Raw genomic sequence first — 71,679 nt, 5'->3', positions numbered from 1 at the left:
TAGCATGGAATGTGTACATGAACTTTTCCATGTCTTTCAAATTCATATGATTATGTATTCCTTTTACAATCATAAATAACTTTGCTAATAGAATCTAGAATCTAGGGTTTTCCTTTAAATGCTAATTTAAAAGAAAATATTGAGTCTCACTGAATTCCCTTTTCTACCTTGAGGAAGCTTTCGTCTTATATATTCTGCAAAGATCTTTTTTTTTTTTTTTTTTTTTGTCATTTTAGAGCTGCACCTGCAGCATGTGGAAGTTCCCAGCTGTGGTCAAATGGGAGCTGTAGTTGATGGCCACAGCCACAGCAACACCAGATCTGAGCCAAATCTGTGACCTACACCACAGCTCATGGCAACACCAGATCTTGAACCCACTGAGCGAGGCCAGGGATTATTGCTCACCTCACCGAATTTTCATTCAGAAATGCCCCCCCCCATCTTTGCTGACTTAAGCGTTGTTTTGTTTTTGCCATGCCCCGAATGGTTCAAAGTCCATATTAAAATGCCAGGGTTTTGCAACCTTTGTTGATGCAAGCCTAGCAAGAATTCCCAGGCCCTTAGCTTCCTTATCCACAAAGCTGAAAAATACTATTTTAATTTCCCTGGAAGCCACTTCTGAAAGATATTGATTTAAAACAATGGTGGGAACACATGTGGATACTTGCTTTTTGTTCTTTAAACCTTTCACTCATTTCTTCTTCCTTCATCTGTCTTTTTTCCCTGATTTTTAAAATTTAGTTTCATTCAACTCAAACATCACTGCTTCTGCAAACTACTCCCCCTGTCAGAGACTGAAATCCAACTCAAAAGAGCTTATTATTAATATATATATGTGTGTGTGTGTGTGTATATATATATACATACATATAGAGAGAGAGCTTATTATTTATGTATAGAGCTTATTATTAACATATTAATAATTATATATATATATGTATATAATGGATGTGGGTGGATTTATTCACTCTTATAACTGGAAGCCCAGGAGGAGAATTGGCTTCAGGATTGGCTGAGCCCAGGGGCCTGCAGTGATGTCATCTGAATGCTCCCTCTCTTGCATCTTTCAGCTTAGTTTCAATTCTGCGAAAGAGCAAAAAAAAAAAAAAAAAAAAAGCAGCCCTGGCAGGCCCTGGTCAACATTCTCCCCACTTAGCAACCCTGATAGGGGCAGAGGAAGGAGATGACTGCTCTTTTTCCCTGTTGCTATATATAAATTGGGGGTAGGGGGAATTCTGTTTGGCCAAGCTTGGGTCTCATACCCTTGGCAGTGGCAGGCATGAGAAGATAAATTCCCATGATTGACAATCTGACCAGGATCAAATGAAGTGAGAGTTGGGAGCACACAGAAAGAAATACTGGGAAGGCAAAACACACACAAGAAAGGATTTTTGAAAAATAATGCCTCCAATTCTCTATACACCACATCATTTGTGATGTCACCTGGTAGTTCCTTCCATCAAAGGATGAAGAATCTGGGGCGCTCCCTGGTGGCCTAGCTGTTAAGGATCCAGTGTTATCACAGCTGAGGCTTGGTTGGATCCCTGGCCCAGGAACACATAGATGCCACGGGTGTGGCCAAACAAACCCCTACCCTTTTTTTTAATGGCTGCATCCACAGCACCTGGAAGTTGCCAGGCCAGGGACTGAATCCAAGCTGCAGCTTCTATCTCTGCTGTGTCTGTGGCAACACCAGATCCTTTAACCCACTACACCACAGTGGGAAATCCACAAATCCTTTCTTTAAAAAAACAAAAATTAATGAGGAGTTCCCTTGTAGCACAGAAGGTTAAGGATCCGGTGTTGTCACTGCTGTGACACGATTCCATCCTTGGCCCTGGAACTTCCACATGCTGTGGGCAGGGCCCAAGAATAAAAATAAAAAATAAAAAATAATCTGGGCTGGTCTTGTGAATTGGTTTCACCAATAGGATGAAGCAGAAGTGAAGGTAGCTATGGTATTCTCTCTCCATCATCTTACTGGAAAAAAATGAGACTTGGAGCCAAACCAACTTAGTCCACTTGTCCTGGCTGGGGTCTCAAACAATGAGAGCCCTGCCAAGACCCCACAAGCCACCAATGGATGCACACATGAGTAAGCCTTGCAGAACCCAGCTCAGAGCTAAAGAACTGCCAGCCAACCCATAGACACATGAACAAAAATAAGTATTTATGATTGTATATCCCTGAGATTTTGTGGTTCTTCTGTAGCATCATTGTGGCAACATATAAAGATACACTTTGTATCTGCCAGACCTGTCTTGCATCCCCATTCTGCAGGCAGAGCTAGTCAGTCCCTCCTCCATGCTCTCATAGCACTTACATAGCCCACATTGTACTGTTGCAATTTTTTATCCTGAATTGTAACCATTTATTGTAACTACCTGTGTATGTACTTCCTTGCCACCAAGTTCACCAAGGGAGGAATTTTTTAAAAATTATTTTGAGCCCCAGAGGTTAAGGAATCTGACTAGGAACCATGAGGTTGAGGGTTCGATCCCTGCCCTTGCTCAGTGGGTTAACGATCCGGCGTTGCTGTGAGCTGTGGTGTAGGTTGCAGATGTGGCTTGGATCCCGTGTTGCTGTGGCTCCGGCATAGGCCGGCGGCTACAGCTCCGATTGGACCCCTAGCCTGGGAACTTCCATCTGCCACGGGAGCAGCCCTAGAAAAGGCAAAAAGACAAATATATATATATATATTTTGAGCCCAACACTTGGCACAGGATGTGATGAAGAACCAAAACTGGTTAAACGTTCCTAGGAATTCTGAAGATGAGGAGTAACACCAAAAACTATCTGAAACCTACGCTGAGTGCCCGAATCCCCAGCCCGGTCGAACACCTTTTGTTATGCATCAGACTCATTTGTTTTTCCTTCTCTGTGAATTACATGATTCATGTTTTTCCTATGTATTTCTACTGGATTGATTCTCTTTCTTCTTGTTCATTTGTAACAATCTGGTTTTTTTGTTTGTTTGTTTTTTGTCTTTTTGTCTTTTTCTAGGGCCGCAGCCACCGGCATTTGGAGGTTCCCAGGCTAGGGGTCGAATCTGAGCTGTAGCCGCCGGCCTACGCCAGAGCCACAGCAACTCGGGATCCGAGCTGCGGCTGCAACCTACACCACAGCTCACTGGCAACGCCGGATCCTTAACCCACTGAGCGAGGCCAGGGATGGAATCCGCAAACTCGTGGTTCCTAGTCGGATTCGTTAATCACTGAGCCATGCCGGGAACTCCTGCAACAATCTGTATTTTTTAAAAATAGTTTCTCCCGGAGTTCTCATCGTGGCTCAGTGGTTAATGAATCCGACTGGGAAACATGAGATTTCGGATTCGATCCCTGGCCTTGCTCAGTGGGTTAAGGATCTGGCGCTGCCGTGAGCTGTGGTGTAGGGCGCAGCGGCGGCTCGCAGCCCGTGTTGCTGTGGCTCTAGCGTAGGCCTGTGGTTACAGCTCAGATTGGACCCTTAGCCTGGGAACCTCCATATGCCTCGGAAGTGGCCCTAGAAAAGGCAAAATGACAAAATAAATAAATAAAATATTTTCTCCCTATGTTTTGTCAGATCCAGGTATTGACAATATTTCATGCCAATCTGTGAACTCTTTATTATGGGATCATTGATATACACGAATCTTTAATGAGGTTTAACTTTTTACCTTTCCTTTATATTCCATCCATTTTTGTTTATTTAAGAATGCCCCAGGTCATAAACATACCCTCCTATATTGTCTGCTAAGAAGACAGGAGTTTTGGAGTTCCCTTGTGGCACAGTGGGTTAAGGACCTGGTACTGGTACTGCAGCAGCTTCGCTGCTATGGCACAGGTTCAACCCTGGCCAGGGAGCTTCCACACGTGGAGGACACCACAAAATTAAAAGGCAGGAGTTTTGTTTTTCATATTTGGGTCTTAAATCTGTGTGGAGTTCAGTTTTGTGTATGGCATAAGGTAAAGATTCAATGTCCTCAGTATCACTTAGTGAATATCTAACTTTCCCCTTCACATGGGATGAAGCTAATAGTAGATTCTTTCTACTTGGCTGCACTAAGCTATTTGTTGCTCCCTGCACAAACACACCACCACTCTATATTCACTGGACAAGTCACTCCACCTTGCTCTTTTTCTTCAAAATTGTTTTGGCTGTTTCTGGCTCTCTATTCTTCCAAAAACATTTTACAGTCTCTTTTCAAGTCATCACACTTGTACACACTAGAGTTGACAGAATTGTTTGGAATTGCACTATCTACCTATCTATCTATCTATTTAATTTTAGCATCAACAGTCTAAAGTCTTTTTCTTGGAGGCTGAGAATCTCCTGACCACTTACCTGATTTTCTGGGAATTTTTCTTTCTCCCTCATCTGAGTTATAGTTCTGTCTTTTCATTTTTATAGGTTTTTGGTGTGGTGACTTTTTTACAGATAATAGAGTTGTAGCCTCTCTTACTTCTGGTGTCTGCCTCCCTTGTGGCTGAAGTTGGTATGCGATTGGGGGGGTGGGGGGGTGGCTTGCTGTAGGCTTCCTGATGGGAGGGACTGATGCCTGCCCCTGGTAGCTGGAGCTGATTCCTATCCCTCTGGTGGGTGGGGCTTTGTCTCTGGATGGGATTAGAGGCAGCTGTGTGCCTGGAGGGTCTTTAGGCAGCCTGTTTACTGAGGGGTGGGGCTGTGATCCCACCAGGGTTATTGTTTGCCCTGGGGCTTCTCAGCACTGAGGGGTGGGGCAGATTTCCCCAAAATGGCCACCTCCAGAGAAAGGCATGCTGCTGAATACTCCCAAGGGCATTGCTTCCAATGCCCTTCCCTGCAACAAGCCACATTCACCCGTTTTCCCAGAAGGTTCTCCAAGAACTGCAGTCAGGTTTGACCCAAATCCCTATGGAGACTTTGCTTTGCCCTGGGACCCAGTGCAGGTGAAAGTCTGTGTGCATCTTTTGAGAATGGGGTCTCCATTCCCCCAGTCCCGTGGAGCTCCTGCACACAAGCCCCACTGGCCTTCAATGTCAGATGCTCCAGGGGCTCTTTCTCCCCGTGCCAGATCCCTACACGTGGCAGTTTGATGTGGGGCTCAGAACTCTCACTCCTGTAGCTGAGTCTCTGTAAACCAGTTAGTTTCCAGTCTGTGGGGCTTCCCACCTGGGAGGTATGGGGTTGTTTATACCGTGTAATCGCCCCTCTTACCTCTTAATGTGGCCTCCTCTTTGTCTTCTGGAGTAGGATATCTTTTTTAAGGTTTCAGGTCCATTTGGTTGAAGATTGCTCAGCCTTTAGTTGTAAATTTTGTTGTTTCTAGGAGAGAAGTTGAGCTGCAGTCCTTCTATTCCGCCATCTTAATCCCACCCTCCTATCTATCTATTTAATTTTATGGCCACACCCACAGCACAAGGAGGTTCCCGGATCAGGGCCTGACTCAACTGCAGCTGTGACCTAGACCACAGCCGCCAGAACACAGGATCCTTTAATCCAGTGGACAGATCATCCAACCCTCACCTCTGCAGCAAACCAAGTCACTGCAATTGGATTTTTGTTGTTGTTGTTGTTGTTATTGTTGTTGTTGTTGTTGCTATTTCTTGGGCCGCTCCCGCGGCATATGGAGGTTCCCAGGCTAGGGGTTGAATCGGAGCTGTAGCCACCGGCCTACGCCAGAGCCACAGCAACGCAGGATCCGAGCCACATCTGCAACCTACACCACAGCTCATGGCAACGCTGGATCGTTAACCCACTGAGCAAGGGCAGGGACCGAACCCGCAACCTCATGGTTCCTAGTCGGATTCGTTAACTACTGCGCCATGACGGGAACTCCCGCAATTGGATTTTTAATTCACTGTGCCCAGGTGGGAATTCCATGGAATTGTATTATATGTTTAGGTTTATTTGGGGGAGCATTTACGACTTTAAAAATGGAATCTTCCTGGAGTTCCTGCTATGGCACAACGGGATCGACAGCATCTTGGTAGCTCTGGGTCGCAGGTTCCATCCCCAGCCGAGTACAGTGGGTTAAGGATCTGGAATTGCCGCAGTTGTGGCTTAGGTCATGACAGCAGCTCGGATCTGATCCCTGGCCAGTGAACTCTATACGCTGCGGGGAGGCCAAAAATGGAAGAAGAAGAAGAAGAATCTTCTTATCCATGAAAATGATGTAATTTCACCATGTATTAGATTTCATCTGCCTCTGAAATATACACCAGAATCCAATAATTCTCACCGCCTTGTCTGTTATCAACCTGGTCCAAGGCACCATCATCTTGAAATGGAGTTTTAACTAAAGAACCACCTCCCCACCCCCCGCTAAGAAGGGAGCTGCAAGCCTTTCCAGCTGTGCTCATCACTATGCCACCCTTCTTGTAATAATGTAACAACTGTGTGCTCTCTGTCCAAGCCAGCAGCCCTGCTAATCAGGTACCCAGCATTGCTTATCAGTTCTGCTTCTGTAACCTTGCTTGCTCAGTTTCTTAGGGAGGAACACTGTCTGCTTGGGGATGGGGGAGGTCAGGGATGCTTACCTGGGAAAATCAAGACCTTGTAGTGTATAAAAGTTACTGAGAACAAAGACCTGGTGCTCAGACTCCAGAGGCACCGGTGCTGAATAAACCTTGCTTTTCCATATCTCCGAGTGCTGTTTGTCTCCTTCCGTTGCCACAGTTTTTTGCGGTTTCCGCAACATTTTGGTGCATTGGCCGGGAAGCCGACAACCGAGCTGGCCTCTTGTGCCACCGTTGTCAGGGAACCTGGGGAGGCCACGGTCGCCGGCCTGATGACAGGTGGATAGCACGCACCGACCATTTTGCCGGATCCAGACCCTCACTCGGGCAGTGGCCTTGGCCCACACCGCTTCCTGAACGGATTCAGAAGGAGAGTGGAAATAGGTTCCTGGACAGGACGTCAGACTGGTGAGTGCCCGGGGACATCTGCCCAAGTCAGGACCCGCCATACGGCAGAAGGAGAGACTGATCACCTCTCAGTGACCAAAGGGTCACTCAGGTCAGGGTTTGTTCCCTTGGGATCGGGAGGCTTGTCAATTCTGGTGTGTGTGTGTGTGTGAGTGACTGGAGAGAATGAGAGCCCGTGCTCCACCGTCTTTGGACTACGGAGCCAGAGTGAGTCCTAACCTGCAGTTCCGCAGTGACCCTCATACGGCTTATGGTGGCCCTCTTCGGGGGGGTCCTGACGTTAGGGTTTATACAGTCCCACCTATGCTAAGAGGCGCCTGAAATATCTCCTCCGGGGAGCAGTCAGGCGGACAAAGCGATTGTTACCTGAGGCCTTGTCCTCACTGTTTGTCTTGCGTCACCGGCACAGGGTAGGACTTCACACAATGGGTAAATTGGCTTCCAAGCCCACTGTCTTAGAGTATATGGTTAAGAATTTTAAGAAAGGATTTTCTAGAGATTATGGTGTTAATCTGAGTCCTGGAAAACTGTGTACCCTCTGTACCCTAGAGTGGCCCTCCTTTGGTGTTGGCTGGCCTCCAGAAGGGACCTTAGATGTGTTCACAGTTACAGCAGTATATAATGTTATAACAGGAGACCCTGGACACCCAGACCAATATCCGTATATTGATCAATGGTTGGAAATTGCCTACTTGAGGCCCCCATGGGTTCGGTTCTGCACCACAGACGAGGGACAGTGTAGGGTGCTAGTAGCCCAGTCCAAGAAGAAAACCTTGTCTCAAAAGAAGGTGTCACCTATTTATCAAGGGGAACCTGAGGACTCGCCCCCTACACCACCACCTTATGTGCTGCCGGCCCCACCTCCAGGAGCTGAAGGTCCCCAGATGCCAGATAGCCCACCGCCTTCTGTTTCTCCTCCTCCTTCTGCTTCTGAAGTTCCCGAGGCGATATCACCCCTGCAGCCAGATTCTCCAGAACCTATGAGCAGGCGTCTCCATTCAGCTCAGGGAGCAGCCACTCCAGCATTACAAATGCCCTTACGGGAGACACGGGGACCACAGCAAGTCGCCCCTGATGGGACCATACAAGAGGGGGGACGTTTTTATTATTACTAGCCCTTTTCCACTGCCAATCTCCTCAACTGGAAACACCATACTCCCTCATATTCTGAAAAACCTCAGGCGCTGATTGATCTCTTGGAATTCATTTTCCAGACACACTGTTCCACCAGGATAGACTGCCGGCAACTCCTTTTTACTCTGTTTGACACTGAAGAGCGCTGGCGAATTGTAACAGAAGCCCCAAAATGGCTTCAGGCCAATGCGGGGGGTTGAGCAGTCTTGACAAACTGGGTGAGGGAAGCCTTCCCAGAAGAAAACCCCCACTGGGACTATGACACTGAAGAAGGGAAACGTAACCTAGAGAGGTACCGGCAGGCCTTCCTACAGGGGGCAAAAGCTGGGGCTAAAAGGCCCACTAATATAGCTAAGATCAGTGAGATACTACAAGAGCTGAATGAAAGCCCAGCCAAATTCTATGAGAGACTATGTGAGTGAGGCTTTCCAAATCTATACCCCTTTTGATCCCAAGGCCCCTGAGAACCAACGGATGATAAATGCTGCCTTTGTGGGACAAGCCCAATCAGATATCCATAAAAAGCTACAGAAATTAGAAGGATTTGCAGGAGAGAATGCCACTAAACTGTTGGAAATAGCCAACAAGGTTTTTATTAACCAAGACCAGGTGGCCCACCATGATGCAGAAAAGAGAATGAAACAAAAAGTGACTCTTCTGGCAGCCGCCCTGTCAAAACTGGTGCCCCCAGTGGGACCACCTTGTAGGGGACAAGGCACAAGGCCAGGGAAAAGGAGTCCCCTGGAACATGACCAATGTGCTTACTGAAAAGAAAAGGGACATTGGAAAAATGAAGGCCCCAACCGTCCTGAGAAAAAGACCAAGGGCCCACCTAGCCGGTACCGATCTGAGCCATTCAGCACCAACCTGATCGGCCTAGCTGAGTCTGATTAGGGGGGACCAGGCTCTCTCCAACTGGGCCCCCGAGAGCCTATGGTCAGAATTCAAGTAGGGGGCCACCCCATAGACTTTATGGTTGACACAGGTGCCGAACTTTCTGTGGTTACACAACCTGTGGCTCCCCTCTTGGGGAAAGAAACCACCATTGTTGGGGCCACAGGTAACCAAACCCACAGGCCCTTCTGCGGTCCTCCAGAACCAGAACCATCCTCCAGATGTCGGTTAGGAGGCCATGAAGTAATACATGAATTTCTTTACCTGCCTGACTGCCCAGTCCCCCTGATGGGAAGAGACCTGCTGGCTAAAATGGGGGCACAAATTTCCTTTTCTACTGATGGATCGGCCCAACTCAAATTGACAGAACCCCCCTCTCCTTTAATCATGGCTCTTGCTGTAAAAAGAGAAGAGGAATGGCGCTTGTACTCTTCCCCTTCAGAAATGGGGACCATTCCCCCAGAACTAGAGACTAAATACCCATTGGTTTGGGCTGAAAGAAACCCACCAGGACTAGCAAAACACCACGCTCCGTCTTGATTGATCTAAAACCCGGAGCTCAACCGATAAAGCTACGGCAATACTCAATTCCCAGAGAAGCTCGACTGGGAATCCAGGTTCACCTGGATAGGCTGCTTCAGCATGGACTGTTAATAAAATGTCAGTCCCCTTGGAACACCCCTTTTCTGCCTGTGAAAAAACCGGGAACACAGGACTACTGCCCAGTACAGGACTTGAGAGCCATAAATGAAACAACAGTCACATTATACCTGTCCATCCCTAACCCGTATACCCTGCTAGGGCTGATCCCCTCCACTGCTGAGTGGTTTACTTGCCTGGACTTAAAAGATGCCTTTTTCTGCCTCCCGGTGGCACCTGCCAGTCAGCCCTTGTTTGCTTTTAAATGGGAGAATCCACATACAGTGACAAAGGAACAGCTCACCTGGACTAGACTCCCACAAGGATTCAAAAACTCTCCCACTCTTTTTAGCGGCGACTTAGCTGCTAACCTGGCTGAATTTCCTGGGCAAAAACTGGGCTGTGTTTTGCTACAGTATGTTGATGACCTCTTACTGGCTGGCACCATGGAGGCTCAGTGCCTAGAAGGAACAAGAGCTCTCCTTTCCCTACTGATGGAGGCAGGGTATCGGGTATCAAAGAAAAAGACACAAATCTGCAAAAAACAAGTCAAGTATCTGGGTTTCAACATCATGCAGGGCCGACGAATGCTGGGGACTGAAAGAAAGCAGGCAGTTTGTGCCATTGCTGTCCCTACCACCTGCCGGAAGGTTCGTGAGTTCCTAGGGGCAGCAGGATTCTGCCGGATATGGATCCCTGGGTTTTCAGACCTGGCCAGGCCTCTGTATGAGGCTCTTAAAGGGGAAGAAAAGGCTCCCCTTAAATGGGGACCAAGCCAGGAGACAGCGTTTCAGACAATCAAAACCAAACTCACTGAGGCTCCAGCCTTGGGACTTCCTGATGTAACCAGAGAATTTAACCTTTTTGTTCATGAGAAAAATGGGATGGCTTTGGGAGTCTTAACTCAAGAATTTGGGCCTTGGCAGAGGCCAGTGGCATATCTGTCTAAACAAATTGACTCAGTTGCTGCTGGATGGCCTCCCTGCCTCTGAGTGCTGGCAGCTACCACCTTGTTGGTAAGACAGGCTGACAAGTTGACCCTGGGACAAAACCTCAATGTTAAAGTCCCACACTCAGTTGTAACCCTAATGGATACCAGGGGCCACCATTGGCTCACACATGCACAAATGACTCAATATCAAGGGTTACTATGTGAAAATCCACAGGTAAAACTGGAGGTTGTACGAACTCTGAACCCAGCCACCTTTCTGCCAGATGAAGAGGGGCCCCCAGACCATAACTGCCTGGAGGATGGGTAGAGGCCTTCCCTATCCGAACTGAAAAGACAAGGGAAGTAACCAAGGCACTCCTGAGAGACATTATTCCCAGATATGGAATGCCTCTGACCATTGGGTCAGATAATGGACCAGCATTTGTGGCCGAAACAGTACAACAGGTGGCAAAAGCTTTACAGATCCGATGGAAACTACACTCTGCTTATCGCCCTCAAAGTTCAGGGAAAGTAGAACGCATGAACCGGACCCTTAAACAGACACTGGCAAAGTTATGTCAGGAAACTGGCTTGCCCTGGGTAAACATGTTGCTGGTGGCCCTACTAAAAGTGAGATGTTCACCCCAAACAGGAATAGTATTCTCGTCATTTAAAATATTATATGGGAGGCCACCTCCACTAATCAGTTTAAAAGAAAACACCAGGGAGTTGGGAGACTGGGAATTACACAAACAATTACAAGGACTGGGGCTCACTATTTCTCAGATACATAAATGGGTCACAGACAGAATACCTGTGTCCTTAGGTATAACAGTACTACCCCCACAAGCTGGGGGACCAGATGGGGATAAAGGACTGGAAAAAGGAGCCTTTGAGGCCCATATGGAAGGGCCCCTACACTGTAATTCTAACCACCCCCACTGCTCTTAAAGTAACAGGAATAGATGCTTGGATCCATCATCTAGAGTTAAACCGGCTGGCCCAGCTGATGACCGTGGAGAGTGGGAGACTGCCCTCGATCCGGAGAGACCTCTTCGCCTGACAATACAGAGAAGGAGACGACGATCTCAAAGCCCTGCTCTGACCACACCGGAAGCTGGTCAGTCAACGCACGGCTGAAGCTTGAGGAATCAGCAGCCTGTGAGCCCAAATGGAAGGAGGGTTTCAAAATAAGCATTCGCATTGACGGAAGAGGCCTTGACCCTGCAGCTGTGCTACATTTCCAGAGAATCACGTTTGCTCTCCAAGCTGCCTCTCACAGCGTCTTTCATTCCTTTTATGAAGAGATTAAAAAACACCCCACCTCCCATTCCGGCCACAACTAAGAACTTGTTCTTAGCCCTGGCAGAAACTATTGCACAAACTCTCAAGGTCTCCTCTTGTTATGCATGCGGGAGAACGAACACAGGAGACCACTGGCCTTGGCAAGCCAGAGAACTGGACCCATTAGAGCCTCATAATGAGACTGCATACCCCCAACTCACCAATGGGGTATGGCTCCTCAGAACTGCTGTTATAGGGAGAAATTGTCTTGCGAGACGGGGAGGACGGTTTAATGTTTCAGTTGGAAGCCTAACATGTTTAGGCCTAAGGTATTATAATTTGACTGCCCAAAAGACTCAATGGTGGTCATCCTCCAATCGCTGAGAGCCCAAGCCTAATCCCTTGTCTAACTTTTCCCACCTTTGACAAGCATGGGAAGATATCAGTACTAATATCCAGTGGTGGGCACCAAAGGGATTATATTGGATTTGTGGAAAAATGGCCTATTCCATACTCCCCCCCAAATTGGGCTGGGGCATGTGTACTGGAAACAATCAGACCTTCCTTCTTCCTGCTCCCGCTGTCACTAAGGGAGCAACTGGGAGTTCCTATATATAGGGCACACGGTGCCCAGAGAGACCGGAGGGCTCTCCAAATTGGAGACTGGAAAGATGATAAATGGCCCCCAGCACGGATAATTCAATATTATGGACCTTCCACCTGGGCAGAGGATGGCTCTTGGGGATATCGCACCCCTATCTATATGCTGAACCGTATCATCAGACTACAGGCGGTTTTGGAACTTATAACAAATGACACTGCAAGGGCCTTGACTATATTGGCCCAACAACAAACTAAAATGCGCAGTGCAATCTACCAAAATCGCTTGGCCTTGGATTACTTACTTGCTTCTAAAGGAGGGGTTTGTGGAAAATTTGACTTAAGTAAGTGCTGTCTACAAATAGATGATACCGGAAAGGTGACAGAAGAAATTGCTGACCCCATGACTAAACTTGCCCATGTGCCTGTACAAACTTGGAAAGGATGGGGTACAGACAGTCTCTTTGGTAAATGGTTCTCTTGCTTGGGAGAAATTAAGACAATGGTCGGAATAATCATGGTTATACTCGCAGGGTGCCTACTTGTTCCCTGCCTTGTACCTCTCCTGATAAATATTATAAAAGGTTTTTATAAAAAACATGGTTGAAAGAAAAACAGCCTCCCACCTGCTACTTATTAGAGGCTACCAAAGGGTTATGACTGATGATGATCTGTAAAGGGTGCAGATGCACCCTGAACATCAAGAGGGGGGAATGAAATGGAGTTTTAACTAAAGAACAACCCCCCCCCCTTGGCTAAGAAGGGAGCTGCAAGCCTTTCCAGCTGTGCTCATCACTATGCCACCCTTCTTGTAATAATGTAACAACTGTGTGCTCTCTGTCCAAGCCAGCAGCCCTGCTAATCAGGTACCCAGCATTGCTTATCAGTTCTGCTTCTGTAACCTTGCTTGCTCAGTTTCTTAGGGAGGAACACTGTCTGCTTGGGGATGGGGGAGGTCAGGGATGCTTACCTGGGAAAATCAAGACCTTGTAGTGTATAAAAGTTACTGAGAACAAAAACCTGGTGCTCAGACTCCAGAGGCACCTGTGCTGAATAAACCTTGCTTTTCCATATCTCCGAGTGCTGTTTGTCTCCTTCCGTTGCCACAGTTTTTTGCAGTTTCCGCAACAATCTCTCCGCTGGTTAACCATGGTGGCAGCCTTCGTTCTGGCCTTTCTGCCTCAGCATCTCCTTCTCTACAGCCTATTCACACAGCAGCCAGCTTGATTTTTAAAGACACGAATCAGGTCGTGGCCCTTGTATTACCTAAAATCACCTTGTAGCCCCAGTGGTGCCAAATTCCACACTTCGGGAAACAATGGTTTAAATGAGTGAGTGAGGGAGTGGATGCTGACTATGTAAGACCCTGGGAACAGAGAAATGGTCAAGTAAGGAGTCATCCCTCGGGAAAACCAAAATGGAAAACACGGCACTGGCCTCAGCAGAGACCTATACCACGGTGAGGATGAACTTGAGGTTCACGATGGAGCCAGAGGCTAAAGCACGGACACCGGCCATCGCGCCTGAACCGGGAGGATACCGCGCCCAGGGCACAGCGACCGGGAGGGCGAGTCCGGGGCCGCCTGCGCGCGGCCGCCGCCCGGCCCAGCCCGACCGCGTGGCTCCGCACGGGGACGCGCTCCGAGGGCGCGCTCCGGGCGGCGGCGCGCGGGGCAGCCGTGGCGGGAGAAACGCTTCCGGTGGCGGAGGAGGCGGCGCCCAGCAGGTCCTGCAAGCGGCGCGAGTGGTGGCCCGCCAGGAGCGGTGAGTCGCGAGCGATCGGCCTGAATGCAGTGAGTGGGAGACGCGCCGGGAGCCTGGCGAAGGGACACGAGCTGGATCGGGGGCGCGCGCCTGCGGAGTGGTTGCAGGGAGACCCCCGGGCTGAGAGGTCAGAAGCCCCCAAACCGTAGCCGGGACTCCCCCGGCCAGGGGCGTCCCTGCACTTTGGGGACCCCTGCCATCCCGCTGCCTGAACTCCCCACCTCCAGCAGCCTGACCTACCCGAGATCACCCTGAGCCCCCGCAGTGGAGTGGGTCACCCCTGATGGGAGGAGGCCCACCCATCCACTCCCGCAAGCGCCCTGCCACGCTGTCCCCACGGCCGCGTGACGAAACTCGCCGCGGGGGGACACCCAAGATGGCTGCCGCGGGGACAGGCCACGATGGGGACGGGCGCGAGCGATTGAGAAGTGGCCCAGTTGCACCGAACCCCAGCCCCTCAAGTTCCTAGCTTCCTGGCTTCTCTTCCTTGCGCAGAGCGGGGCTCCAGGGTCAGAGACCACCTGGCCCCTGCCCCAGAACTTGCAATATGGTAGGGAAGAAAGAGGCTGGTAATTGAAATAGTGGTCCTTCTGGGACCTTGCATTTTGTGCTGACCTCCTAAGCTTTCCCACATGTTACAGGTCGCTAACCTTCTCAGAATGACAGTAGCCGCAGTGCCTACTTAGTGTGGGCTGGTAATTCGGGTCTACCTACTTTACACTCATCCAGCCCCAGGAGGTACTTGGCTTTGCCTTCCTAATACAGATAAGGAAGCTGGGGCTCAGAGAGGTTGAGTAACCTGCCTTAAATCACACAGTTCGTCACCTATAATCTCAGCTTAAATATTACTTCCTCAAATATGCTCTCGCTTGGCTGCTTGTTTGAAATTGCTCCCTCATGCACACATTCTTTATTAGATTACTCCTGTGTTTTTTCTTTAAGAGCATTTGTCACCAGTTGAAGTTAACTGCTGACTTGCTTCTTTGATTCTCTGTTTGTGATCATGGCCTCTGTTTTGCTTCTCTCACTGTTCCCTGCATCAGGTAGACCCTCACTGAGTGCCTGAATGAGAAAGCTTAGCACAAGTGACTTCAAAGCTAGGGCACTCAACCACTCCATGGGCCTTCTGAATTCCCCATGGCATTTTCTGGATACTCCTCGTCCAGATCTTGACTTGGGTGCCTCTAGCTTTGCTTGTCCTTTGCCCATCCCCAGTCTGAGCTGCTTCCATGTTCCAGGCATTGTAAAAGGTGCAAGGTGGGTAGACAGGTAGATAAGGAGGCTTTGCAGCTCTTAAGGTGCTGATCTTGCCATATACAAGCTGTAAGATGAGAGGGAAACCTGGGAGGATGAGTGGAAGCTCCACCATCAGGTTCTGGGACCTCAAGCAGGTTCTTTCTCCCCTCAGGACCACAGGTATCTGGCTTGTAAAAAATGATGGTGTTTGGGAGTTCCAGTCATGGCTCAGTGGTTAACGAATCTGACTAGGAACCATGAGGTTGCAGGTTCAATCCCTGGTCTCGCTCAGTGGGTTAAGGATCTGGATGGCCATGAGCTGTGGTGTAGGTCCAGAAACAGCTCGCATCTGGCATTGCTGTGGCTGTGGTGTAGGCCTGTGGCTACAGCTCCGATTGGACCCCTAGCCTGGGAACCTCCATATGCCACGGTGCAGCCCTAGAAAAGCCAAAAAAAAAAAAAAAAAGATGGTGTTTGGAGAGGAGGATCTACCAGTTTTCTCCCCAGCTCTAATATGTAATTGCTTTAAGTATGGATTCAGGGGTTAGATTGAGTGCAAGCATTTGATTTAAGTCCCATGGGCTTTCAGGAAAGGGCTATCTGTGGTTGCAGTTGTTCAAGAAGGAGCTATAGAGCAAAAGGTAGAAATAATTCTGGATCGGTAAAATACTTAGAATGCTCCTAGTATTTCATAAAAGTTTGAATGAAATCCCACATGGGTGGGTATGGAAAGGTGTTACCTGTGAAGGAGGGGGTGCTATTCCTTCCCCCTCCTCACTTTCTGCAGAGGAAGCTGAGGGGACAACCAGAGGAGCAGTGATCCTTGGAGCAGATCCATTATACAAATTCTTTGCTCTCTGATGCCTTAGAATCTGATGCCTTAGAAATATGGCATCTGGACATTGTACAACTATAAATGTAATAAGTTCATTGAGTAATAAAAAAAAAAAAAAAAGAAGTATGGCATCCAGAGTTCCCTTCGTGGCTCAGTGATTAAAGAACCCAACTAGCATCCATGAGGATACAGGTTCGATCCCTGGGCTTGCTCAGTGGGTTAAGGATCTGACATTGTGGTGAGCTGTGGTGTAGGTCACAGACGTGGCTCAGATCCCACATTTCTGTGGCTATGGCATAGGCCGGAAGCTGTAGCTCCAATTCGGCCCCCTAGCCTGGGAACTTCCATATACCTCGGGTGTGGCCCTAAAAAAAAAAAGGCGTCTATGGAGTGATTGGCCAGTGGGGATCTGCTATACAGAGTAGGGAACTCTACCCAATATTCTTTGATAATCTATGTGGGAAAAGAATCTGAAAAAAGAATGGATGTGTGTGTATGTATAATTGAATCACTTCATTGTACAGCAGAAGTTACCACAACATTGTAAATCAACTATACTTCAATAAAAGTTAAAAAAAAATAAAGAAAAGAAAAAAAAAAAGAAATATGGCATATATATCCTACTAATGCAAGCAGTGGGTAGATACATTTAGTTGGGAGTATAATTATGAATGGGACCAACCTCTCGCTTGAGGTTAAAGATAAGAAATAAATATAGTAAGTCATTTTGCAAGGCTGACTATTGTCTAGAGTGAAAAATTAAGTTAGAATACATATCAAACCTACACTTGTTTATACAAAGTTCAAAGTTATTACAGTTTTAGTTAACTGCTATTCCTTTGTGAAATATTTTCATAGTGTGTATAATCTGTGATTTGATCCCTTAAAGTTGGTGGTAAAATATCCAACTGAATTTGTCCCAAATCCTATAGTTTGGTAGTACCATATTATTTTTATAGGCTGAAGCCACCATCTCAAGTATAAACCAGTAGAATTTTTTAAAAAATGGGAGTTCCCGTCGTGGCTCAGTGGTTAACAAATCCGACTAGGAACCATGAGGTTGCAAGTTCGATCCCTGGCCGTGCTCAGTGGGTTAAGGATCCAGTTGTTGCCGTGAGCTGTGGTGTAGGTCGCAGATGCGGCTCGGATCCTGCATGGCTGTGGCTGTGGCTGTGGCCAGTGGCTACAGCTCTGATTAAATCCCTAGCCTGGGAACCTCCATATGCTGTGGGAGGGGCCCTAGAAAAGGCAAAAAGACAAAAAAAAAAAAAAGATAAGGGGAGTTCCCATTGTGGCTCAGTGGGTTAAGAACCCAGCTAGTATCCATGGGGATGAGGGTTTGACCTCCATCCTCCCTCAGTGGGTTAAGGATCCAGCATTGCTGCAAGCTGCAGTGTAGGTCGAAGATGTGGTTCAGATCTGGCATTGCTGTGACTGTGGGGTAGGCCTGCAGCTGCAGCTCTGATTCGACCCCTCGCCTGGAAACTTCCATATGCTGCATGTAGCCAGAAAGGAAGGAAGGAAGGAAGGAAGGAAGGAAGAAAAAATGGATAAGAATTTCACTCATCGTAAAAAACCGATTAAGAAACCCAAACCTGAAGTCGATGTTGAGGACTACTGGATTATGAACAAGGATTGTATCATCACCTAGATGTTTTCAGGGTTTATTTTTTGTTTTTGTTTTTTGTTTTTTTTTTTTGTCTTTTTGCCATTTCTTGTGCTGCTCCCCTGGCATATGGAGATTCCCGGGCTAGGGGTCCAATCAGAGCTGTAGCCACCAGCCTACACCAGAGCCACAGCAACACAGGATCCGAGCCTTGTCTGTGAACTACACCACAGCTCACGGCAACACTGGATCCTTAACCCACTGAACAAGGCCAGGGATCAAACCCGCAACCTCATGGTTCCTGGTTGGATTCGTTAACCACTGAGCCATGACAGGAACTCCTAGATGTTTTCAGGTTAATCCAAAAATAGCATCCACCTTTTGGACTGAGAGGCAGGGGTGGGGAGTATGGTGGGAGGGAGACAAACAGAAGGCAATCATTCCTCACGTCTTTCTGATTCTACACTGGCCCCATATCTCCACCATACCCATCCCTGGAGTGGAGAAGGGTATGCAACAGAAAGCCATTACTGAGCGGAAATGTCCTTTGAAAGAATCTCCTTCTTAGTATGGAATTCAACTTCTGATCTCTAATTTGATAAGAAAGGAATGCTTGTACAGATGAGCAGCACAAAGCCAAATTAGGAAATGTGCTCTTTGAACAAACGTGATTGCCCTTGCTGGCCATATCACCTCTAGCCCCACAAGTGTCAGGATCGGGGTATAAAGTCCAACAGAACTGCCACTTCCAGGCTGTGCTATGTTGGCCATGGCACTTGATTTCTCTGAGTAACTATCCAAAATAGGGGGAAATTTCTTAGCTGAGGTGGAAATTTAGCAATCTAGTAACCCATGGAAAGCCCATTGCCTTGCACACAGTGGACCCTCAGCCATGTCCCCCTACAGTGACTTTGATAGGATGTGTCTCCCATATCCGGCCCAACCAGACTCTTTCTTAAGGCTTTCAAACTGCAGTTGTTTCAACTAGCAATAAGATTCCAGTTTAATAATCTAATTATCATTGTTAATCTTCAACCAGGGTTAAAGGTCTTTCTTAGACCACGTATCTGATAAAGCACATTCCCTACTGGTTTGTTTTCTGTGAAGTTTTGGAAAATTCCTTTTTTCTAGTAGTGAAGCATTTTCTTGGCCTAAGGTTTAAAGTAAAATTTATCTTAGAGAAAAATTATTTTTCTTAGACATGTCTGATCATTTTCGGAAAGCTCAGGCAGCCAAGTACCATTCCATTCCTCCCCTGACCCCACCAGGACCACCAGCCACTATGTTTATGGGCAGGACTTCAGCCACTGAAGACAGGAGATGCCATGCGTGGAGAACGACTTGTTAGAAACGATCCTACCTTTGTTTAGCCCTTTACAGTCAATAAAGGTTAATAAAGCCCTCATGTCCACCTCAGTTTGCTAATTCTTCCAACTCTGTCAGCCAACTCTCATGTCTATTTTACAGATGAGAAAATTGAGGCTCAGAGATGTGAAGTGACTCACCCAGTGACATGCCTAGAAAGAATCAGGACTCTAATCTATTGCAGGGGTTCATAACCAGTTCTCATTGCATCGTTGTCAGGGTAGGCACTTAGGGAACCGGGCCACAGGGCAGAGGGGGTCTTCCTCAGCAGGACCTAGCCAGCAACTACTGTGACTGGCCATGGAGTCATCTAAATATTTATATTGCCCCTGAACAAGGATAAAAATCTTTCCTTAACTGGAAAGATGCTTCTTTTAGGGCTATACCCACGGCATGTGGAAGTTCCCAGGCTGGGGATCCAAGTTCGCGAGCCACCATTGTGACCAGACTGTTATGAGGGTTACAATAAGTGATTATTAAACATTAGTGTTATTATCAGGCAATATCCTAATTTTTTTTTCTTTTTTTTTTTTTTAAGGGTCTCACCCATGGCCTATGGAGGTTTCCAAGCTAGGGGTTGAATCAGAACTACAGCTGCCAGCCTACACCACAGCCACAGCAACACAGGATCTGAGCTGTGTCTGCAGCCTACACAGCTCATGGTAATGCTGGATCCTTAACCCAATGAGCAAGGCCAGGGATGGAACCTGCATCCTCATGGATCCTAGCTGGGTTTGTTAATGCTGAGCCACAGAAGGGAACTCCCTAATTTTACTGATAAAGGTAAAAAAACTGGGAGTGATGGGATAATGTGTACAAGATCACAGAGTCCTCACTGGAGCGGATTTGAAATCAGATCAATTGCCTCCTCAAGCATAAGCTCCTAACCACTACACACCCCTTTCCTCATCACCTCCATCTGAGATCCCAACTTCTAGGGCAGTTAAGGAGGTATGACTTGGAGCCAGGAATTCACATTCAACTAATCAACTGAACTTGGTTCCTATACTTATTGGAATGAAACTGATCACTGTTGTCTAATTGGAGCAGACTCTTTACCAGCCCTAAAGGCTTATGTGTGGTGGGAGGTGGTCCCACCCTGGAGGCAGGGGATGGTCCTTGCCCTTGCATAGCTGTGCACTGACTGTGCTAACATCTCACCTAAAAGGGAGGCAGTAGTGACCTCCCAGAATGTTTTTGATTTGTTTTATTTTTGTCTTTTCCAGGGCTGCTCCCTTGGCATATGGAGGTTCCCAGGCTAGGGGTCTAATTGGAGCTGTAGCCGCCGGCTTACACCAGAGCCACAGCAACATGTGATCCGAACTGCATCTGCAACCTACACCACAGCTCATGGCAATGCCAGATCCTTAACCCACTGAGTGAGGCCAGGGATCGAACCCAAAACCTCTTGGTTCCTAGTCGGATTCATTAACCACTGAGCCATGACGGTACTCCCCTCCCAGAATTTTTCATCCAGGTTGTGATGTATCTTAAATTATGACTTGAAAAAAGATGGAGTTAACTACCACTTCCAGTTGGCCTATAATATGTAATGTATTTATACCCGGAGAATCTCTGTCATGACACTCATTTTGGCTTCAAAAGCTTATAAATTCTGTGACTGAGTTATTGTAGATTTTAAAGCAGGTTTACTCCATTGAAATAATAGAAAGTTTTGAAAAGTATGTACAGATTTGGACACAAGAGTCATCCCCACCCCAGTCTTCAATAAGATTTGCCCAGGTTAGTAATCTGATTATTCAGCTGAAGACTTCATCAGCAGAAGTGGGTGATGTCCAACCACTGTAAGCTCTTTATGGGGATGGTATCTATAAGGACATTCAAGGGAATTTAGGTTGCATATTTTATTTGCTTTTCAACTTATCATTTACTGCATGTTGTGTCTTTCCAAATCCAGGGCCAAGCCAGTGGTGGGTACAGGAGAGGACTTCAGGGCATATTGAATGCATACATTAATTTTGTTTGTGAATGAATGAATAAAAAAAGACTTGGAGAAATTCATTTTGATGAGTTTTGATGAGGCTTCATGATATTATATTTACCCAAAATTTTTACCAAGGTATTGAATTTTAACAGTCTCTTCCCCCTATAAGAGATGATTTCTGTCCCCTTTGAGGGTTTAATTAATATATCAACATATGTAATATGTAAAATAATATCTGTAGGATTGAGTCATTTAACTGCAGTCTAATGCATAATTATTAATGGCCCCAGATAGCTGACACCCTTCGTTTATTGACTTTAAGTGACAAACCTTGACTTTACTTTTTAGCATAAGCATGTCAGTCACCACAGAAAATTTTTTTTTAAATCTCACTTTTTTTTTCCTCATGCAAAAAAGTATGTTCAAGGAGTTCCCTGGCGGCCTAGTGATTAAGGATTCAGCATTGTCACTGCTGTGCCTCGGGTTCAGTCCTTGGCCTCGGCACTTCTGCATGCTGCGGGTGTGGCCAAAAATTAAAGAAAAAAAAAAACCCTTTCATATCTTTAAAATCTAAATTTTTCTTTAAAATCATTCATGAAAAAGATCAAGTCAGAATTAACACCTCAAACTGGTCAAGCATCAGGAAACTCTATTATAACTATTTAAATATACAGAGACCCTCTTTCACCTGTCAGTTCCTCTTAATGCCTCAGTTCCGGAATCTTCCACCCTCCCTTGCTTCTCTGCACCTCCTATTCTATCATTTCTTCAGAGCATGGTCACTGAATCTGTTGGAACATCAGAAATGGGTTGATATGAGAAAACTATAACCTTTTGCAGTTGACCATCTGCAATTATTAAACCAGCTGGTCACTGGTTAGCAAATTTTTCCTTGGGAAGCTCCTTACTTAAATCATCTGTAGCTGTGATATTTCCACTGTTCCTGTCTCTTCTTCCCCAGCCTCTCTGAATTTCTGAAGATATTTCAGCCATTTGGCATTACTGTCAAAGCCTCAGGTAGACATGGCAACACTTCCACCTGCCGTGGGTGCAGCCCCCCCCCCAAAAAAAAAAGAGAGAGAGAGAGAGAGAGCGAAGATCCTCCCACTGATGTCTTCCAAGTCTCTCCATGGCATCTTTCACTTCCTCTGGTTGCTGTAAAGTGGACAAACTCCAGGGTTAAGGATCCGGTGTTGCCACAGCTGCGGCATAGGTCAGCCAAAAAAAACTGATAAACTCACTCATTCTTGAACATATACCTTGGTGTCCCATTTAATCTGTCCCTTTGAGGTGTGGCATTTTCCCTTACCTCTGCCACCTCTGCAGTTAGGTGGCCTAACGGTTAAAGGACCTGGTATTGTCACTGCATGCAGTGGCTTGGGTCACTGCAGTGGTACAGGTTTGTTCCGTTCCTGGCCTGGGAACTTCTGCATGCTGCAGGCATGGCCAAAAAAAATGAATAAATGAAAGAAAATAATAAAGTACAATACAATACAATACAATAGGACCGGCCAAGTAACCCAAATGAATACTGTGGATGAAAGGATCAAATATATCACTTTCATCACACTATTGCTGATATTATTGGCACTCAAACACAAACCTTGCAGGTTTCAGTTTCAGGTTTCCAGAAAAAAAGAAAGATAACACACCCACACCCATCTTGTCCTCTGTAACTATTTTGAACCATTGTGGCTTCGGGATCATTCATGCCTTTGCCAGTAGCATCACGACATAGTGACTTCCGCAGTCTACTCTGCAAAAATTCCTCGTTGAGAAGCACTTGTTCTAAAACTGTCACCGTCCATTGTCATGAAATAGTTTCAGACCTGCATGGTCAGCGGTGCTTAAGAGCTCCCGAAAAAGGTGCCTGATCTTTGACGGGTGCCAGCCTTGGTGGGGAGATGGGGGAAGTTCAGGGATCGCAAGTTCCGGGATGGCTGCGCTCTTTATGAGTAAACGGGACCGCAAGAAACCAAGTCCATTCCTTCCCCTAGCATCCCAGAGCCTGTGTTTCCTTCCTACCAAGGTGCCCCCAGTGGCCCCAGCGGTTGGTCCGCGAGTGTGGGATGGATGACCCTGAAGCGCAGACCCCGGCAGCTGGTGGGCGCTTAGAGCGCTATAGGCCACCAACCAAAGTGACCCAATCTGCCACGCCCTGGCAATGAGGCGGGAGGTGGGTGGAAAGGCGACGCGCCTGGGGGGCCCACACTTCGTGGCCAAGGTCATGGGGTATCTTGGACCCAGAGGCCGCTACAGGGTCAGGAGCCCCAGCCCTGGCCCCCTGCACCACCGCTTGATGCTCAGAGCCGCTACCCGGCCCTCAACTGGAGGAAGACCAGTGACCCAGGGCGGCAGCAATTTTTTTTAGTGTGGAATAAGAGTTCTTTTTTTTTTTTTTTTTTTTTTAAACTGGACTCCTGGAGTTGCCCCTGTGGCTCAGCAGAAGCGAATCTGAGTAGCATCCGTGAGGATGAAGGTTCAATCCCTGGCCTTGCTCAGTGGGTTAAGGATCTAGCCTTGCCATGAGCTATGGTGTAGGTCGCAGCTGCGACTCGGATCTGGCATTGCTGTGGCTGTGGCGTAGGTTGGAGTTACAGCTCCTGATTCGACCCCTAGCCTGGGAAACTCCATATGCCGTGGGTGCAGCCCTAAAAAAAAAAAAAAAAAAATTGGACTCCTAATTTTACAAACTGTTTTTTTGGGTGTTTTTGTTTGTTTTTGTCTTTTTGGGGCCGCACCCGTGGCATATGGAGGTTCCCAGGCTAGGGGTCTAATCGGAGCTACACCTGCCAGCCTATGCCATAGCCACAGGAATGAGGGATCCGAGCCGCATCTGCAACCTACACCACAGCTCACGGCAATGCCAGATCCTTAACCCACCGAGCAAGGCCAGGGATCGAACCCGCAACCTTATGGTTCCTAGTCAGATTTGTTTCTGCTGCCCCAGGACGGGAACCGCTCCAGAAACTGGGTATTTTTTTAGAGTGGAAAAAGTGAAAATTCTTCCTGTGCTTGAAAGTTGATGTGTGAAAATGCCTGTCTAATTGGAACCTGGAAGTCACTGCTAATAATTAAAATTTTATCTGCTTTGAGATCAGCTGTCTTTGTAAGACTGTTCATATGGCATCTTGATCCACCTTTATGACTTTGAAATAGTCGAGGGCAAGGGATAGGCTCTCAAGTCCAGTTGGTATTTCTTATGCCAGGGTAGAGTTCTATTAAATTCCTTTTAAAGTAGGGAAAATAGTGCTGTATCAGTATCCTATTACTGCTTAACATAAAACAACTGTATATTATCTTTTTTGTACCCAGCAAAGAACATACCTAAGAACTAGGGAAGCACTGAAAAACAACTTAATGAAAAATGACCAGGAAAAGAAAGCCACTATTAGAACCAGTATTAGAAATGTAGGAAGAGGGAATAGGTATAAGAAAGCAATGGTTTGAAGCCTTAATAGTGATAAGATCCTGCTAATATCCTGTGGAGAGGGCTAGTCTAAGGAGGTCACCAGCTCGGAGGAAAAAGATTAATAAGGAGGATACAGCATTATTTTTCATGGTGAAAAACTGAAAATCACCTAAATATTGAAGGTGTTGCTAAATACATGAATATGAATATGTAGGGCCATAGGGGGTGCCGCGACATGAAGTGCAGGAGACAATCAGGATATTAAAATATAGAGTATGCTGTCAACTTTATTTGTTTAATTAAATGATAATATGTATAGAAAGGGTCTCCAAGGAAATATACCAAAACATCGACAGTGGTTATTTCCGCCTGGCTAAATTATAACAGACTCTGTTCCTTTCTGCTTTATTTTCCACAGGAAGCTTATGTTATTCAGAAGACTACAATAAGCATGTATTACAACAGGATAAAGCTGTTCTAAAAATAAGCATGTGTTACTCAGAGAAAGAAATTAATTACTTTTGGGAAAAAAGTAATGGTTCTTAGCCAGAAAATACATATTTTTATGAGGAAAATTATAGGCTCTGTGTTACTACTCTTTGTGGGGTTGTCAAATGCGTTTTTCCCACTATGGCCTTCTTAGATTGAAGAACATGATTTTCCATTTTTGATTGGTGCTTTATATGCTGAATCAGGCTAAATGAATCCGAGTCTTTATTTGTAGAATTTTTAGCATGTAAGCCTTTTTTTTTTTTTTGCATAATTAGTCACATCTATTTGTAGGAATAACAAATTTAGTAAATCAGAATGCAGCCATAGTTTGACGATGGTTGTTACATCCAGAAACAGGGTTTCAAACTTCAGAACCTAGTACTGTAGATGTTATTTTTAACTTTTTATATTTTGACTTTTTCCTAAATTATTTCTAGGTTCCCCCACGTAAGGGATGAAAAACTATGATGTACTTATAAAAAGAAATATGGGGGAGATTATTGAAATTTGGTTAAGATCCACTGAGAGTTACAAATTTAGCTTTGAATTTAGATCGTCTTTCTGTCATTTACAGCAAAATTATTTTCATCACATAGGAGTGAACGTGACTATGTGAAGATTAGTGTGACTAATAAAGTTTCTAAATGTATAGTGACATTGTAAATCTGAACTAGGCTTGTCTTTTGGACCCTCCCTAGTCCAGGACAATGTCTGGAGAACTTCCACCAAACATTAACATCAAGGAGCCTCGATGGGATCAAAGCACTTTTGTTGGACGAGCCAATCATTTCTTCACCGTAACTGATCCCAGGAATATTCTGTTGACCAACGAACAACTAGAGAATGCGAGAAAAGTCGTGCATGATTACAGGTAACGTTAACACTTATGCTTTGGGGCTTAATATATTAATAGATCATGGGAGCCTATCGTCTTTCCCTTAGTGATTGTTCAACATGTTTTTTGTACTTGAATCCTTTTTACAAAAAAAAAAAAGTAAGAAATAGAAAGACATGTTTTATCCCCCATTGCTGGCCTTTAACACAGATCTCCAGGGTCCATAGTCACCTGGAAATAAGACAGCCAGCCCTCCAACTCATAGGTGCCAATCTCTGAGGTCCCCTTTCCAAACGCCCTGCCTCCTGCTCTGTAGTACAACCAGCCCTGCATCCGCATCTTTCTGTCTCCAGATGGAGGCAGCATCTTGCAAAAAGCAGGTTGTCAAGAATTAGGGTAGATTGGTTGCTCCTTCTATGATAAAGCCCCAATGAATAAACCTCACAGATGGTAGCTCAGATTGGAAGGATGCTGGTGGCGCAGTCTGTAGGTTTGAGATGGACTCTGTCAGTTCAAAGAGCAGGCATGAGGTGAGAGAAGAGACCTGCTCTAAGGCAGTGGTTACAACTTGCATATTTATTTTAATTTTTTGAAAAAAGTTTTTTAAATGTTTAAAAGTTATACTCCGTTTATGGTTATTACAAAGTATTGGCTATGTTCCCCATGTTGCACAGTGCAGCCTTGAGTATACCTTATACCCAGTAGTTTGCACCTCCCACTCCCCCACCGCTGTAGTGCCCCCTTTCACTGGTAACTGCTAGTTTGTGCTCTATACCTGTGAGTCTGCTTCTTTTTGTTGTATTCAGTAGTTTGTTGTGTTTTTTAGGTTCCACATATAATTGACATCATACAGTATTTTGTCTTTGTCCGTTTTTTTTTTTTCTTTTTGCCTTTTCTAGGGCCGCTCCTGTGGCATATGGAAGTTCCCAGGCTAGAGGTCTAATCGGAGCTACAGCTGCTGGCCTACACCACAGCTCACAGCAATGCCGGATCCTTAGCCCACCGAGCAAGGCCAGGGATCGAACCCGCAACCTCATGGTTCCTAGTTGGTTTCGTTACACTGAGCCACGACGGGAACTCCCAAAATACATTTTAAATGTCATTTAAACAAAGAATATTTTGATCTTCCCATCGTGGCTCAGTGGTTACAAACCCGACTAGGATCCATGAGGACGCCGGTTCCATCCCTGGCCTCGCTCAGTGGGTTAAGGATCCGGCATGTCTGTGGGCTGTGGTATATAGGCTGGCAGCTGTAGCTCGGATTCGACCCCTAGCCTGGGAACTTCTTCATGTGCTGTGGGTGTGGCCCTAGAAAGACAAAAACCAACCAAACAAACAAACGAAATCAAAAAACCCCACAAAGAGTATTTCAAAGTTGAACACTTCCTATTATCCAAGGTATTTTTGTTCCAAATTACAAAAAATTTGAGATGTATGGGCTTGAAGTGCTCATTTTTAAATGTTTATTATCCTTTGTGTTATTAGAATTTCATTAACTCTACGTAATCGATTTGTCACTCTCTCCAGACACAGAGGTTTTAGGTAAATGCAAACTTGAGACCCTCCTTGCTACATTGCTCTAGAGCACTGGTGAGATATTTGGGATGAATGAACATGTTATTTGCTGTTGTTTTCCTAGGCAAGGAATTGTTCCTCCGGGTCTCACAGAAAATGAATTATGGAGAGCAAAGTACATCTATGATTCAGCTTTTCATCCTGACACTGGTGAAAAGATGATCTTGATAGGAAGAATGTCAGCTCAGGTTCCAATGAACATGACCATCACAGGTTGTATGATGACTTTTTACAGGTAAGTTCTGGCACTGTCACAACAGTTAGTTTGCTTTATGTTACAGAAGCTTAAAGTACACTTTTGTATGAGTGGTTTTATTGAAATAAATAGCATTTCATGCAGGGTTTCATTTTGGATAAATGTCGCAACTCCAGGAAGTCGTTTTACCTTTTCCCTCTGTTGAACAGAATTCTCCTGTTGGCTCGACAGGCGACTGAATTTTTCCCTAAATCTTAGACCCAAAAGACAATGAGAAAGAAAATGAAAAGAGCCTCTAAGCAAAGTCTCTTTTTAATCCGTTCATATGCTATATCAGTATAAGCAGAGGTGTAGGTGTGGACCCACAGGCTTACACATGCAGTGAGAAGGGACTAGACTGCTTAGCCTACCATGGCTTTTGTCCCTAAGAGAAGGGGCCTAATGTTAATCAAGTGGCTACTCTGTTCTGGGCTCTCTCAAATTAAAGAGAAACATTGAAGTAAGGTAAAACACCACCCTCCTCATATCCCTCTGAGTTGGTTGCTCTGCATATGCAATGAATGAGGAAGCTGAGAATTAAACACCTGCCCAGCCACACTCATCCTGAGCCTTTGACCCAGAAGGCGTAGTGCCCTCCCTCCTCCACTTCCTCTCCTCTCCGGGGGCTGGTGTTCAGATCTTCCGTTCCATTCCGCACGGCGGCTAGGTCGCAATTGCCCGTGAGTGTGTGATGGCTCGCTCTGTTTCAGGACCACGCCGGCAGTGCTGTTCTGGCAGTGGATCAACCAGTCCTTCAATGCGGTGGTCAATTACACCAACAGAAGTGGAGACGCCCCCCTCACTGTAAAGTAAGGCTGGACGTTTGGACCGTCCTCTGTATTTCTCTGGCGTTCTCTTCCTATTCCGTGGTGATGCCCTCCTGTTTCAAAAAGTATACTCCTAACAAATTGTTTATATTCTTCAGAATCTTGAGGGGCACATTTTTCAGTTGATTCAGTTCATGTTTTTCAGATCTAGGGTATGAGAGATGTCTTCTCCTCCCTTTCTATCAAGATCATGGTTTGGGGGAGTGCCCGCTATGGGGCAGCAGGTTAAGGATCTGGTGCTTCTCTATCGTGGCTGGGGTCACTGCTGAGATGCAGGTTGGATCCCTGGCCCCAGAACTTCTTTACATAGCAGGTGTGGCCAAAAAAAAAAAGTAATGTTTTTGTAGCCTGTCTTCTCAGACATTATCCATTAATCCATGCTCTTAGTGGCTCCAGTAGGAGAAGACATCTCTCATACCCTAGATCTCATTCCCCCTGCAGGACACACAGCAGGCAGCTCAGGGCTGGCCTGTGGGAAACGACAGTCTGAACCTCCCTCTACTCTGTGTGTATGGACACATTCCAGCATCAAAAGGAGCGGCACCAACAGTGTGCTCTGTGGAAATCAAGGGGTCTTTTATATCTGATAGGTCTTTACAATAGGTCATTCCTGGAGTGACCAAAAGACAGTGGATGAATTTAAATTTTTGCCTATCAAAAAAAAAATACTCGAACAGATGAAATTTCACTAGTTAACTCAGACTTTGAACCTAACTTGTGTACCACTTCAAAGCGTTTTCTCTTTTAACTCTTAAATGGCTTTTTTTTTGCACCCTGGGCATATGGAAGTTCCCAGACTAGGGGTCCAGTGGGAGCTACCGGTGCCAGCCTACACCACAGCTCATAGCAACGCTGGATCCCTGACCCACTGAGCGAGGTCAGGGATCAAACCTTCATCCTCACGGATGCTAGTCAGATTCATTTCCACTGCGCCACAACAGGAACTCCCTTATATGGCTTTTGACTATCTGCAGTCTTCTGTTGTCATCCTAGGGAACAAAGAATACTGAAATCTTTAACCCAGCAGTGTTTATCACACCTTTATTTCATCCAATCCTTGAATTAAAATTTGTTTTAAATAAGAGAGAACTGCTTGAACTTAATTATATTTTGAGGATGACACTTTTGGTGTTATTAAGATTTCATTAAGATGTGATTTGTAGAATGACAGCACTGCATTTTTATTTTCAGCATGTATATTGACATTTTGAGAAGTATTTTTTTATTTAAGCAAATACGGTACAGACATCTATGGTGACATACATTTCCCCACATTTGTAGCTTCCTCACATCCACAGCTGCCTTCCTTTCCCTCAACCCCCATATCGTCTGTACATAGTTGTGTGGTGTGTGGTTAGGTGATGTGTGAAGAATGCCATGTTTGTATGGGTCTGCTTGCTTTTTATATGACTCTTTCTATTTGCAGTGTAATGATGAATGCAGTTTTATGGAATCTCCATTCTTTTTTTTTTTTTTACATTTATTTAATTGAAGTATATTTGATTTACAATGTTGTGTTAATTTCTGCTATACAGCAAAGTGATTCAGTTATATATATATATTCTTTTTCATATTCTTTTCTGTGACAGTTTATCGCAGGATATTGAATATAGTTCCCTATGCTTTAGAGTGGGACCTTCTTGTCTATCCATTCTCCATCTAATAGTTTGGATCCACTAATCCCAAACTCCGAATTCATCCTTTCCACACCCCTCTGCCTTGGCAATTACAAGTTCGTTCTCTATGTCTGTGAATCTGTTTCTGTTTCATAGATAAGTTCTTTTGTGTCCTATTTGATGGCCTCTCTATTCTGAATCATGCTCTTCCACAATTTCCCCTTCATTTCTTCCAAAAATGTTATACTTCAGTTTCCTGAATACATTCTTTTATGTTCTATTTTCCTTCTTTTCAGCGAACTGGGAACAGCCTATGTTTCTGCAACAACAGGTGCTGTAGCAACAGCTCTAGGACTCAATGCACTAACCAAGGTACTCAGATTTGTATTTCCATAATAAAGCTTCTTAATTTGTTCTCACCTGCCTGGCTCTAAGGCTCTCTGTTATTTATCAAAATAATGCCAGTCCTATGACTTTTTTCTTCTAGCCATTATCTTCAACTGCTTTTTTTCAAATAGCTCTTTCATTAAGCTAATATCTGCCAAGACCGTGGTCTGTACCTGCAACTGTGTACTTTTTTTTTTTTTTTGTCTTTTGTCTTCTTAGATCTGCACTCGTGGCATATGGAGATTCCCAGGCTAGGGGTCAAATTGGAGCTGTAGCTGCTGGCCTATGCCACAGCCACAGCAACAGCAACATGGGATCCGAGCCGCATCTTCGACCTACACCACAGCACACTGCAACACCGGATCCTTAACCTACTGAGTAAGGCCAGGGATCGAACCTGCCTCTCATGGATGCTAGTCAGATTCATTTCCACTGAGCCACGACGGGAACTCCCTGGAACTGTGTATTAAGTGCTAAAGGCTCACCCACCCATACAACCTACTAGAGGCTGGGTAGCAAGCAGGGTGCCTCAGGGCATGCCTCTGAAGAGATGGAGAAGCCAGCCTCTGAACCCCAAATCTGGGGACTCCATAGCCCCCTTGTTCCATCAGCCACACGAAGCCATCAAAATATCTTGGAAACAGAAATCTGCCTTGTCCCAGTATGCCCATGCAAATAGAAAAGGCCTCTAGAACACAAGTCCTGAATGTACTGCTGGTCTGAGTTTCTGTACAAATAGGACTCTGCATTTTTTAGCGGTTTTTAAGAAATCAGTATTTGCATTCAGTCCTCTAAGAAAAAGAAGATCTTACTTTTGGAATTATCTTCTCCACAGCATGTCTCTCCACTCATAGGACGTTTTGTTCCCTTCGCCGCAGTGGCTGCTGCTAATTGCATTAATATTCCATTGATGAGGCAAAGGTAAGGTTAATATGCACTTTTCGAGAAGACTTGTCTTTGCCAGCAGGGTCTTTTGGAATAATTTGCTGCATTGAAACTTTAAAAAAAAATTATCTTAATATTTACAGATGAAATTATGTAGGATCTGGGATCTGCTTTCAAATAATCTGTTGTTGGGGGTGAGGATGAACCAGGCCGATGAACCAGGCTTCTCTGTGAGTTGCTAACTGTTAAAGCAGGTTGAAAGGCATATAGGGGTTTAGAATGCTCTTCTACTTCTGTATGATAAAAAGTTTAAAAAACATCTCTCAGGAGTTCCCGTTGTGGCTCAGTGAGTTAAGAACCCAGCATGGTATCTATGAGGATGCAGGTGCGATCCCTGGTTAAGGATCTGGCATGGCCACAAGCTGAGGCGTAGGTCGCAGACACGGCTCAGATTCGGTGTTGCCATGGCTGTGGTGTAGGCTGGCAGCTGCAGCTCTGATTCAACCCCAGCCTAAAATAAAATAAAATAATAAAAATAAAAAATATATCTCAGACTTACGTCTGTGCCCAGAAAGTGTATTCTCTAAAATAGGTTCTCTCCCCCAACCCCTGCCAAATTTTCTTTTGGGGTTTAAAATCATATTAATTTATATCTTTGGAAGTATTTTTTTAGAGCTGGCAAAAATTAAAGGAGAAGAAAGAACGAGAAAAACATTTTGGAATGGATAACGAAAAACAGGGTAACGGTTGGAGCTCTAATGATAGTGTTAGTGGCCATAGTTAAATACCCAATAGTGCCGTGTACTTGTGACCCTGTGTCAGTATAGTTAGTTTCTTAATAATTATCGTTTCTATCTCTCATTCGGAAAATTGCTCAGATTTGCACACAAGCATAGAAATTAGCCTTATCTTGAAGCTAGCGTATTCACCGGTTGAGCCTTATTGCTATTCAAAATGCCGCTCCTTTTTTTTTTTTTTTAACAAAGTTGACTCGTGTTATTTTACTTTTATGTTTGTCACACGAGGATTAAACTTTTTCTAGTCTTTTAAAATAGATTGTTTCCTGCCCAAAATGACACTTGAGTGGATTTTTGGATTGAGTAGGGACTTGGTCTTTCATAAGTACTGCTTCCAGCTGTTCCATGAAGACACCTGTGAACTTCTTTGCCCACATCTTGCTCTCTCTCTAGGGAACTCAGAGCTGGCATCCCCATCACAGATGAGAATGGGAACCGTCTGGGCGAGTCGGCAAACGCTGCCAAACAAGCCATCACTCAAGTGGTCATCTCCAGGATCCTCATGGCAGCCCCTGGCATGGGTGGGTAGAACTCAGCCATCCATTCATCGATTCCGTACCTTTTGTTCTCCATGTTGATGTGACAGTTTAGTCTGATAAAAATCGTGAGTAAACAGAACTAACACTAGCTCACATTTGATGTGCATTATTGCATCTGATCATCCTGGCATAGGATATGCTTGTCCCTATTTTATAGATGAGGAAAACAGAAAACTGAGGCTCAGAGGAGTGAGGTAACTTTTCTGGCATCACTCAGCCAGCAAGGGGAATGTTTATACACCATTCCATGCAGAATGGACACCTGGGGAAGGTTACATTTGTTTCGTTGGTATAGGAAGGAAAAGTTCCTGATGTTTGCTCTGTTGCGTATTTAACGTTAAATGTAAAGTTCTCTTCAAGATGATACAATTTTCCGGTCAGCAAAGAGCATTGTGATATTCTTCCCAAATCTAGACAATGGAAAGAATAGATTTTACAAAATACCAAGGTATTTTAAAGAAGAATTGCAATTACTTTTATTCTGCCAGTGTAAAAATAGCCCATGAGCCTTTTGTGCGATTGTTGGGGGTGGGGAAACGTGAGCTGAAAAGAGACATTCATGAGATTAAAGTGGATCTCTCTTTACTTCCAGCCATCCCTCCATTTATCATGAACACGTTGGAAAAGAAAGCCTTTCTCAAGGTAAGCCCCAGTTCTACTTATCATGTCTCAATCCTTTCGATTTGTTTTCAGACTTCCAAATGTATGAACTTTTTTTTATGTGAATAGTGAATAAAAAATTTAAAGGCCAGTGGCAGTTGGGCCCTTTAATGAAATATTTTTATTTCTTTTTTTTTTCCTTTTTCTTTTTTGGCATCCCTGCAGCACATGGGGCCAGGGGTCAGATCTGAGCCGCAGCTGCAACCTAGCCCACAGCTGTAGCAATGCCAGATCCTTAAACCACTGTGCCCAGCCAAGGATTGAACCTGTGTCATGGTGCTGCAGAGACACCACCTGTTGTGCCATAGCAGGAATGCTGAAATATTTTGTTTCTAATATCAGACCTTTGAAAAAGCTCTCATAAATCTCCATTTATTGAATGCTGCCCACTCCTCTTGAGAGGTTATAACTGAGGTACACACTCTTAGTATCAGTCAGATCCTTAGCAGGGGAATAATGAAGAGAAGGTGTGAATGTGGAAGAATTTGGAAGTTGCTATACATGCTATCAGAAACGAAAAGATAATTTGGAGCAGTAGCTTCATAGAACACTGAATTTGGAGTATTTGTTTTTTGTTGTTGATCGTATCTAGTAATGCATTTATCTTGTCAGCTGCCTCCTCTCAACTTCTGAAGATATTACTGCATGAAGCTCTCACAGAAAGCTCTGTGCATTTCCTGTGTTCCTTTGTAGCTTCCATGATTTAATGCAATCATAGTTATGCTTCATCTTAGCTTTCCAGTTCTTATAACAAATAGGAAATGGTGGGACCAGGTGACTCACTGGGCTCCTGCTGTGTTTGGACACCAACACCATTATACCTGCCAGGAGGAATGGGTCTGGTTCCTCCCTGGAGGAGCAGGTGTACTGCCGTGATCACTGTGGCTCTTTCAGGGTGAACTGTTTTGGGTCTTAGTAACAGAAACTCAACATTGAGGGGACACTCTCAGACTGAAAAAAAGGACATGGTTCACATACCAAACACTTCCAAAACGATTTCAGGGATTAGAAGAATTCTAAACATCCAACATCCTTGACCTGTATGCTTCCTTCTTAAGGCTAACACTAAATACTCTTTTTTTTTTTTTTTTTTGGACCCCTAGGTTGGGAACCTCCATATGCCACTGGTGTGGCCCTAAAAATAAATAAATAAATAAATACTTTTTTTTTTAGTTTAAAAAAATTTTTTTTTATTAAAGTATAGTTGATTTACAGTGTTGTGCCAACTTAAGCTGTACAGCAAAGTGACCCAGTCATATATATATGTTTTTTCTCATATTATCTCCATCATGGTCTATCCCAAGAGATTGGCTATAGTTCCCTGTGCTGTACTACAGGACCCCATTTAAGTGCTTCCAATACAATCACCTTCTTAGAAAAAGAAGCCAAGAAAGTATCCTTTGAAGAAACAGGCTGAGTGCCTGATTTGACCAGTGTGTCAATGCATCCGCCCCGTGTGAGGGAAAGGGGACCTTCGTTCTTTCTTGGGAGCTTTGGGTACGTGAGCAAGTTGTGTTCCCTGAGCCTCTTCCTCTTGCCATCTTACATGTCTCTGTGAATTGCATGATAGGGTGTCACAGCCACTCTGTAGTGACTCAACTGTCCCGTTGCTCCGGGGAGCATTCCAGCGGGGGATCCACAGACCCCCCTCCAGGCCATGCCAGGAAGCCACACCCTCCTAAGCCCTGTGTCCCTATCCATCCGCTGTGTGGGTTCCTACAGTCTTAAGTGTCAGATTCAACCGAAATATAAAACAATGGCACAGGTTTAATCAGTAACGCTGTTAGCAAAGACCAATATGTAATGGTGACCTCCTTTGACATTTTACCCACTTCGGTAAGCTTGTATTTTGAGGATTCATGAAAAGGCTTTGCTGAAGTCTCTTTCTGTTGCCATGTTTAGAAAAGATGAATTCTTTAAAGCTGCTGAGGCATTTGTTTATGTGCTGGAACAGTGACTTGATCTTAAAATCACCAGATTATGTAAACAGATGAACTTTTCAGAGCTGCCAAAGAATTCCTGTAGGTGCCGGAACAGTGGCTAGATCTTCAAACTATCACATTATGTAAACATCTGGAACTCACCAACTTTGACATCTCAGTGATCTTCAGACTATCTGAGAAAAAATTAATGTTCCTTCCTCGGTCCACCCCTGCTTTCCTAATGGCAAATGATTTGCACTTCGAGGGAGAAGACCTATCAAATGAATATGTATACATTCTTTTTCGCATGTTATCCTCCATCTTGTTCTATATCACAAGAGACTGGATACAGCTCCCTGTGCTATACAGCAGGATATCATTGCTTATCCACTCTAGTTCACATCTACCAAACCCAAACTCCCAGTCCATCCCACTCCCTCCCCCTAGGCAACCACAAGTGTGTTCTCCATATCTGTGAGTCTGTTTCTTTTTCTGTGGATAGGTTCATTTGTGCCATATATTAGATTCCACATATAAGTGATATTATATGGTACTTGTCTTTTTTTTTTTTTTTTTTTGCTTTTTAGGGCCGCACCTGTGGCATATGGAGGTTCCAAGACTAGGGGTTGAATCGGAGCTACAGCTGCTGGCCACAGCAACGCCAGATCTGAGCCACATCTTCAACCTACACTACAGCTCCCGGCAATGCCGGATCCTTAACCTGCTGAGCGAGGCCAAGGATTGAACCCGCAACCTCATGGTTACTAGTTGGATTTGTTTCTGCTGCTCCACAAAGGAAACTCCTGTCTCTCTCTTTCTGACTTCACTTAGTATGAGAGTCTCTAGTTGCATTGCAAAGGCATGTGTTCACCGAGGCAACGTTTGGATTCGCCTGGTTGTTCATTTCTTAAGTGATTGGCATGCCAACTTTGGAAGCCACGGAGAATTGAAAATCATATTTAATAAACCCAACCTCCTCTTCCCATGGAAGTTAAGCAAAATCAGGTTTTAAAGTAAGATGCGATTTCTGGGTGGATACAAGGTTTGGAAGTGGTTGTCTCATCATGTTTGTGTGGCATCCAAGTGAAGTTTCACAAGAGAGGAATAGTAAGTGTGGGGCATTCCACCAACAGTGTACAATTGTTGTGAGTTTGCAGGTGACTGTGAAAGCAGCGGGAGGCCACCTTCACTGGCAGTATCCCCACCACTGAGGCTTTCTCATTCCTTTCTTTCCACCTCTCAAATGCCACCTGGCACCCTGTTAGCAGAGGGATGTCAGCAGCCCAACTCTGGAGTAAAGACTCCAAGTCTCACCAGTGGCCACTGCGGGTGGGACATTATTCCATGGAGACTCACTGAGTGCTATGGCTCTTAGGCACACAGGGCTGCTAACATGTCCTGATTGTGCGTTGGGATTCCAGAAATTCTACAAGAAAGGCTGCATTTGGACCTACATGCATGCTGAAGCGTTAGGCCACCAGAGAAAACATGTAAAATGAACTTGGTACTTCACTCTCCCAACCCAGCCATGCCTTTGAACTCCTGTGGTCTCAGTGTTGGAAAAAAGTGCCGCAGTGACTCTAATGTCTCTGTGACAAACACTGGAGAGGAGACATGGTTGGGCATATTGCATCATTTTCTTGCTGAGACAAACAGAACATGCTATAGAGGCAGCCTGGCTTTTTCTTCCATGAAGCAACTGGCAAATGATATAAGCTCTTAGCCTACCGTTGCCACTCTGCCCTACAATGGATAAATAAATAGTGTGTTTTTCCCTCTCTTGTCTTCATTGGGGTTTTTAGCTTTGCTTGGTATTGTACCCTTCAATACTAATTTGGAGGTGTGCCAACTTGCTTCCCCTCTGCCTTCCCCCCTCCCCTGCTGAAGGGCTTCACATGGAGCCGGAAGGGGCCACTGGCATCAGAAGCCCTGTGGCAGGGCTGCGGGAGACGGTTAGAGTAGCTAGTGGGTCAGTCCAAGCGCCTCGCCAGCTGCAGTCTGGCTACAGCTGAACTGGTTCAGACCAGCGTGGAGGATGTTTTGAAAAAGGCAATGGCTGAAAGTGCTTGAGCTCCCCAGATAGACACCCCACTCCCACATTCAGTGTCGCTGCTACACAGAAAGATTGCATTTTGCCCACGGACTGAGCTCCGTAGGGTGAATGGATAGTATGGCCATTAGCAAAGCATAGGCAGAGGCAGCTTGTAGTCACATCCATATGTTTCCCCCTCCAATGCCCTTTCACATGCTGTTTGGAAAGCCAGGCTTTTCTGAGCCCCCTTGACAAAGGCTCAGAGATCATTTCCTCAGCGGTTAGTAAGGCCCACATGGTTGGCGTCCCCCTTGGTCCGTGGACCCTCTGATTGTTCTCATAGCTCTGCGGCCAGATGCGCCTTCCCACGGGGATCTGCTTATCTGGGCTTTTACCTTGGACGTGGCCAAACTCCTCTGCAAACGTGAAATGAACTGAACATTCTTGGCTTTTTTAAATGGTGAGCTTGGGGAACATTCAACATGACTCATCCTTACCCCCATGCCTTATTTTTTTCCCAAATTGGAGCGCTAGCAGAAAGCATCAGCTGCAGGCAGGTGACTCACAGAAATCTTTGCAGTAAACTGAAAAGCTTACTGCTTAAAAATCTGGTCCTTCGCCCAACAGTTTTCTTGAAGGACAGCTCCTGTGGTCTCTTTACCTTGCTGGCATTTTCATTGGGGAATAAAATTGGTATGGTTTGGGGCAGCTAAGAACTCCTCATTCCTTAAGTTCTAGTTCTTTTATATTTTCTTTTTTCTTTTTACTTTTTATTTTTTTGTTTGTTTTTATGGCTGTACCTGTTGCATATGGAAGTTCCTGGGTCAGTGACTGAGGTGCAGTTGTGACCTATGCTTCAGCAGTGGCAATACCAGATACTTTAACCCTCTGGCCCGGGCTAGGGATCAAACCCCCACCTCGGCAGCCACCCCGAGCCACTTCAGTTAAATTCTTAACCCACTGCCCCAGAGCAGGAATTCCATATTTCTTTTAATAAAGATGGACTGCTCTGGAGTTGCCATTGTGGCTCAGAGGAAATGAATCTGACTAGTATCCATGAGGATGCAGGTTCAATCCCTGGCTTCATTCAGTGGGTTAAGGATCCGGCGTTGCCTTGAACCATGGTGTAGGTCACAGAAGCAGCTCAGGTCCCACATTGCTAAGGCTGTGGTGTAGGCCAGCAGCTACAGCTCCGATTGGACCTCTAGCCTGGGAACCTGCATATGCTGTGAGTGCAGCCCTAAAAAGACAAAAAAAAAAAAAAAGATGGACTGCTTTGTCTGCTCAGTAGATTTTCAAGATTGTCTGCTGATTAAGTGTGAATGTAATATTTATGTGTTCATTCATTTCTTGTATTCAGCTGGATACAGATGTCAAAACTTATATTGTATACAGTGGATGTGTGCATTTTATGTCATAAAGCTACTGGAGAAAAGGTCATTGGGAGCAGAAAGAATTTAGAGTCACATTAATTTCTGAGCTTTTACTTCATGGAATATATATCTGTTAAATTTATGGTTAGTGTCTTTAATTCATTTAAATTTTTCATTTAAAATATCCTGTTTGCAGAGTTCTTTGCTCGGTAAGATATGTCCCTCCCTCGAGGAGTTCTGTGATTGTCTAGGGGAAAACCTGAACTTCCACAGCTCACTTATTTCATCTCAGACTAAGTTCTGTTTAAAAAGTATGGATGGGTGTTCCCACTAGGGCATATCGGGTTAAGGATCTGGTGTTGATGCCTCTGTGGTGTAGATTGCAACTGTGGCTCGGATTCGATCCCTGGCCCAGGAACTTCTGTGTGTGGGAACTTTCGGAGGCAGCAGAAAAAAAGATGAAGGGATGAGGGAGGCAGGAGGAGGGATGGCATCCAGGTTGGGTTTCATGGGAGGAGTCACAATTCTCCAGGATCCTTGTCATTACCAAGAGTCTTTGCAGCAAATCCCTCTGCATGAGCCGCTGTATCATCAGCCTTTGGTTTGTACACATCAGTCGAGATCACACACAGCTATTCGAGAGTCCACTTGAAATGAAGAGGCAGCTCTCATGGGCTCTCATGGGTTCATCTTCCTGCAGGATCTCATTCAGTGCATAGCTTGCCTTCCCATCACCAAGTCTGTGGACCGACACAGATGACACACATCTGGGCAGTGCGAGGAGGAGATATGCCATCTCCTAATGAAAATCCTTCATCATCAGATGGAACCAGTTACCCCAGATACAATATTTCCTTTTCCTGCTCTCTGAGGGGTGGGACCCCTCCTTGAGAGCTCTGTGGATCTGTCTCTGCTTGACGGCTCGTCTCCCTTCCTCTCTAGTCCACGCCTCTCCCTCTTCACGTTAACCCAAGTGATGTACCTTTTCACCGAAGACGTCTTCTCGGGGACCAGGGTATGCCTCTCACGCAAGCCTCCTTGGAATCATGACTTTTTAAGAGTGTGTGTGGACTCTTAACTAAGTTGGCTGATTTCATTACAACCAGTTCACAGCTTGGTTGCAGCCCTTTTGTGGACTTATTTATATAATCTCTGTATCTCATCGCTCTTTATATTGTGTTCTGTGCTTTTTGAAAACTCCCTTTTGAACACTAAAAATCTCACAGCATTATGCTCCCCAAAAGAGCAACCAACTCACTCATTTCTATTTAAAAAAAAAAAAGAGTGAAAGGCAAAAAATGTGTTATGCCAGCAGTATTTTAACCATACTGACAGCAACGAAGACCCAGAAAGGAAAGGTGTGGGGTGGGGTGGGGGGATGCTTGTTGGGTTTCTGCTGCAGGTCCAGGCACTGTAACAGGTGCTTTATGAATGTAATCTGGCATATCTTCACCCACAGGCTTTTAAGAAGCTGCTGTGATCCTCATTCTACACAGAAGGAAACCAAAGCTTGGACAGGGTGGGCTCTGCCTGTCCTTTCCCCAACAGTGGGGACACATTGGTAGGGGACAGAGTTGAATGCAGTTTTGTTTGTCTCCCAGCCTTGGAACCATGCTGTGCTGCACTTCCCCAGCCAGGAAAGAAATTATAGCTAAGCAATAACAATTTCTCTAGCTCCTGTATATAGCCGGGCATCTCTCCAATAATATAGACAAGGGGGGAAAAAAAAAAAGAGAGGCTGCTTAATCTTTGCATGTGCATTCCTGGACAGGTCAGAGAGGGTTACAGGAAGTCAGAACTAACACATTTATTGCAGTGTTGCCCCCGCCCCCGGCCGGCCCCCGCCCCGCCCCCGCTGCCCCACTGCATTTCACTAATCGAATTCTAGCTGGATCTTGTTCTGTGTTGGAGTTCCTTCCACGTAACCCCTAGAAGACATTGTCTCTAAGAGCCTGTATACAAAGTATTCAAAAGAATTTCTTTCTCAACACAGAGGTTCCCGTGGATGAGCGCACCTATTCAAGTTGGATTAGTTGGTTTCTGGTGAGTAGAATGACTTTGATGTCATTGATTTCTTTCTTTTTCTTTTCTTTCTTTCTTTCTTTTTTTTTTTTTAAAGACAAATATATGGCCTATGAAAGATGAGGGGAAGGGAGGATAATACAGGACGCAAGTTTTGAAAATGAGACCGTCCCAGAACATCTGAAATTTATGGTCCCAAATATTGGTGAGAAGTAAACTGTCTTTAGAGAAACCTACGACATCGGAGGCTACTTGCGTGATTCTTTTTAAAACTCCTTTTATCGCTTTGATTTAATTAAATTTATTTATTTATTTATTTTTGATAGGCAAGAAATAGATTTATTAAGACAGGACATTTATGAGAGATGCAAGTGGGAGGCAAGGTGGCTCTGCCTCTTTGATTTAAAAAAATTATTTTGGCAGTCCTTGGTAATAAAATTACACAAACAGGACATATTTTGTGAAGCAGTATAACACGCAAAAGAAAGAAGGGGGATTGTTATCAAAGTAAAATAGAAAAAGAATCTGAAAAGTTGACCCTTTAAAAATGCCCTGATCTGTCTTTTTTTTTTTTTTTTTTTTAAGTTTGGTATTTGCTACACCTTTGTGCTGTGCTCTGTTTCCTCAGAAAAGGTATGTATTTGCTATTCTTCAGAACGATCACGAGTCTTAACTCTAAAACAAGTTGAAGGCACAGGTCTGTTTCACTAGCAGGAAAGCTGTCTCAAAAACATACAAAGCTATGGTGTGGGTTCATAATGACAAAATGACAACACTATGTCATTGCTGTGTCTCAGGTCACTGCTGTGGTGTGGGTTTGATCCCTGGCCCAGGAACTTCTGCATACCACAGGTGCAGCCAAAAAATAATAAAATTTTCTAAAAAACATTTTTTAAAAACAAATCTTTTTAAAAGACTACTTATATATCAAAATGTCAAAAGTTTCTCTGGACAGTTTCTCTTCATATTTTTATATAATAAGTATGCATTTATCACCAAAAAATAAGCTTTACTACGTATATACATATAATACGTTCAAGTACATTTTTTAAATGCATAAAGCCAAGGCTAACAGTGGTCACTCAGTAATGTGACTATAAGAGATGTTTTTTTTCTTGTACATTTCAGTATTTTCTGAAAGTTTTAGAATCGGCATGTATTATTATACATGGACAAAGTCTCCTTAGTGCAAGTGAGCTTTTAGTGCTGACAGTTCCACTGAGAGCATATATCTTCTTTCATGAATGGTGGACATTTTTACTGTTCTCCTTGGGAAGTGGCATGACCACAGATTTTTTTTTCCAATACCATCAGGGTCTGAGAGTGTCATCACCATTCATGCTTGCCAGCGATGTGTGGTTTTTAAGGCTTTTAACAAGATGAGAGGTCAAAAAAGGGTATCTCAGAGTTTGGCTATCTCTTACCATGGCTTTCTTTGACTTTTTGTTGTTGTTGTTGTTGTCTTTTTCTAGGGCTACACCTGCAGCATATGGAGGTTCCCAGGCCAGGGGTCCAATCGGAGCTGTAGCCACTGGCCACAGCCACAGTCACAGCAACACCAGATCCAATCTGCATCTGCGACCTACACCACAGCTCATGGCAACACTCAGTGGGATCCTTAACCCACTGAGCAAGGTCAGGGATCAAACCCACAACCTCATAGTTCCTGGTCGGATTCGTTAGCCACTGAGCCACGATGGGAACTCCGCTTTTATATTTTTTTGCAGGGGGGGGGGAGGGTGTCGCACCATGGGCATGTGGTAGTTCCTGTGCCAAGGATTGATTGAACCCAGGCCACAGCAGTGACCATGCCGGCTCCTTAACCGCTAGGCTACCAGGGAACTCCTCTTTGATTATGAACGCCAATTTTCTGAAAGTAACAGGGTAATCATTTCCTAGGCACATCAAGTATTTTTTTAAACAGGACTCTATTGCACCAGTCATGGGGTCGGGTAGGGAGCGGGGAGAGGTGGTCCTTTCTCTCCTCCCTTCAAGTTCTAATTCCCACCTCCACCCGTGCAATGACGTTGTCATTTCTCCTTTATCCCAGTTCCATGTCTGTGACAAGCTTGGAGGCCGAGCTGCAAGCCAAGATCCGAGAGACCTCTCCTGAACTACGGCGTGTGTACTTTAACAAGGGATTATAAAGCCCGGGGGGTTGGGGGGGACCATCTTTGGCTGATCCTGCCCCCTGCAAGCTGGGTGTAGCCCAGATGGGTGAGGAACATCCTGTTTGCCCTGGGTTCTCCCGGTGACAGAGCCCTTTTCAAGATCCACATTAGCCTCTTAGAGTCACCCTGCTGCTTACAGCACAGCACCTGGGGTGGGGCAGGTGTCCCCCACCTGTTGGCCCCCTTACATTTGAATCATGGGATAATTTACAGAAATACCCTTCCTATAGCTTTTATAGTCATTGTTTTTTCAAAGACAGTATCCCTCACCCAGAGTTTTCAAAAGCACTGGTAGGTGTAGAATAAATGTCCAGTCTATGCCCCACAAATATTGATTATCAGTCAGTGAAAAGGAAATCTGGGTAAAATACTGAATTTTTATCCCCCTCTTATTTCAAATCATGGAGATCTCAGTAATGAGTTGGGGAAACACAAAAGCTCTGAGGTGTCACTGTGAAGTGACTCATAAATAAGAAGAGCAGTTTGCTTCCAGGTTGGGCAGGGGGCAACCCCTCCCCCCAAAAAATGATGAGTTTTTTTTGGATTTTCGGATACAAGCCCCTTCATACACCTCCTGAAAGTCATAGTAACAGACAGTCATGACGCAAGATCCCTGCAGTCAACAGCTGGCTGCTTTCGTAGTGCTGGCAGATTTCTTTGGTTGACTTTTAAACGTATTCTGTTTCAGATTCTTAGGAAGATATTGATCTGACCTTACACTTGTCTTTTTCTTCACTTATTGAAATCAACTAATCAAATAACTGCCATGTACAGATGTCCAGGTTTGGGAAGTATATTCAAAGCCACTGCTGTATGGCTGGGTTCAGCCCAGCTTGTTTGATTTTTTATTTTTTTATTTTTTTCCTTTGGAAGTGAGAGTACAGTTCCATCTACCTACATGTTTCTTCTTGTCATCCCGATAGCTCTCCTTGGCTTTCAGAGAGCTACAGGAACACTGTGTATGTGAATCCCTCACTCAATGAATTTGGCTTGAATGCTGTATCTGACATTCCACCCTCTTTGAAAATAATGAACCCACGCCTCATTGTTTACATCGTCTGTAGTAGTTGCACATATAATATATTTAATGGAACAGAGGTTGTGTTTTAATTCTATAAAGACTCAAAGGCAGATATAAGGGTGGTTATTCCATTGAGTGGAGACCACGCAATTCAATATTGTGACTACTTCTAAGTGAAAATCATGTAGAAACTAGTTTGGGCAGATTTTTCTTGACAATGTGACCAGACTGAATTTCCTCATAAAGAAAAAAATGTGTGTGCCTCGTGTCTGTGTTTCTCTTTTTCTCTGAATGATTAACGGACCTGAAGCTTTGGGTCACCCCGAGCCTTCTTTTATGCTGCCAACATTTTCTTATTTAGCTTTTCTGTCCTAAGCCATTGGAAACAAAAGAGCTTCCCCATGGCAATCTGGTCTTGGATGTATTTTGTTGCCGTGGATGCTTCTCTTGAAAAATTGGTAAAAGCTGGAAATTCAAGGCAGATCCCCACGAGGTGCTTCAAGGGCACTTTTAACAAGATGTGAAAGCACTTGGGGTCTACCCCACTCGGCCCAGCAAACCCCAGAATTCTTCCCCTCCACCTCCAGTCAATTGGTAGCTCCATTTCAGAATCCTAACCATCATTGAGAAATTAATGACTGGTCAGAAGATTGACAAACTAACCAAAATTGTAATACACACCGGGATGGTATGACCAGAGTATCATTACGAAAGGGATAGAGCTTGGAGATGTGTCTTTTTAAACATCATTTATGGAAGCTTCTAACTCTCGATGCTTTTATAGAGAAATATGAACTGTATCGTTGAATCATAGTTTATAAAAAAGGAACAAAATGAACCAAGATTGGCAATCTTTGCTGATCTCTTAGAAATACCTTTTCTGGAGAAAAGTTCGCATGAAGTGCAATAAGCTTGTAAAGGTAAATAGTTATTAATATTTCTATGAGATAAAGAATTATGATTGTAAGTATTAACTGACTGGCAGTTTTTATTTCAGTATTAACACAGTGTCTTGCCAGCGTTGGAGTCAATGTATTATTTCGATTCAACTGGATGAAATGTTAAATAAACTCAGAATGAAAGTAAATTCTCTCTTTTATTTGTATGTAAAGGATGGTGCAGTTTTTTAGTATTAGAGTCAATGGTACCTTTCATCCAAACTTAATGTCTGGGTACCATCAGTAACTCCTAATGGAGAGTTTTTTTTTTTTTTTTCTTTTTACAGCCAGATCTGCGGCGTAGGGAAGTTCCCAGGGTAGGTGTTGAATTGAAGCTGCAGCTGCCGGCCTACACCACAGCCAGAGCAACACCAGATCCTTGACACATCTGCAGCCTACACTGTACCTTGTGGCTATGCTGGATCCTTAACCCACTGCACAAGGCCAGGGATCGAACCCACATCCTTTTGGAGACACTGTTGAGTCCTTAACCCACTGAGCCACAATGGGAACTCAGGGATATTTTTGTATTATGCCTTTAGCAGGAGATACATTTCCCGGCTTGGCTACCAGTCTTCCACCTTCTTGAACATCACGGAAGCTGTGCACACCCCCCACCAGCCCCACACAGCATAATTCCAGGAATAGTTGTTATGAACACAGCAGGAAGGCGATTCTGCCTTAGACCTTAATGACTGATACCGTTGCACACAGTGGTGAGGTCAATTTGCTTTCATATTGTTTGTCAGAGTCTAATGTGGAACTAACCTTCGCCATAGTTCACAGAGAAAGTATAAATTAACCCAAGGTCCGGGGGGGGGGGGTGCATTATTAACAGACCTCAGGAAGAAGTGAACAGTTGACTCTCCTTGGTCACCTCTGTTTTGCTACTGAAGCTCTGTTTCAGACTTGAAAGCCTTGTGAAGAACTCTCAAGAGAAGGTTTGAAATCCTACAAGAGTGTTGGGCATCTGAATCAATAGTCAAGTGTGAATTATAGGAGGAAAATCAATACTGAGTTTAAAGTTAGCTTTCTTAGGAAAACCTCTGATCTGGCCTCCTCATTATAACAGGTTATAATGATAAAATATTAAACCCCATTTTCTTTTTATCTCTTAAAATCTGTGCTTAACCAGTATTATTAGATACAGAAACACAATAATTTTAACTTTTGATATAGAAAAGACAGTGAATGGCCCAAAGTTGAGAAAAAATTTTTTAGCAGTGTAGTATTTATTTTTATAACCAAGATGAAATAAACAGCATAAAGTTATAGTCTCCCTATAGAAATCTAGAATTTTGACTCAGATATAAATAACAACCATTTAGAAGCTTTAGTGTTAAATTTAAAATTTGTCTTTTTGTCTTTTTATGGCCACACCCACAGCATATGGAAGTTCCCAGGCTAGGGGTCTAATCGGAGCTATAGCTGCCGGCCTACACCACAGCCACAGCCACACCAGATCTGAGCTTAGTCTGTGACCTACACAACAGCTCACGGCAACGCCAGATCCTTAACCCACTGATCGAGGCCAGGGATCAAACCTGCAACCTCATGGTTCCTAGTCAGATTTGTTTCTGCTGCGCCACAACGGGAATTCCCCCAGAAGTTTTAGCATCATGAAAAGTATTGATCTAAACAGGATTTTCTGAAGTCAAATAAAAGTTTTAGTAATGGTTTTTATCTAATAAAAGCATTGCAGAAAAATCAGAATTGTTACAATTGGACTTGCAAAAATATATCTTTTTAAATTGAAGGCTAAAACTTTTCTTTCATTTTTACTTTTTTAAATTTTAAATTATTTAAATGTATTCAAGAGCTGAGGTCTAGGAGTCAGGGCCAGTACAATCTGGGTTGTATCCACTTTAAAAATATATGTATTTGGGCTACTGACATTCTCTGTGACCTTCAGTTTTGTGTGTCTGGATTGTTTGGAGAAAATAATTGGCTCTACCTCAGAGAGTTGTAGTCAACAAGGTAATTCCTGGACGTCAGGTGACAGACTGCCCAGCACATAGCAAACATTCAACGGATGGATGCCTGTCGTGTATTTGTCTAGAGACACTGCACATGGATTCAGAATGCCAGGGCATCAATATGCTGGTAAGATTTCAGCATCCCAGCAGCTTCCCCGGGCTAAACCAGAGGAAGATAGTTTTTAACCCAGATTAAAATAGTTACAGGGAGACCCTTGAATCCATCCTTTTAAAATGTCCAGCAATTTAGGTTTTGCCTAAACAAGACAGAGGTAGGAAAAGTCTTGCTCACAGATGAAAAACCTGGGGCTTCAGTATTGCAAGTTCAAGGCTGTTTCTGGTCACTTGAAAACTATAGTAGGAGCCGGGGTCTGACACCCAAAGCCACAGCCCTGTCCAAAAATGTAAACAACTGGAATGCTCTAATAAAATTAGTTTTTCAGAATGTGTGTTCTAGTATATTCAGAATGTCACTGAAGGAGTTCCCATTGTGGCTCAGTGGGTTAAGAACCTGACAGCATCCACGAGGATGTAGGCTGGATCCCTGGCCTTGCTCAGTGGGTTAAGTATCTGGCATTACTGCAAGCTGTGTTCCAGGTTGCAGATGCAGCTTGGATCTGGCATGGCTGTGGCCATGGTGTAGGCCAGCAGCTGCAGCTCCAATTTGATCCCTAGCCCAAGAACTTCCATATGCTACAGGTGTGGCCATAAAAAGGAAAAGATGTCACTGAAAGCTGCAAAAAAATAAGATTACATTTGGTAGTGATGATACAGCCATTACTAAACTCTGGATAGGCAAATTATAGTCCATAGCCCAGCAACATCTGAGTTCGTTAGAAATGCAAGTTCTTGGGCCCCAGTCCCGACCTACTGAGCCAGCATCTGCAAGAGAACAGGAGTTCCAGATCCCTGCACATGTCACAGCTGGAGAAGTTCCAGCTGTGTCTCACGGCCAGTGCTCCTGGAGACCTGAGCTCCACTGGGTCAATTTCAGATCAACCTCAAATGCTCTGTGAATTTGCCCATTTGCCCCTCATCAGATTCCAAGGAAGCATCCAGCTTCAGCGTTGACATACTGAGGGACACAGGATCAACAGGCTTAAGAGGGCAGGGCTTTCTATCTTGTCCACGGCCATAGCTACATCCCCTAGAACAACTGGCACTAGCCCAGGAGCCCCCAGGGTCATAGTGTTCAACAGGGCACTTTCCGGGAATCTGAAGACATGTCCTCACATTGCTGATTTCCAATTGTGGAAAAGAAGCCACTTGGTGTGACAGAGAGGTCCTCACTAGAACATGAAAAGAACAGGGAGTCTCAGAGTTTCTGGGAACGTAGCTGGAAATGAACTCTCTTCCTGAGAATGGAGAGGCACAATGGCTGGAAGCATCCCAAGGGGTAACCACTGTTCTGGAGTCAGCCTGACTGGCACAGAGGCCACCACTGCCTCTGGAGCTTCTGGAGCAGAAGGAGCCCTTGGAACAACACACATAAGGGCTTGTTTAACCCTCAAGGAGCCCATGATGTGCCCAGAGAAGGCATTTGAGGCTCAGCGCGTTAAACAGATTTGTCTATCATCACCTTCAGTCACCATCTCAATCCAAAGTGTTTTCTGCTGTACTTCACAGCTTCTCCACCAATAGGCATAATTAGAACTGGCTTTGGTTTAGCATTTCACAGTCCTCAGTTCCTCTGGGTACCATCTCCATTAAAAAGGTGGGGAGGGAGTTCTCCAATGGCTTAGGGGGTAAGGTTCCTGCATTTTCGCTTGGATCTGGTATTGCTGTGTCTGTGGCATAGGCTGGCAGCTGTAGCTCTGATTTGACCTGGGAAAATTCCATATGCCTCGGGGGTGGACCTAAAAAAAAGAAAAAAGAAAGAAAAAAATAAATAAAATAAGACAGTGAGGAAACAGTCTTGAAGAAATGAAAAACACAAACCTAACTTGGTGCATTCAAGAGGCTATAAAAGTTCTATTCCCATTTCTCCCATATAGACCTGCAAACAAAATGTTCGTAGAACATGTACAATGCAAACAAGCACTCAATGGCGGTCGGCAAGGTTGTTTCTAGAGAGTGATATCGGAGAGACAGCAGTGAGCGAGGGCTTGAAGCAACATCTTAATTTTCTGCTCAGGAATTGAACCTAGGCAGCCTGGATGAAAACCAGGAATCCTAGCCACTAGACCAGCTAGAGGCTAAAAGCAGAACTACCCTGATTCTTGCCCCTGTTGAAAACAAGAATGTTTCAAGGAGGCAAAGACTGTAAAAACTGGTACAAAGTTTATTATCAGAGACACAGGAGATGTGGGAGAGCACACAGGGAAGTACTTTATTTATTTAAGATAGCACCAAGGCAGTAATACACACCCAAAGGAGGAATGCAGGTGCAGGCGTCACCCTAAATGAGGCATGCACCAGAGGGGCGATTTAAACCACTTATATGGGACAGTTCTTCTGGGTCTTTGTTTTCCTTTGGCCAAGTATTGTGTTTTATTTCTCACACCTGACCAGACCCAGGGTCCTGATATGCATGCCCATCTTTTGGCCAAGATAGATTCCAGAGCAAGGGCTTACGGGACAGTTAACAGGACTTATTATGGCCTGGTGCCCCCTCCCCTTGGACCCCTAAGAGTTTTTCTGCGCATGTGTAATTGGGGAGGTCTCCTTGACCCCAGAAGTGATTGATGTGGTCATCTAATCTTTTTCATTCCAGCAGAGCTCCGCTCCTGCCATTAACTTTCTCCTTGAGTGTCTGAGAGAAGCAAGGCCCAATTTATGCAGCCTTACAAGTCCCAGCTGTTCTCGGCCCGGAGGCCCATCAACCTCCTACCTCAATAGTATCCCATATGAGAATAATAGGAGTGATGGTTCTCAAGTGTGGCTGCTGGACCAGCAGCAGCAGCAGCAGCCCTGTGAACTAGAAATGCATGTTCTCAGGCCCTTTCTACACCTATGGAATCAGAAATGCTACCAACTTCTTACAAATCTCTCTGAAGAATTTTGATCCAGTCCGTTCCAACTTGAGGATCACTGGGTGGAGGTGAGAATGAAGGCTAGAGTTGGATTCAGCTCGGTTCCCTGTACTGATGCAGGCTAAGCCCTCTAAACCTCAGTTTCCTCATCTTGAAGATGAAGTGAATATTATTTCCATCATTGGGTTATTGGGAGGATTCAATGAGTATTACTAAATGGACAGCACTGCATCTGGTGTCTGGCAGAACACACACTCAGCCCATTGTAGGTAAAGTTATATGATCCCAGGGCCAAAAGTTTGACAACACTCTGTTGGTGATCCGTCTGGGAAACCAGCCCTTTCCTGGCTGATGGTGGACATCCAAAGTGCTGTGATTTTCTTGCAAAAGAGTTTGGTGGTCTTTAACAAGATGTATAGGAGTTCCCGCTCAGCAGGGTTAAGAGCCCGACACAGTATCCATGAGGATGCAAGTTCAATCCCTGGCCTCATTCAGTGGGTTAAGGATCCTACATTGCCACAAGCTGTGATGCAGCTAGGATCTGATGTTGCTATGGCTGTGGCAGAGGCCAGCAGCTACAGCTCTGATTTGACCCCTACTTGGGAACTTCCATAGTGCCATGGGTGTGGCCCTAAAAAGCAAAAAAAAAAAAAAAGACTTATAAAAAGCACATACTCTCCTTCTAAGAATTGATCCCATAGATGAATACACGCAGGCTCACAGGAGGCCTGGTTGCTCCTGAGGAAGCGAGAGCCTTATGAATGGAATGTCAGGGGAGGTGGAGGAAGGAGGGGTGGTGGAGAATGTTTCCAGAAGATGGTGAGAAACTGCCGGGGAGGGAAAAAAAGAAAGTGTACACTGTTGTGGGGTAATCCAAAGTATGAGAATACATTTTCCCTTGGGAAAAATTTTTTAATTTCAGAATTGGATTTTTGCAAAAGAGAAAGATAAAAAACCATCAACTGTCACACATAGAAACTAATTTGGGAAGAAAGGCTGTCTCTGGATGGTGGGATTTTAAGTGTTAAAATTGTATCCCCTTTGCTTTTCTAATTTTCCAGATTTTCTTCTGCTTCTAAATTAAAGACATATTAAATGCTTCACAAAAACAATACACACACACAAACCCAATTTTGTAATAGTAAGTGCATTGATATATATATACCTAAAAAGACATATTAGAAGGCTATACACCAAAATGGTTAACAGTTGGTGTCTCAGGACTTACAGGTAATCTTTCTTTTCTTTTCTTTTTGTCTTTTTAGGGCCATACCCACGGCATATGGAGGTTCCCAGGCTAGGGGTCGAATCGGAGCTGTAGCGGCCAGCCTATGCCACAGCCAGAGCAATGCCAGATCCAAGCCTCGTCTGTGACCTACACCACAGCTCACGGCACGCGCAACGCCGGATCCTTAACCCACTGAGCTAGGCCAGGGATGGAATCCGCAAACTCGTGGATCCTAGTCGGGTTACTTAACCACTGACCCACGACAGGAACTCCAGGTAGTCTTTATTTTCTTTACCACTTTCTGTTTCTCAGGCTTTCTGGAACGCACCCAATTTGGTTCTAAAATCAGAAGGACATCAAGTTCAAGCCATTGAGTGACCTTGGGTCAAGCATGGAAGCAGGTGTCTCTCAGTTCCCAAGTGCTGGGATTACTGAGCCATTCATCCACCTTCCCGTTAATTCCAGCTCCCCCGCTGGAAATGATGGAAACAGTATCTACCTTAAAGACAGACCTGAACCTGTTGGTTTGGAAGTGCCAGACCAGAGAGCGCCGCAGCGTCAGAAGACATCACCAGAGGGCAGCAATGGCTGCAAAATCGCGAGGCTGGAGCCCGCCAATCCCCCAACTGCCCGCAGGTGGAGCAAGGCTTAAGCCTCCAGAAAGAGTGTCTGGGGATTTCTGAGGCCAAGTCAAGAAGTCGGTTTGGGAAGCTGCAAGAAGGGCATGATCTCTCCAGCTGCAGGAAGCTGGAAAGACGTCACGATTTGGCGTCAGACAAGCAGGAATGGAGTCATCCATTGGGGCTCATTGTACAGGGGACCTGATTCCGGGGGTGGGGGTGGGGGTGGGGGGGCGCTGGAACAGAGAAGAATTTTAGAGCGGCCCAGATCCTGCCCCCAGGGCTAACTGGTCCTGTGACACAGGCCAATCACACCTGGACAAGGAACCTTAAAACCTTAAAGCCAGCAGGGGCGGGCAGCTGGAAATCAGAGAGGGCTTTAAGGAGTGGCATCTCAGCTGACACCTGGAAGAGGAGGAGAAATTTCTCACTGGAGGAGAAAAGGGACAGGAAGAAAACTATGGCTTCTAGGTACAGGGATGAGTCCATGTGAAAGACCTGGAAAGACCACACACCAAAGGGAAGTATGGCTGAACGCCGTGTGCAAGGGAGGGAACTTTGGGGAAGATGCTACCAGGTTCTCAGGGTCATGAAGGCCCTTCAGTGTCCAGTGAAGGGGGATGGGGGTGGGGGCAGTTTCATCCTGAAAACAGGGACTCAGTCTGGAGGGTTCTATGCAGCGGAGGAACAGCAGTCACTTTCTGCTTCTGTGATATGGGGCAAGTCGGTTCTCTCTGAGCCTCAGCCTTCTCATCTGTGCAATGGAGACAGTAACGGCCACCACAGGTCTTGCTGTGAAGCTTAAAATGAGTAAATGGTGAACTCGAAATCATGGCTGAACTTCCCTCTTCCATTTATTTCTCAACCCAGTGGGAAAGACAGACAAGCAGGCCATTTCCAGGAGGGTCCCAGTGTCAGAGGCAAACATTAGTAGTGCAGGGGAGGCTTCCCAGCTAGTTTCCAGGGGCTAGGAAATGGTTTCATCATATGCGATTGCAATCAAGAGCAAGTTCTTTCCTCTTATGCCCATTTAGAATACAAATGTATTTTAATCATGTGCAATCTCCAGGAAAGATGGTAGCATGAGAGAGCAAAAATTTTTAATAATAAAAAGCTAAATATAGAGATGAATTCCATTCGATTGAAATTCCAAAGGATGCCACCTCGTGATACAAACCCTGAATAATAATTTCAGTCCAGAACATGGAAGGGGGGAGGGGATGCCAGGAACCCATGTCCCCAGCTGAGCCTTGTCAGGTGAAGCAAGAGAAAGGCTGGCCGGCTTTCCCATCGGACCTCGCAGAAGCTGACACTGAAACCAGAAAGAAGCAAAACGTTTTCTTCCAACCTGGCCTCCTCCTCAGGGGAGGGAGTGACATGGGAAAATCCAGTGATGATGACCTGATGAGGAGGAAGAGGATGCTGTCACCAAGAGAGATGCTGGGCCTGGATTCCACTCCGGTGGCAAACTTCCAGCTTCCCGGGGCTCCTTTTGAAGGCAAAATATGGACAATGGGCTGGGGGCGGGGTGGAGGGGGGACGGGGGTGCGGTGGAGGAGGAAAGGAATCCCAAGCTGCTAGAAGAGCCCGCCAAGAAAAGATAGAGGGAGGCGGGCAGAAAAGCCACCTGGAGAAAGTGTGGACAGCAGCTCTCTCAAGTCTGGGAGTTGAGCGTGGGGAAGCGAGGGTTTGGGCGGGGCAAGGGGTGCAGAGAGGCAGCCCTCGGGAACTGCCATGCTAGAAAGTGGGCGTGAAGAGGCCACCCAGTTTGAGCACAGGGCAGGGTTTCTCACCCCCGGTTTCAATTCAGGATCACCTGAAGAGTGTATCAAGCATCCCAAAGCTCAAGCCCTGTCCTGATCAATTGCATCGCAGTAATTCAGAGGTGACCTGGGAATGGGCATTTCAGCCCTCTCCCCACCACCCAAGCCTCGGGTTCTGAGTGCAGCCAGGGTTGAGAACTGCCCTTCTGAAGATCAGGGGAGTACCCGGAAGTGATTTAATGACTTTGGAGGTGCTGGTGGAAGGGGAGGGAGAGTGGTTAATCGACTGTATGATATGAACGTCCTGCTGCGAGCTCGGCGTATGGACGTGCATTATTTAAATCCGCTCCACCACCATGAGCCCCCATTACAGTGATGGGTAACATTCACTGAGCAGTTCTTTTACTCTCATTTCCTCTCACGACCCCTTATAAAATAATTATGACTCTAGCTGCCCCCACTTCCCAGATGCAGTTGCAGCATTTCAGGGACTTGCCAGAGATCAGTCAGCTCACCGGTGGCAGAGCGAGGCAGAACTGAGAGCTGGCACTTTCAGCTAATACACCCGCAGCCCTTCTGTCGTGCCCAGGCCCTCCCCTCAGCCTGCCTTCCATCGCAGGCAGGGGCCAAACCAGCCTCTGATCCCAAGGGAACCACGACTAAGGCTCCAGAGGGAAGGAATCTGAAATGTCCCTGGACGCAAACAGCAGATGTCCCCAGGACGGCAGCCCGTTAATCCTGGAGAACGTGGCTCTGAAAAATGAAGCTTCTGGAGCCCTGCAGGGTGTTCCATTCCCAGCGCGCACACCTGCTTCCGGCATCCTTTCCCATCCTGGCTCCATCAGGCTCCGCCTTGAGCTCCTCCTCTGGGCTCTGCCTTGCTTCATGCCTCAACCTCACTGACCTAAAAAGCTCTTTATTTTTACCACCAAAATAATGCATGCTCATAGAAATAAACTAAGATGACACAGACGTGTGTACAGTGATCGCATCCGTCGTCTCTTTCCTAATCCCACCCCACCCCCACCCCACACACTACCATCTCCGGGGGCGACTGGTCTGTATATCGGTCTGTGTTCATCCAGACATTGCACACGCTTCTGCAAACCTGTGTGCTCACCTGTAAGTGTATTCGGTTTGATTTTGTCTATACCAATGAAATATACATATTCTACTACAATCTCATTTCCCCCCATAAAACATATGCCATGACTATTTTTCAAGGTAATATATCTAGAGCCTCCTCATTCTTTTTTTTTTTGAAATTTTATATAATTTTATTGATGCATCTTTATGAGCCTCCTCATTCTTGTTAAGAGCTTCTTAAGAATCTGAAACATTAGGAGTTCCCGTCGTGGCGCAGTGGTTAATGAATCCGACTAGGAACCATGAGGTTGCGGGTTCGATCCCTGCTCTTGCTCAGTGGGTTAACGATCCGGCGTTGCCGTGAGCTGTGGTGTAGGTTGCAGATGCGGCTCGGATCCCGCATTGCTGTGGCTCTGGCGTAGGCCAGTGGCTACAGCTCCGATTGGACCCCTAGTCTGGGAACCTCCATATGCCGCGGGAGCGGCCCAAAGAAATAGCAAAAAGACAAAAAAAAAAAAGAATCTGAAACATTAATTCCTATAATCTATTAATCATTCTTCTATTGATGGACATTTCTGTTCTTTTCATGTTTTTGCTACTAACAACAACAAAAGAAGATGCTGTTGTGAATATCTTTGTGCCTAGTTTTATATTCTTTTTCTTTTTTCTTTCCTTTTTTTTTGTCCTTTTAGGACTGCACCGCAGCATATGGAAGTTCCCAGGCTAAGGGTGGAATTGGAGCTGTAGCTGCTGGCAGATGCCACAGCCACAGCAATGCCAGATCCAAGCCACATCTACAACCTACATCACATCTCACAGCAACGCCAGATACTTAACCCACTGATCAAGGCCAGGGATCAAACCTGCATCCTCGTGGATGCTTGGCAGATTCGTTTCCACTGAGCCACGACGGGAACTCCCTAGCTTTATATTCTTATGCTGTTGTTTCTTTCTTTTTTTTTTTTGTTATTGTTGTTGTTGCTATTTCTTGGGCCGCTCCCGCTGCATATGGAGGTTCCCAGGCTAGGGGTTGAATCGGAGCTGTAGCCACCGGCCTACGCCAGAGCCACAGCAACGCGGGATCCGAGCCGCATCTGCAACCTACACCACAGCTCACGGCAACGCCGGATCATTAACCCACTGAGCAAGTGCAGGGACCGAACCCGCAACCTCATGGTTCCTAGTCGGATTCGTTAACCACTGCGCCACGACGGGAACTCCCTGTTGTTTCTTTAAGAGACATTCCTAGATGTGAGATTGGCTAGGTCCCAGGATGTGAACATTTAAAATTTTGATATGATGATGAAAGCTAGCTGTATTTAGTGTTTATTTTGATGTGCTAGGCATTATAAGCGCAAATTGTTTATTATCCCACTTAAACCTCTCCATCAACTCTCTAAGATAAATTCTACTATTATCCTCATTTTTTGCACAGGCCTAGAGAGGTTGAAAGACTTGACCCAAATCACACCAGTCGTACATGGTATATCCTCCCAAAAGGTGGTATTGAATTTCGCCTTAGCAATGGGCCATTTCCTCACACACTCCTCAGCATAGGATATCCTCGTCTTTGAAAGAACTAAACATCTAAAGATGACTTTTTTTTTTTTTTTGCTTTTTAGGGCTGCACCTGCGGCACATGGAGGTTCCCAGGCTAGGGGTCGAATTGGAGCTATAGCTGCTGGCCTACACCACAGCCACAGCAATGTAGGATCTGAGCCACATCTGTGACCTACACCACAGCTCACGGCAATGCTGGATCCTTAACCCACTGAACAAGGCCAGGGATCAAACCCCAACCTCCTGGTTCCTAGTTGGATTCGTTTCTGCTGCGCCACGACGGAAACTCCTAATGTGACTTTTAAAAACTTTGCTTCTCACTCCTTGGGGTGAACCTTCTGAGCCTTTACTGCTATCATCTGTTTTGGATCATTATCTCCCTTTCTTGGACCACTGGCTCCTGCTGCCAGGGTTCCCTCTTCCAGCCCATCTTTCTCCACATTGCAGGCAGAGCCTCTCCTGAAGCCCTCTGACAAAGTCCTGGCTCCTTGGTCTGACATATAAGACTCTCCATACCTTCTCCCTGCCAGCCTGGCCAAGCAAGTAACTTCTCTTTGGTCCTCCTGTCCTTTTCCATTGGCTTTTGCAAACCAATACCATGTACTTTCACACCTCTGTGCACGTGCTCTTCCCTCTTCCTGTCAGACTTTTCTATCTTTGATATGCCTGGCAAACTCCTACTCGTCCTTCAAAACACAGTTAAAATGAGCCTTATTGAAAGTGGTATGAAATCAAGGAGAACACCGAAACATTAATAGTGACAGTGAGCCTGCCAGTGATATTTATTTCAGTTTTATATTTTTTGCACTTTCCACATGTTTTGACATGAGTAACTATTACTTTCATAATTAGAAAAAAATAAACTTTAATGTTTGAGCCTTTTTCAGAGAAATGGCTTAGTCTTTGTTTTCTAAAGTCATGCTTTAGGGCTTTGACCTGGATAATTCTAAATTAGTCTCTGAGAAGAAACTTGGTCTTGCCTCTTTGTTCATATTCAGGTCCAAGGACGTGTCCTTTTCCTCTGAGAAAATTTCCAGCTGCATGGCATGTAGTTGACCCTCAATAAGTGGCTGCTAAATGCATTAATTAATTAATTAATTAACAAAAAAAGTCAAAGGCTCGCACACACGCAAACACAGACACCTTGGCTAAATTCTAAAGCCTAAGCTTCTCAGAGGTCCTGTTGTGGCTCAGCAGGTTAAAGACCTGACATTGTCTCCATGAGGATGCAAGTTCGATCCCTGGGTTAAGAATCCCGTGTTGCCACAAGCTGCAGCATAGGTCACGGAGGCAGCTCAGATGTGGTGTTGCTGTGCCTTGTGGTGAAGGCCACAGCTGCTGCTCTGATCTGACCCCTGGCCTAGGAACTTTTATACACTGTAGGTGTGGCTGTAAAAAGAAAAAAAAAAAAATACAAAATAAAGCATAAGCACCTCTTGCATTCAAGAGAAAATTCCTTCCCTGGCTCCTCTCCCACACACTTAGGGATGGGCACGTCCTCAAGCAAGTCCTTACATGCGACAGTTTCCCTCTGAGTCTTCAGTAGCTGAGAGAGCAGATGTTACATGTCTGACTCAGTGATGAACCTTGGATTCATTCCCCAAAGCTGGGAGGCAGAGTCTGAGAGCAGAGGGATAGAGGAGAGGCACCGGGGTATTCGGGTCTGGCTATTTCTGTCCAACGTGGATTCTTCTAAAAACAATCTTTGCTCTAGAACTTGATGGTGCAATGGCTGAACATCAGAACTACCATGGCCTGCCTCCTCCCCCGTTTATCTTTCACAGGGATTATGCCCAATAACCCATTTGCTCTGTTAATATTGACTGAGACTTTAATATGCCTCAGGCACTGCTGTCCTCTGTGCCTGGCCATTTAGTCCCCACAGAAATCCTCTAAGGTAGGAACTGATGTCACCCCATTTTACAGGTGAGAAAACTTAGGAGCAGAAAGATGATGTGGCTCCCCAGGGGGCCAAAGCCAACGGGAGGTGGCGCCAGGCTTGGCCTTTGGAGGCAATGTCTGCACCTTTCCCAAAGGGAGAGGCTGAGCAGGTTTTCAGCATTTTCATTTCTCATTCCTCTCACCTGGATATTTTCCAGATTCTCATTACCTTCAGATTTAAAAAATATATATATATATATATATATACATTTTCCTCCTTGGAATGTGTCTAATTGGGAAATGAAGTTTCCTGGTAATCTGGTCATAAATTCCTTAGCAAGAGCTGAAATGAAAGGCTTGTCCCTGGTAAAGTTGCATCAGGAGTGCCACCTTGGAGACATGAGGCAGATGGGAAGGAGAGCATTCCCTGTGCATAGAGCTGACAGGGAGCAGGGTGGTGGGGGATGCCTGGGTCTCCCCAAGATTCGCAGCCCTCAAAGGCCGGAGGCTTGAGTTCAAGAGATGCCCTAGGTTAGAGGAAGAGCAACGTTGACTGACCCCCTTGCATCAAAAATGCACCTCCAGCATTCCCGTTGTGGTCAGCAGAAACGAATCCAACTAGTAACCATGAGAACACGAGTTCAGACCTCATTCAGTGGGTTAAGGACCACTGAGCCGTGGTGTAGGTCGAAGATGCAGCTCTGATTCTGAGTTGCTATGGCTGTGAAGTAGGCCGGCAGCTATAGCTAGCCTCCATGAGGACATAGGTTCAATCCCTGGCCTTGTTCAGTGGGTTAAGGATCTGGCATTGCAGTGAGCTGTGGTATAGGTCACAGATGAGGCTTGGATCTGGCGTTGCTGTGGCTGTGGCTTAGGCCGGCAGCTGTAGCTCTGATTCGACTCCTAGCCTGGGAACTTCCATATGCTTCCAATGCAGTCCTAAAAAGACAAGAAAAAACCCATCAAAAAACAAAACCTCCATAGAACAGTAGGAAGGGGGGACTCTTTTTCTCCTCCCAGTGTCTGTGCTGGGAGCTATTTGCTTTTCTGTAATAAAGACTTTTGCTTGCTTGCTGCCTGTGTGTTCAAGAAGTTCATTCTTCAGCTCCGTGAACAAGATCTTGGATTCCAGTAACATCTTTCCTGTAACAAAACCTGAGACTGTGAGCCCCATGGCAGAGCAGCTCTCCTGGGTTCTCTTGCCCTGCTGCTCTCTGCCTGAGGGCACCTTCCTGATGAAGTCTCTTGCTTTGTCAGCACGTGTGTCTCCCCGGATATTTCATTTCCCAGTGTTAGGGAAGAGGCCATTCTCGGGCCCTGCAAAGGGTGCAACAGAAGAACACAAAACCCAGGCTTGTACCCCTGTCCCAAAGCCTGTGGGATTCTGTGCACATGGTGCCAACTCTGTGGACCTGCCTCTTGCTTTCAATCTTGGTTTTGCTGCTTCTGAGCTGAGCGACTCCACCTGGGTGAGTCTCCTCATACCCTCCTCCATCTGCAAAATCTGATAATCTGAGCAAGAGCCCACCTCATGCAGCTGTTGGGAGGATGAAAGCAGATAATACAGAATGAAGGCTTGGCACTATGCCTGGCACTCAGGAAGTGCTCAGAAAATAAAGGTGAGCCATTATTTCCTCTATCAGGCAGGAAACTCCATCCTGCCCTGAATCTGGATGATGGAGTCTCTAGGAAACCAGGGAATTGGGTTTTGTTTTTAGTCCATAGCTGGCAACAATTGTTCAAAATGTATCTTCCCTCAGGGAATGGGGACCTCTTTCCAAAGAAAACAATTGGGGCTGTGGAGAGAAGTGTTACGTAGCTTCTGAGGAAAGGGGACTTGAGAAATGTGGACCCTTTATTTCTGCATCTGTGCTCCATTTATCCTAAGAGTCTCCATTTAATCACACAGGGAAAGGCGGACTCCATGGGGGGCGTATTTGCATAATAAAAGAGGTGATTGAATTCAAATATGTGCCGTCTTTACCTTTTAGAGGCTCCAATCCTTTTGTTCTCCGTTCTAATCATTTCTGGCAGTTTTTTCAAAGGCTAAAGCATGTGGCACTGGGAGATATCAATTCAGGAGAAAAAAAAGCGTTCATAAAAGGGGTTAATTTGAATCGTGGGCAGAAAGCCTTTTTCTTTCTCTCTCCCTTTTTTTTTTTTTTTTTTTTTCCCTTGTGAGGGGCCCTGACCCTGAAGGGGAGAGCGGTGACTGACAGCAGCAGAAGGAAAAGCACCTGATTTCCTGCTTTCTTTTTCCTTCCTTCTTTTTTTTTACCCCCCAGCTTGGGGAGGGGATATTTCTTCAAAAGCGGCATTTTAAAACATTCTGAATGCATATCTATCTTTTTTAAAAACAAAACAAGCTGTAAAATGGTTCCATAAATGCAAACAAAATATTGGAAAATGTACTTGAATTTCAATATTATAACCAGTTGGTGAGGCAGAAAGGCACTCCTGGAGGACCTACCATAGCCTTTATCTACTCAAAGTCTTTGATGTGTTTCTACTACATCCATTTTACAGAAGGGGAAATTGAGGTTTAGATGGTTCAAGAAATTCCCAGGAAAGTGCCCGAGGGAGAAATTTAATCTCATTCTTTTAATTTTTTTTTTGTCTTTTTACGATGCACCTGAGGCACACAGAGTTTCCCAGGCTATGGTTCGAATCAGAGCTGCAGCTAGCTGCTGGCCTACACCACAGCCACAGCAACGTGGGATCCGAGCTGCCCCTGCAATCCACTGAACCCGCGTCCTCGTGGATACGAGTTGGGTTTGTTACCAATGAGCCACAGTGGGAACTCCTGAATCCTAGTCTTTTTACAAGACAAAGCAAGCAATCCAGAAAAAGGCAAAAATAGATACTGCTGATCCCCAAAAGAAACTCACAAAGACAAAAAAGAGGGGAATGACTTCTTAGCTTTTATAAAGAGGAAAAATACATAAAATATAAAGAAAACTATAAGCAGAGAGTTTCTGAAACACAGAATATCAGAAATAGACCCAGAAAAATACAGGTTATGTGGAAACAGCTCCTCCGGGAGTCAGGGAGGTAATAGGAGCTGAATGAGGAAGTGAAGCCACCAGGAGGGGACCCGGGCATTCTGTCCCATCCAAAAGGGTGTGGTCAAGGATGGGGGCATGAACTGAAGTTTAGCCCTCGCCCTCAGCCTCTACCGCAGCTGCTGGCCCGCACAACCCCCTGAGCAGAGCTCAGGGTGGAGACCAGGAGTAAGGCACTCTGTGCTCTGGGAAAACTGGAAGAACAAGTCTTCAGAGAGTACTTTTTTTTTTTTTTTTGGTCTTTTTAGGGCCACACTGCGGCATCTGGCATCTGGAGGTTCCCAGGCTAGGGGTTGAATCGGAGCCATAGCCACCAGCCTACCCCACAGCCACAGCAATGCTGGATCCGCAACCCACTGAGTGAGGGTAGGGATCGAACCCGCAACCTCATAGTTCCTAGTCAGATTTGTTTCTGCTGCGCCACGATGGGAACTCAGGGATAGTTAGATATTTTTAGAAGAAGATTTTATGAGCCCAATTCTTGCATTTCCTCATCTCTAGATAAACACTAAAATCCATCAATGATACCGATGTCTGTGACTAGTCAGTAGCAATCGCCACGAGGAAACTCCAGCGGGAAACGTGTGTAAAGTGTGTCCATGGCTGCATGCACTTCTCCCCTCACTTTTATGGCACATCTCTTGATACGTCTCCTTTCCTTTTTGGGACAGCATCTGAAATAACTGCTTCCAGAGCTGCAGTTTGTGGACAAAACAAAAGGCGTCCTCTGTGGGAACAGCCACTCCCTAGGGTGGGCCAGTGAGCCCTGAGGGAACTCAGGAAAGAAACACAGACTGGCCCGCAGCTGAGGTGCATATCAAAGGAGTGATTCCCGAAGCCCAGACCCTTCTGTCTTCCCTTAGAAATGGGTTTTCTGTAAATCGGGTTATCCGTAAATCTTTTGTTCCTACTACCTTCCCTTTGCTGCAAAAACTCCTATATCCTAGCTTCCCTGCTTGCCTCCTTGGAGTGGTTTCTCAGGGTGGGGTGAGGATAGGGATCTGGTAATTCTTGTCTTGGCCAGAAGCTTTGAGTTCCAGCTCCTTGAAGAGGACTTAAAGTCCCACGATAGTCAATAAAGCCAGGCGATGAAGTATCCAAGGATACAGAAACCACTGATGGGGACAAGGTCATCTGGATTGCAGCTGTGTGGGAGCAGGTGGAGGGAAGACAAGTACCTCAAGAGCTCCTAAGATCTGGGAGCTGCAGAGACTGACAACAGTGATGCTCTGAGAAGGCAGCCTGAAGGTCTAGGCATAAATCCAAACACAGAGCTGGGAGGGGGCTCCAAGGCTCTGATTTGCAGTTGAGTGCACCGGGTCAGAAGGGATCTGGGATGATCTGGGGCCTTGAGGCTTTCCTAAAGGCCAAGGAAAGACACAGAGCCGCTTGGGGCAGGGTGGGGTGGGGGTGTTGGGGAATTGTTGAGAATAGTATATGGTACAATCGGGGCAAAAATTTTGTGGGTAAAAGTGAAAAAAATAAAGGTTTAGATACTTTAGTGACCCAAGGATACAGATTGCTGACAATAAAGAGGGATCTGGCTGCACTGAAATAATATTTTGTAATACTTGGTGGAAGCAACAGAGAAGAAAGAGGAAATTGTGGGGTGTCAAAACAAAACCGCACCATGCCTGTGTTAAGGGCGGCAGGACAGATTTTATTCAGGCAGGGGCAGTAGGACAGAGAGACTCAGTTCTTTTATTGTATTTATTTATTTATTTATTTGCATTTTAAGGTCGCACCTGTGGCATATGGCGGTTCCCAGGCTAGGGGTCGAATCGGAGCTCTAGCTGCCAGCCTCCACCAGAGCCACAGCAACTCAGGATCTGAGCCTCCTCTGCGACCTACACCACAGCTCAGGGCAACACCGGATCCTTAACCCACTGAGCAAGGCCAGGGATCGAACCTGTAACCTCATGCTTCCTAGTCGGATTCATTCCCCCTGAGCCACAACGGGAACTCCTGAAGGTGAACTTTATCATGGTGACATCCACTGGCAATATTTGAACTTGCTGATTATTCTTCAAAATGTGGAACAACAGACATGATGGGCACTATGAGACCAGGCAATAGGAAATAAACAGCACCACCAATGAGTAACAATTGGGAAAAAAGAAAAGAATGAATTTGACACTAAACAAGCCTCTAACTGGCTTAGAGGAAATACAAAGACAGACAAGCCTGCCGAAAACAGCAGGGGAAAACAATCAGCTAAACCTAGAATATGCTAAGTTTTACAGGAGAATGGCCCAGTTTCCTCAACAAATGGAAAAAAGAAGAGAGAGAAGGAAGTTTTATAGATTAAAAGAACTGTAGGAGACCCGTCAACCACAACAGTGTGTGGGTCTTACCGAACGTAATTTGGACATTAGATAGTATTAAGGGATTGTTTCCTAATTTTGTTGAGTGTGATAATGGCATTGTGATTAGAGTTTTTAAAAGTCTTCATTTCATAGAAAATCGCATTGTTGTTTTTATGGGTGTAATCATACCATGTCTTAAACTTGACCTAAAATAGTCCATCCCTCCTCTCCCCCTACCAACAAAAAGTTTGGGATGGAGATTGAGGAAACAGAAAGGCAGATGTTAATAATTGTCAGGCTGGGGAGTTCCCATCGGGGCGAAGCGGAAATGAATCCCACTAGGCACTAAGAGGCTGAGGGTTTGATCCCTGGCCTCACTCAGTGGGTTAAAGATCCGGCGTTGCTGTGGCTGTGGTGTAGGCCGGCAGCTCTAACTCCACTTCGACCCCTAGCCTGGGGACTTCCGTATGCCAGAGGGTTTGGCACTAAAAAGCAAAAAATAAAGAGGGCACTCACTGATGCTTCATGGGAATCGGGGGCCCGTGTTTTCAGATATTCTAGTTTTACAAAGAAGCTTGGAATTGAGTTTTTATGGGAACTCTCCCAATGTTTGTGTTAGCAGATTCTGCATTTCAAAAGATACCTGCACCGCCCCACTGTGGACCCAGTGTTAATTGTGAGCCCCTCATCTGGACTTGGGGGAAAAAAGGCCAAACTCCATTGCTCGGATGAAAAGTAGTTCTTTCTACACTGGGAATGACTTGTCTGCTTTTGGTTTTAAACCTCATGGTTATTTTTGAAATGCCGGTTTATTTTCTCAAGGCCAACTGAAACAACAATTGATTTTAGAAATGTATTTATTTCCAGGTCTCATTTTCCTGCTGTGCCTGAAAGCTGGACCCCTGCCCAGTCCTCCCTTCCTCAGTGTCCCTGTAACACTGCCCTGGCTTCCTTAACCCTCCTCCTCCCCCACGTTCTTTTTTAAAAATTAAAAAAAAATTTGTGTGTGTGTGTGGTCTTTTTAGGGCCACAGCTGCAGCATATGGAAATTCTCAGGCTAGGGGTCCTGCCAGCCTCCACCAGAGCCACAGCAACGCCAGATCCGAGCTGTGTCTGTGACCTACACCACAGCTCAGGGCAATGTGGGATCCTTAACCCACTGAGCAAGGGCAGGAATCAAACCTTCATCCTCATGGATACTAGTGGGGTTCGTTACTGCTGAGCCACAACCGAAACTCCCCCATCTTATCTTTTTAATTGAAATATAGTTGATTTACAATGCTGTGTTAGTTTCAGGTGTACAGCAAAATGATTCAATTTTATGTTTTCGGTTTTTTGAGCTGCACCCATGGTGCATGGAAGTTCTCAGGCCAGGGACTGAACCTGCACCACAGCAGTGACCAGAGCCGCTGCAGTGACCATGCCAGATCCTTAACCCAATGAGCCACCAGGGAATTCCCAGTTTTACAGTTTTATATAGATTCTTTTTCAGACTCTTTTCCATTACAGGTTATTAAAAGATACTGAATATAGTTCCCTATGCTATACAATAGGTCATTGTTTTATCTATTTTATCTATATTAGTGCATATGTTAATCCCGAACTGCTAATTTATCCCTTCCTCCTTTCCCTCTTTGGTAATCATGTTTATTTTTTACATCTATGAGTCTGAGTTGTGTGTGTGTGTGTGTGTGTGTGTGTAAATAGGTTCATTTGTATCATTTTTTTAGATTCTACATATAAGTGATATCATGATTTCTCTTTCTCTGCCTGACTTGCTTCAGTTAGTATGATAATCTCTAGATCCATCAGGTTACTGCAAAAGGCATTATTTCGTTCTTTTTATGGCTGAGTAGTCCATTGTGTGTGTGTGTGTGTGTGTGTGTGTGTGTGTGTGTGTGTGTGTACCACATCTTCTCTATCCACTCCTCTCTTGTTGGCCACTTAGGTTGCACCCACAACTTGGCTATTATACACAGTGTCAGTGCTGTTCTGAACACTGAGGTGCATGCATCTTTTTGAATTAGAGTTTTCATCTTTTCCAAATATATTCCCAGGAGTGGGGATGCCGAATCATATGGTAACTCTGTTTTTCGTTTAAAGAACCTCCATACTGTTTTCTACAGTGGCTGCACCAATTTACATTCCCACTAATAGTATAGGAAGGTTCCCTTTCCTCCACACCCTCTTCAGTGTTTATTGTTTGTAGTTTTTTTTCTTTTTTGCATTTTAGGGCTACATCCTTGGCATACAGAAGTTCCCAGGCTAGGGGTCGAATCAGAGTTACAACTGCCAGCCTACACCACAGCCCCAGCAACTCGGGATCTGAGCCACGTCTGAGATCTATACCACAGCTCAAAGAGACACTGGATCCTTAACCCACTGAGCAAGACCAGGGATTGAACCTGCATCCTCATGGATCCTAATCTGGTCATTAACTGCTGAGCCACGAAGGGAACTCCCTTTTTTTGGGGGGGGGGCACACCCACAGCATATGGAGTTTCCCAGGCTAGGGGTCAAATCAGAGCTGTAGCTGCAAGCCTACACCACAGCCACAGCAACGCACGATACAAGCCTCCTTTGTGACCTACACCACAGCTCACCACAACACTGGATCCATAACCCTCTGAGAGAGGCCAAGGATCAAACCTGCATCCTCATGGATGCTAGTCAGATACGTTAACTCCTGAGCCATGACAGGAACTCTGCGAACTCCCTGTTTGTAGACTTTTTGATGATGGCTATTCTGACTGGTGTGAGGTGATACCTCACTGTAGTTTTGATTTACATTTTTCTAATAATTAGTGATGTTAAACATCATTTCATGTGCTTGTCGGCCATCTGTATGTCTTCTTTGGAGAAATATCATCTTAGATCTTTTGCCCATCTTTCGATTGAGTTGTTTGATTTTATATTGAGCTGTGTGAGTTATTTGTGTATTTTGGAAACGAATCCCTTGTTGGTCACATCATTTGCAAATATTTTTTCCAGTACGTAGGTTGTCTTATCATTTTGTTGATGGTTCCTTTGCTGTGGAGAAACTTGTAAGTTTGATTAGGTCCCATTTGTTTATTTTTGCTTTTATTTCTTTTGCCTTTCCTCCTCCGTCTTTTTTTTTTTTTTTTTTCAGTGCCGCACCTGCAGCATGTGGAGGTTTCCAGGCTAGGGGTCAAATCAGAGCTGTAGCCATCGGCCTACACCACAACCACAGCAATGCAGGCTCTGAGCCCCATCTTCGACCTACACCACAGCTCACGGCAACACCGGATCCATAACCCACTGAGCGAGGTCAGTGATCAAACCCGAAACCTCATGGTTCCTAGTCGGATTCATTAACCACTGAGCCACCACAGGAACTCCTTGTCCTCCCTCTTTTAATGCCCTGTTCGTTCTTCACTCCTCTTTGTCCCCACAGGCGGCACAAGTCAGGGCCCCCATTCCATCTCACCCTCACACACTTCCATGGGCAGGTGCCCATGATTTTTGTCACCATCATCATGGCCATGACACCTACGTCCCTCTCTCCAGGCCAGCCCACTCTCCTGATGATCTTCCAAGATACCTCACTGACATCTCAACTTCACAATGATCCAACCAGGAGCACCATAGTTCTTTCCCTGCTATTCCCCTCTCCTGAAGACACTGTGAATAGGGCCACCACGCTCAGAAATCATAACCTGGGATACCAAAGAGCCGTCTGACCTCAAACTTGAATCTACATTCTTTCACTGATTCATTCAACAAACACGTTTTGAGTGCCTACCAAAAAGCAGGTACTGCCTGGGAACTGGGGACACAAAAACAAGACAAAGTCCTTGCTCTGATGAAGCTGACAATATAAAGGCAACTCCACAACATAGCTGAGCAAGCTGATAGTGACTCTGAGCAGGTGACTTTGGGGCAGAGCCCTGCCTGGGTGGAGTGAAGAGTGAGCCATGTGGATATTTGGGGAAAAGGATTCCAGGCAGAGGGAAGGGCATGTGAAAAGGCCCTGAGGCAGTGGTGTCTTGGCAGATTCTACAAACTGCAAGTAGGCCAGGAAGGTGGGAATTGAGTGAGATGGAGGCAGAAAGAGAAGGGATCAGAGAAGTAGCAAGGAGCTGGGTGGTGCAGGATCTTATCAGCCACGGGAAGATCATATTTCATGGATATTTGTGTGCTATCTCTCTGCGTTTTGCTTGGAGAATAAACTGTAGGAAACAGGAGAAGTAAGGGGAGTTCCCATCGTGGTGCAGCGGAAAGGAATCCGACTAGGAACCTTGAGGTTGCAGGTTCGAACCCTGGCCTTGCTCAGTGGGTTAAGGATCTGGCGTTGCCATGAGCAGTACTGTAGGTCGCAGACTCAGCTCAGATCTGGTGTTGCTGTGGCTGTGGTGTAGGCCGGCGGCTGCAGCTCTGATTAGACCCCTAGCCTGGGACCCTCCATACACTGCGGGTATAGCCTTAAAAAGACAAAATAAATTTAAAAATTTAGAAAATAAAAATCCCTGAATCCACCTTTAGAAAGGGTGAATTTCATGGGATATAAATTATATCTCAGTTTTTTAAAAAATGAACGCTAGAAGATATAGGGGCCCTCTGTCTTGCCTAGCCTGTCCACACTTCCTATGGCACCACTCTTGTCCCAGCTTTGCCCCGAATTGAAGTCAGAGCCCCTGCACTAGTCCTGCTGTTCCCTCACTGGCCCCTGTGAGCACCCAGAGGATGACTTTTAAAATGCAAATCACCCTTAAAATTCATTTTGCATTTAAAATGTAAATGTCCCTCCCTTAGGTAAAGAGCTCTCATTGCCTTGGAATCAAATCCAATCTTCCTGTGGCCTATAGGTTTGTCCCCTGCCTGCCTTCATCTCACCCCAGTCCACTTCCTCCCATCACTATACTCCAGACACACTGTCCTTTTCTGTTTCTCAAGCCCCAGGCTTGTTGCTACTTTGGCGCCTTCCACTGGCTGTTCTTTTGGCCATGGTTCCCATTCCCACAGATCTCTGCGTGGATCTAGCACAGTACCTGGCACGTATGTGTCGAATAATAAACAAATCGTCCTGCATCTGCCACTTACCAGGGATGTGCCCTTGATGTCAAGGTGCCTCACTGTCCCAACCTGTGCAATGGGACCTCATAGGACCAGCTGTGGAAACTTGGTGAGATGATGCACGTGAAGCCCCAACACTAACTTCTTTTCTTATGGGGTAAAATGCCCACGTAGGAGTGTTCTCAGGTGGCTGTAGGGTGAGAGCACCAAACCCTAGCCACTAGACCTCAAGGGCCAGCAGTCTCCAAGGTTATAACCAAAATCTAGTGTCTGAACCAGAATTGGAAAGAGAAATGACCCCCACTAATCTGCTCCATGCCACACTCTTTGGCTTCTTTTAAATTTGTGTGTGTGTGTGTGTGTCTTTTTGCCTTTTCTAGGGCCGCACCCGTGGCATATGGAGGTTCCCAGGCTAGGGGTCTAATTGGAGCTGTAGCTGCCAGCCTACACCACAGCTCACAGCAATGCAGGATCCTTAACCCACTGAGCGCGGCCAGGGATTGAACCCGCAACCTCATGGTTCCTAGTCAGATTCGTTAACCACTGAGCCACGACGGGAACTCCCATCTTTGGCTTCTTTTAACACTGAGCTGGGGGGGGGCAATGTTTTGAAGGGCTGTTTCTTCGGGTGCACAGACCCAGTCCCTAGTCCTAGAGGTGACTCACAGCAGATGCTAAACATGTGTGCCCATGTGTGTTTCTGCATGCACGCACATTTGTGTAACCGCCAAGCAAAGCAGGCCTTTCAGATATTCACAAGATTGTATGCTGTTAACATTATCTTGACAAACACATTGGCAACCAAGAACTGAAAACATGTCTCAACTCTTTGCCCAGTAGTTCTCCATCCAAGATTGTTTCCTCATGATATTATCGGAAATATGAAATACGTTTTTGCAGGAAATTTTTCCATCCCCATGTTTCCTTTACCAGTGAAAGCTTGGAAACTACATAGGGTTCAAAAATAGCAGTGATTAAGTCAACCAATTCCGGACACATGATGAAAAATATTACGGTCATCATTCTATTTAGGGAGAGCTGATAATAACTGGGAGGGGAATAGGATACAACATTGAAATTAAAGGATGGTTACGACCTTGACAACAGCAAAACCTTATACACAGAAAAATACCCTAGAAGGAAATCCAATAAAATAGTAAAGTGCTACCTTCAGGGGGTGGGAATAAAAGAAGATGCTTTTTTTTCTTTATTATTTTCTCAGAGAAAATTTCCTAAATTATCAAAACACTTACTTGATGATTTCAAACATTGTAGAGAAGTAGGTGAATACAGCGATGCATAAGGAGGACCACAATTGTGAAGACCATAATTTGGTGTCATGGGACAGGAGAATGCAAAGGGAAACTGAGGCACCGAGTGGGCAAGGAGAGGAAGCTACCACTAAGTCCTTCGTATGGCTTATATCTCAACATAAGGCAGCTAGTGGGTGCCACGACCAGGGTTTATGCGCTCCAAATCCATGCCCTTCCCTCCATGGTCACCTGTCCTCAACCATTTTCATCATCAGCATCAGAACTGTTATCATTATCATCATCATCATATCATTATTGTCCATTTCCTCAGTTCAAAGACACCTAAAAAACTGTATTTCATTGCAGTATAATGTTGCGTTATTTTATGCTCTACAGCAAAGTGACTCAGTTATACATATAGACACATGTTTTTATATTCTTTTCCATTATGGTTTATCACAGGATATTGAGTGTAGTTCCCTGTGCTATACATTAGGACTTTGTTGTTTATCCATTCAATATGTAATAGTTTGGGAGTTCCTGTCGTGGCTCAGTGGAAATGAATCTGACTGGCATCCGTGAGGACACAGGTTTGATCCCTGGCCCTGATCAGTGGCTTAAGGATCCAGCATTGCTGTGAGCTGTGGTGTAGGTTGTAGATGTGGCTAGGATCCCACATTGCTGTGGCTGTGGTGTAGGCCGGCAGCTACAGCTCCCATTTGACCCCTAGTCTGGGAACCTCCATATGCTGCCGATGCAGCCCTAAAAAGACAAAAAAAAAATTAAAAATACATATGTAATATTTTGCATCTGTTAATCCCCAAATCCCAATCTTTCCCTTCCCCCATCCCCTTCCCCTTGGCAACCACAAGTTAGTTCTCTATCAAAGACATCTTTCTTCATGGTTTGTTTTTTTTTTGTCTTTTTGCCATTTCTTGGGCCGCTCTCGAGGCATATGGAGGTTCCCAGGCTAGGGGTCGAATCGGAGCTGTAGCTGCCAGCCTACGCCAGAGCCACAGCAAGGCAGGATCCGAGCCGCGTCTGCAACCTACACCACAGCTCACGGCAATGCCGGATCGTTAACCCACTGAGCAAGGGCGGGGATCAAACCCTCAACCTCATGATTCCTAGTCGGATTCGTTAACCACTGCGCCACGACGGGAACTCCTCTTCATGTTTTAACATTTCTGAAATCAGGATATTTCATGCCATCGATGTGGCAGTTTTTCTTTCTCTCCAAAAGCTTGTTAAATCAATGATTCATCTATAATCAGTACTGTCCTAGAATCCAGGCAAAACTGTAATTGGTGATTTTTATTGAGTTGTTATTGTGTGCCAGGGACCGTGTATAAGTTCATCAGCTCCCTAGAGCAGCCGTCTAAAGGAAACATTTCCTGTACTATGTTAGCAATGAAGATGAGGCTCAGAGAAACCAGTAACGTGCCCAAGGCCACCCAGGAAGTAAATGGCTGAGCCAGGACTGGAGCTTGAAAGCATCATGCACTCTAGTTTGTCTCCTCCAGAACTTTCCTCCTTGGCCACTTGGCTGCCTCTACCCCACACTCTCCTGTTCCCTGGCCCTGGCTCCCTGAGCCACACAGGTGGCTTCTACCTCTGCCTCACCCAACACACAGCTAAGGGAAGAGCAGTTTTTTTTGTGGATGTTGAATAGATCATTCCCAGGTGACTCATCAAATCTCCCTCTGAGGGACCACGAGTCCTCCACAGACAGTCCCTTTGTTTCCAGTAGACTCTAGCTCTTCCATAGACATGTGATTTAAGCTTGGCCAATCAGAATGTCATATTCCCTAATCATGATGATTGGGTCAGGGATGGACACCTGACCCACTTAGAGCCAATGAGATACCCTTAGCCCATTTCTGTGAAGGTAAGAACTAACCTGTGGCTCTTCCTGCCTAGAGAGGAATTAGAGAGAAGGTAGGAAGGGCTGGATCTGCTGTAGCCACCTTGTGACATGAGGCCTGGTAAGAAAGTGGAGGCAAGAGAAGGGGCGAGAAAGAAACTGAGTGCTGGATCAAGCCGTGCCAAACAGTATTCACACAAACCACCTGTGTCAGTTTA

The 71,679-nt window shown here is 45.4% G+C and overlaps 1 protein-coding gene across 4 annotated transcripts; it reads left to right on the top strand.

Annotated features, from left to right (window-relative positions):
* The first annotated feature begins 14,024 nt into the window (after positions 1–14,024).
* Positions 14,025–44,175, top strand: SFXN1 (sideroflexin 1). 4 transcript variants are annotated; one of them, XM_047778079.1, is made up of 11 exons: positions 14,025–14,130; positions 25,720–25,892; positions 27,496–27,666; positions 28,377–28,475; positions 30,406–30,481; positions 31,332–31,417; positions 32,572–32,699; positions 33,310–33,359; positions 40,698–40,747; positions 41,312–41,359; positions 42,777–44,175. In XM_047778079.1, the coding sequence occupies exons 2-11, from the start codon at positions 25,729–25,731 to the stop codon at positions 42,871–42,873; spliced, it is 969 nt and encodes a 322-aa protein (XP_047634035.1). In that variant the 5' UTR covers positions 14,025–14,130; positions 25,720–25,728; the 3' UTR covers positions 42,874–44,175. The 4 variants fall into 4 exon arrangements, 3 of the variants coding, with proteins under 3 accessions (XP_047634035.1, XP_047634036.1, XP_047634034.1); XR_007134502.1 differs by lacking the exon at positions 42,777–44,175 and adding an exon at positions 40,164–40,265 and having other exon boundaries at positions 14,038–14,257; positions 41,312–41,324; XM_047778080.1 differs by having other exon boundaries at positions 14,039–14,159.
* Positions 44,176–71,679: the final 27,504 nt, after the last annotated feature.

Source organism: Phacochoerus africanus, chromosome 4 (assembly GCF_016906955.1).
Source record: "Phacochoerus africanus isolate WHEZ1 chromosome 4, ROS_Pafr_v1, whole genome shotgun sequence".
NCBI classification, from domain to species: Eukaryota; Metazoa; Chordata; class Mammalia; order Artiodactyla; family Suidae; genus Phacochoerus; species Phacochoerus africanus.
Note: the sequence above shows the minus strand (reverse complement) of the source record. Positions and strands in the feature narration are given on the sequence as shown.

What these genes read in the sequence shown, in the direction of transcription:
- SFXN1 (XM_047778079.1), top strand. Translation starts at nt 25,729, where the DNA reads ATGTCTGGAGAACTTCCACCAAACATTAACATCAAGGAGCCTCGATGG. An exon ending in GACTCAATGCACTAACCAAG is followed by an intron (nt 30,482 to 31,331) that starts GTACTCAGATTT and finishes TCTTCTCCACAG; the next exon opens with CATGTCTCTCCACTCATAGG. An exon ending in CATGGCAGCCCCTGGCATGG is followed by an intron (nt 32,700 to 33,309) that starts GTGGGTAGAACT and finishes CTTTACTTCCAG; the next exon opens with CCATCCCTCCATTTATCATG.